The sequence below is a fragment of the Enhydra lutris genome, unplaced genomic scaffold (assembly GCF_002288905.1).
Source record: "Enhydra lutris kenyoni isolate GAN:26980312 unplaced genomic scaffold, ASM228890v2 scaffoldscaffold11, whole genome shotgun sequence".
Lineage (NCBI taxonomy): Eukaryota > Metazoa > Chordata > Mammalia > Carnivora > Mustelidae > Enhydra > Enhydra lutris.
In genome coordinates this window covers 34,628,029-34,694,547 of record NW_019154095.1, presented here as the reverse complement: position 1 = coordinate 34,694,547, position 66,519 = coordinate 34,628,029, and the positions used below count along the sequence as shown (strand labels likewise).

Sequence of the window (66,519 nt, the reverse complement as noted above, 5' to 3'; positions counted from 1 at the left end):
GGCAGAGGCTTTAACCCACTGAGCCACCCAGGCGCCCCAACACTGATTCTTGATAAAGCCTCTCAGCAAGCTAGGATTAGAAGGGTAAACCCCCCTTCTTTTTTTTTTTTTTTTAAAGATTTTATTTTTATTTATTTGACAGAGAGAGAGAGATCACAAGGAGGCAGAGAGGCAGGCAGAGAGAGAGAGGAGGAAGCAGGCTCCCTGCTGAGCAGAGATCCCGATGCGGGGCTTGATCCCAGGACCCCGAGATCATGACCTGAGCCGAAGGCAGAGGCTTTAACCCACTGAGCCACCCAGGCGCCCCGTAAACCCCCCTTCTGATAAAGAACATCAAAGGGCACCTGGGTGGCTCAGTGGGTTAAGGCCCTTCGGCTCAGGTCATGATCTCAGGTTCCTGGAATCGAGCCCTGCATTGGGCTCTCTACTCAGCAGGGAGCCTGCTTTCCCTCTCTGTCTCTGCCTGCCTCTCTGCCTACTTGTGACCTCTCTTTCTGTCAAATAAATAAATAAAATCTTAGAAAAAAGAAAAATATGCATGTGTACTCGTAGTATTTCTATTCAATACTGTATTGGAGATATTAGCTGGTATAATAAGGCAAGAAAAAGAAATAAAAGGCATCCAGATTGGAAATGGTCTTTGTTCACAGGTAACATAGTTGTCTATGTCGAAAATTATATGGAATCTGCAAAAAAAAAAAAAACCCCAACAAAACCCCTAGTAGAGTAAGTAGAACTTTAAAAAACTACTACGAATGGGGTGCCTGGGTGGCTCAGTAGGTTAAGCCCCTGCCTTCGGCTCAGGTCATGATCTCAGGGTCTGGGATGGAGCCCTGCATCCGGTCTCTGCTCAGTGGGGAGCCTGCTTCCACGCCCCCCCCCCTGCCTCCCTCTCTGCCTACTTGTGATCTCTCTCTGTTAAATAAATAAATAAAATCTTAAAAAAAAAAACCCAAACTACTAAAATCTAAAAAAAAAAAAACCCTACTAAGAAACTACTAGAATAAGTAGAACTACAACATGAGTTTAACAAAGTTGCAGGATAGAAAATGAATATATAAAAATTAATTGTATTATATTTGTATTATATTAGCAACAAACAATCAGAAATTGAAGTGACAGCATCAATAATAGTATCAATAGATGGCATCAAAATATAAGAAAAACTCAGAAACAAATCAGACAAAAGATGACGAAATCCTGCACAATGAAAACTACAAAATAGTAAATGAGAGAAGTTAAAGAAGACTTAAATAAATACTGTGCTATACCCCATTAATGTGTTGGGAGATTCAGTATTTTTACTATGTCAATGTTCTCCAAATTGACCTAAAGATCCAATGCAATCCTAATCAAATACCGGGCAGAACATATGTTTTATTTTGGTATAAACTGACAAATTGGTTTACATGGAAATGCAAAGGATCTAGAATAGCTAAAATGACTTTGAAAAAGAAGAACAAAGTTGGGGACTAACAGTACTCAATTTCAAGAATTATTATAAAGCTCCAGTAAATCAAAATAGCATGCTACAGTGTAAAAGCAGATAAACAGATCAGTGGAACAAAGTAAATAATCTAGAAATAAACCCATGGATAGCTGATTTTTGATAAAGGTGCAAAGGAATGCAATGCAGAAGCTGCTCTCCGTATGAGGCTTTCTCCTTATACTAAGAATTAAGATTTCTCTTCCCAAAAAATCCAAAACACAAATGGTGAATTAGCACTATTCTTTTTTTTTTTTTAAGATTTTATTTATTTATTGGACAGAGATCACAAGTAGGCAGAGAAGCAGGCAGAGAGAGAGGAGGAAGCAGGCTCCCCACTGAGCAGAGAGCCCAATGCGGGGCTCGATCCCAGAACCCCAGGATCATGACCTGAGCCGAAGGCAGAGGCTTTAACCCACTGAGCCACCCAGGTGCCCCGAATTAGGACTATTCTAAAAGCTGTTCCCTTTGCCACAGAAAGTAGTGTAAGTAATATAATGGTAGAAAGATTTTGTCTCCATATTTAGAATTTTATCTTACCCATCAATTTGTTGACATTTTGTTTCTGTAGGTGGCCAATGAAGTGCCATTTGATCTCAGGACACAAAGACAGAATCTGCAGAGAAAAAGGTAACCATGTTTAACTAGAATTTATGAAGGCCTTGCTGGCTCAAATACCTTACACATTTCCTTCTGTCTTTTCATTTCTATCCAACAAACCACTATCACCATTGTTAGCCAGGCTCCAAAGGATACTTAGAGAAAAACCCAAGGCTTCTACTCTGTTTCTCTTGCTTGTTCCTATCAGCTTCCTCCTTCTTTTAGATATCATCCATTAAAGATGAACTGATTATGGGGTACCTGGCTGGCTCAGTCAGTAGAGCACATGACTCTAGATCTTAGGGTCATGAATTCAAGCCACACACTGGGTGTGGAGCCTACTTCAAAAAGACAAAATAAAACAACAACAACAACAAAACAAAGGATGAACTGACTAAAGCTTTCAAACCTCAAAAGGACCCAGGATTATAGCAAGCTCCTAAATCACCACATCCAAAAAGCTGCAGAGGAGAAAACTACAGTCTTAGTTTTAATAAAGAAAGAAAATCTAGCTGAGAAATATCTGGAGTTCAAGATGATTACAGACATTTCTACTGCCAGCTGATCATCCTGTAAAACTCAACCACCAAAATGTGTCTAACTTTCAGCTGAAGGGCCAAGAGTAGACACAAACTCCAAAATTCAGATATCCACTTACTTTAGGATTTGATGCTTTTTCTAGCAGTTCTTGAACCTAAAGGGTAAAAACAGAACGAATCAGAAGCCTGGCAATCACGACTCTTCCAAAGGCAGACTGGAAAAGGACTCTTACATAGTTCTCCCCAAAAGTACGCTGGCCATGACTGTAGGCTTCAATCACCATGTCTGCAGGTTTGGTTTTGCTGACTGCTACTAGCCGGGGCTGGATGGCTGGGAGATCCTGCCAAGAGGGAAAGAGGCAAATGAGTGAATGTTTAGGAATATTATCTCAGTAAGTTCTATAAGACGGATCCCATAGAATCAATTGGCGTAGGTCTTAAAACGTGACATTAGGTAAGCTCCGTTATTTTAATACTGGAGGGAGACCAGTACCAAATGTTGATTGAATGTCTTTCAAATGTATGGCATCCAAATCTAGTGTGTTAGCTGCTTTATTATTATTTTTTTAAGATTTTACTTAATCATTTGAGAGAGAAAGAGAGAGTGAGAGCTTGCATACACAAGTGCGGGGCACGAGAGAGAGGGAGAAGCAGACTCTCTACTGAGCAGCGAGCTCCATCCCGGGACCCTGGGATCATGACCTGAGCCAAAGGCAGAGGCTTAATCCACTGAGCCACCCAGGCGCCCTGTGTTAGCTACTTGAACATCTACTCTCAGGAGAACTGGGAAGGTAAGTAAAGGCAGTATTTCCTTAAAATGCAGTCTTTAACCAACTGCATCGGCATCATCTGGGTACCACTTCACACCTACTAAATCTGAATCTCTGGGGCTGGAGTCTGAGCATCTGCTTTTTACACAAACTCTCCAGATGATGCTCTTGCACATTAATGTTGGAGGTTTAAGAATTACTTCATTAAGGGAAGGCATTACCCTCTCACTAGAGGGGGTGTCCCTGCTGGCTTCTGAAACTCCACAGTTAAGTTCTGGAAACTCATTCTGGTCCTGATATATTCATGACATGTATTAGGGATAATCACTGAGAATCACAGAACATCAATGCCGGCAGGGAGCCTAAAGCAATGAGATCTTATTCCATTGCCTACGGCAGATGAGGAAACTCCGGACCAGAGAAGTTAAGGGACTTAGTTCAAGGTAACATCTTATTAGTAGCCAAGGAAAGACTATACCAATCAAGGTCGTCTGCCTCCAGGACGGAATTCTGAATTCTGACACCATCAATGCTTGAACAGAGAAACTCTGACCTTTCTGTTCAGTTATGTCTCACTCCACACCATTCAGCTTAAACTTACAAGGAGGGGAGCAAATACGGACGCTTGATCTAATTAAAGTCCAAGAGGTGACAGAATATAAGGGGGGGTGGGTGGGAGTCTCCCTTTAAACTGCTTGGGATTGGATGTCAGTTCCCTCCTGCCCCAAACGTCCTAGCGCAGCTCTGGTGTCGACAACTACTGAGCGACCGCTAGCTGTTAGACGTCGCCGCATAAGCGATCTCAGGAGACCTGGCCCTCTCTGGGTGCTCTTGGGGACGTCTTCTCTTGCATGTTCTCGGCACCGGACCGGCGCTGCTCCCGTCCGCTAAGGCTGTTGACTCCTAGACAAGGCGGGTGGGCAACGGCCGCGATGTCGGGGACATCATTTTCTGGGGTAGTGGACACCTTCTGCTCCAACAGAACCAACCTCCAGAAAACCTGTCAGACTCATCGCGAGGTCGCTGAGGAAACCCTTCGCTAGCCTTGCAGGGGCTCTGCAACCCGCGCCGACGCCAAGGCAGCTGGACGGCTCCCGCCCCGCCGGGAGACCCCCTCTGCGTCACCGTGACGACCCATTCCCATGCGGGTGTCCCCTTCTCTAAGCAGCCGCCCACCGTCCCCACGCCGTCGCCCTCCTCACCCGCCGCCGCCGCGCCACCGCCTGCTGCACGCGCTCGTTCACCGCCCGCAATGCGAACCCGACTCCCAGCTCCGCCGACATGCTGCCAGCTCTCCACATCCCCAGGGACCTACGCCGAGGGGGGACCGCCCTCCGCCCCGCGCCCCCAGGCTGAGAACGCTTTCCGGTCCCGCCCAGCTCGCGTCCTGTGTGGCCCAATCGCCGCTCACCACCGAGTCGTCTCACCCAATCGCCACTGGGCCGGGGGCGGGCCGAGGGCGGGATGGCGGGCGGCTCCGCCCCGCGGCGTCGGCCATCTTGGAGAGGCGGCTCTGGCTTTGCTGGGCACCTACGGGCCGGGCTCTGGACGTGGGGGCGGGGGTGTGGAGGCCCTCTGGAGGGGTTCCGGTGCCTCCCGGCGAGCCTTCCACGTCCACTATGCGCCGGAGCCGCCGCCCCCACCCCTGTGGGACCTTTCTGACGGGAAAAAAAAGAAAAAGCGTGTTCCGAGGTTCTCGTTTTTTTCCAAATGCCCCCCACATTTGCACTTCCCTGGCGTTCAAAGAGCTGTGAACTGAGATTTCCGCGCGGGGACCAGGACTCGCTGTTAGAGCGGGAGACGTGGCTTCGAGTGTCTCAGATGAGTCTCATGAGGAACCGATAAAACTATTTCTAAAGAACACGGCCTGATTCAAATGCATGTTTATTTCTTCTTGTCATCCTTGAAACAGTGCTGTCCAATGGAAATATGCGAGCCACACAAGTAATTAGGAATTCTCAATGGGCACATAAAAAGTAAAACATTTTCATGAATACACTTAACTCAGTATCTCCAAAGCAAGGTTTCACTCTGCAACCAACAGGGACACTTAACTGAGTTTCTTTGAAAAGATTTTATTTTTAAGTAGTCTGTACACCCAAGTGCGGCTTGAATTTAACAACCGGAAAATCGAATGTCCCATGCTCTACCCATTGAGTCAGCCAGGCGCCATGAGATTTTGTTTTATTGTGCTTGATTTACAAAACTTGGTGTGTGGTTTTGATTTACAGCCTGCCTCAGTTCGGGCTATCCGTATTTCAAGAGGTCAGAAGCCGGCTGCGGCTAGCACTGCCTTATCAGAGGAGGGCTCAGGCCGCTTTAGACGGTCTAGCACGACCTCTGCACACACTTCAGTCCAATTCTTGAGTGTCCTCTGTGTCCAGCTCTGCGAGAAGGAGCCAAGCAATATAAAGGCTAACACAGTAAAATACAAACTTTGATAGATGGCGAAATAGTAGGTGCTGTGGGTAGGTAGAAAGAGATCAATTGTGTAAAGGAAAGCGGGTTTGGCTGTATAGTTGGAAGATTTTCAAGCATTTCAACTTAATGAAGTGGGATGCTATTATGTTGGAGAAAAGGCCAAAGTTTGTTCCTCAGGTTGTCTTGGGGCCACTAGGCTTACTTTGAATCTTCAGGAAGTAAAAGGCAATATTCTTTCTTCTCTCACCATCTTCTCAGAACCCAGGAACTCAGATAAAATCTCTTATGTTGTGCTCTGGGAAAAATCACTTTAGAGCAGAACCTAGGGTACTTGCCATCTTTTTGGTAAGTTTCTTCTTTTTGGAAAGTTTCTCTTTTACGGGGTACAAGGAACTGGGTTATCTGTACATTAGGGTTGCCAAAGACATTAGTAGTAATTGTGTTCAAATAAAATGGCTCTGGACTTGATAATTTCTACTCCTGACTAAATGACAACAATTAAAACATGATTAGAACAGCTTTTCATGGTGTGAGTAGTTTGCTGTAGAGATAGCGAGTTGAAGGTGCTAGGCAGCTGTCAGTGCCGGGAGGAACAAAGGGGTTTACAGTAACCAGGACCCTGGTGAAGAAATGTATAGAGGAAGGATTGGGTGAACGTGACATACTTATAGTGATAGGGTACTTCAAACACACTTATTTATTTATTTTAGAGAGGGAACATGCAAGCAGGGAGGGGCAGAGGGAGAGGGAGAGGGAGAGAGACGATCTGTAAGCAGGCTCCACACCCAGCAGAGACTGGCTCAGGGCTGCATCCCACCACCCTGCAATCATGACCTGAGCCAGAATCAAGAGTCAGATGCTTAACTGACTGAACCGCACAGGTGCTCATGGAAAACATTTTCAAAACCATAACTACTTCATTAGATTTAACGGATGTACATACAATCCAGGGGATAGGTTATTATGACAACAAGCAGGAGTCCTCATTTAATAGATTTCATTTACTAGGTCAGATGTCTTCTTTGAATTTTAAGGTCAATCTCCCCCACCCCCATTCCCCATATTGTACCTGTGCGTGGCTCCCAAAAAGGCATCAGAAGAGTGACTTAAGATTTCAAGTTAATAAGGACAGTGGTGCCAAGATTGGGTAGTGGTGGCATAGGGCTGACGCACATTCAATCTTGGTTTCCTCACTAAACTGTGATCTTGGATAAGTTACTGAAGCTCTCAACTTTTCATCTATAAAATGGAGTCAATATCTCCTTCAGAGGTGCAATGGGGATTAATGGAGAAAACATCTGTAAGATAGTTAGCAGAGTGCTCCGCCAAAGCAAGTTTAAATGTTCAACAAGTGGTAGTTCCCCGATCCTGCTTATCTATTCAGTAAACATCCATAGGGGCATTTCTCTATAAAGATATCTTGGGGGGAGACCAGGATGCGTAAGACAGGTTTTACTGTGGATTCATTTCTAAGATGCTTTTCACCTCTAACATTCAATAACCTTATGAAAATGGAAGTAAAGACAAAAAGGTCAGGGTGATCCTGGTCTCATCATTTCACATTTTTCAATGTCTTTACTTCTCAGCTATGCTTTTGAATGAATTTTATTCCACTTTTTTCTCCTTATTTTCGTTTTCAGTTTCTTCCCTTCCACTTCCTGGGAAATCAACCATCTCATTTAACACTTCATTCTTCCCTAATCCTTGAAAAATAGAGGTCCACAATCACTTCATCACCTGTAACTGTCTTCAAATTGCTCCCCACAGTTTGCAGGGACAAAGAGGAAGAGAGAAAGATTAAAAAGCCAAATACCCAGAGGAACATATTTTATAATTTTATAAAATCGAGTATAGTTATTCACCATCAATGTCATCAAGTATTTAAAACATGCACTTCTGTTGTCTGAGGCCCTGAATTATGAGAAAAACGTTCATGCTTCCTTCTGAGCTTACTGTGATTCTTTTGGGAGATAAAAAAAGATAAAATAGTAGAAAATTACAGTTGCCTGGTTACTTGGCTCTAAAGAGAAATGGAGAAATAATGCCCATGTCCTAATTCAAATGAATTGAGGTAGAGAAGCCATGACAACAATCCCTCAGCAAACATACTGTCACATTTGGCTTTTGAAATGTGAATATAGATTCTAGAACCACAGACCTGGGCAGAACCTTTAGAGAACATTTGATCTTTCATATAGAAAGAATGACATTGAAACCATCCCAAACAGCACAGACCCTCCCCAATTTCTGAAGACCGTTTGAGAAGAAAATATTATTCCTATCAATCCCTGGGTTTCTTTTTCCTTTTTTAAGATTTTATTTATTTAACAGAGAGGGACACAGCAAGAGAGGAAACACAAGCAGGGGGAGTGGGAGAGGGAGAAGCAGGCTTCTGGCCAAGCAGGGAGCATGATTCGGGGCTTGATGTGGGGCTCGATCCCAAGACGCTGGGATCATGACCTGAGCCGAAGGCAGACACGTTAACGACTGAGCCACCCAGGCGCCCCTGGATTTACTTTTTTTTTTTTTTAATATTTATTTATTTATTTGAGAAAGATCACAAGTAGGCAGAGGCAGGCAGAGAGAGAGAGAGAGGGAAGCAGGCTCCCCGCTGAGCAGAGAGCCCGATGTGGGACTCGATCCCAGAACCCTGAGATCACGACCTGAGCTGAAAGCAGAGGCCTAACCCACTAAGCCACCCAGGTGCCCCTGGATTTACTTTCTATTTGCACACGACTACTTCTCCTGATTTCAAATTTTAGCCAATCTTACCTTAAGTGAAATCTTTTAAAATACTCTATTGTGCAAGCTAATTTCCTCTTCACTGGTCTCAGAGGAGCTAGAGATTACCTAGCCAACCCTTGTGCAACTTTTATAAAGTGAAGTCATTAAATTCCCCTTCCACCTTTTATGGGGTCAACTCATTGGTTTTATTTTTTTTAATTTTTAAAAGACTATTTATTGAGAGAGTGAGCGAGAGAGAGACAGACAGCATGAGCTGGGGGTGCGGGAAGCAGAGGGGGAGGGAGAAGCAGAATCCCCACTGAGCAGGAAGCCTGATGAAGGACTCATTCAAGGGTGACCCTGGGATCATTGACCTAAGTCAAAGATAGACATTTAACCAACTGAGCCACCTAGGCACTGTTGGCTTTTTTTTTTTTTTTTTTTTACTTTTTAAATTTTGGTTTTAACATTTTGTTTTGCTAGCCTCCTCTTAAAGTCTTTTTTTTCCCAAACTCGAGCCCCAAACTGGGAATTCCTCTCAAGAGGGCCAAACCTGCTTCATTTGTACATAGGACATTTTTGTAAATGTATGTATTCTCAGTACTGTTTGCTGCATTCCAATATTGTTCCCTTTTTCCTCTCTGCACTATGCAACCTGTAATCTTACTCTGTTATCCCATTTGTTCGATTTTCCACTTAGTGGTACCCACTGAATATTTGTGTGCTTTCTAGCCTGTTTTCCCAGATGACTGAAAACGTCATACATGACAGACCCAGTGCTAACCCCTTCACACACAGAATTTCATTTAATCCACTCAACCCATTTTATAGATGAAGAAAGTGATGTTCAGAGAGGGTAAAGAATTTATTTTAAGGGGTGCCTGGGTGGCTCAGTCATTGGGTGTCTGCTTTCGGCTCAGGTCATGATTCCCGGGTCCTGGGATCGAGCCCTGCGTTGGACTCCCTGTTCGGCAGGAGGCCTGCTTCTCCCTCTCCCACTCCCCCTGCTTGTGTTTCCTCTCTTGTTGTCTCTGTCAAATAAATAAACAGAATCTTTATTTTTTTTTAAAGATTTTATTTATTTATTTGACAGAGAGAGATCACAAGTAGACAGAGAGGCAGGCAAAGAGAGAGAGAGAGGGAAGCAGGCTCCCCGCTGAGCAGAGAGCCCGATGTGGGACTCGATCCCAGAACCCTGAGATCATGACCTGAGCCGAAGGCAGCGGCTTAACCCACTGAGCCACCCAGGCGCCCCAGAATCTTTAAAAAGCAAAAAAATTATTGAAGACCATACACATAGGAAGTGGTCGAGCAGGGACCTGAATCATGACAGTCTAACCCCGGGGACTACATTCTTAACTTACCTATTCAACTGTAAGTTCATATTGTGTATGTAGTGGCTCGCACACCAACAGAGAAAGTCTGAGAGCACCATTAAAAACCCAAGAAAGCCTGGGCTTGGGTTGCCACGTTTGGCAAATAAAAATACAGGCTATTCAGTTAAATGTGCATGTCATATAAATAATTTTTTACCATGTCTCCTGCTGTACTTGAGACATACTTATACTAAAAGTTATTAGTTGTTTATACAAAATTCAAATTGGACCAAGCATCGTGTATTTTACTTGGCAGCTTTAGGCTGGGCAACTTTCCAGAGTAGAGACTGGGACTTTCTGACTGAATTGGTATCAAAATGAGTTCTGGGTCAACTGAAATGATCTCTACCCTTTGGGCCAGAATTGCAGCAGTGAATGGATTCTTTAAAATGATCAATTTCCATAGCACCTACCAAGAATCATGCCATGTTTACAAATTAGTTGTTTATTGTTTCTACATTAATAATGGGGGTATTCATCTGAATATATTTTTAGGGTGATCTTGCACTCCACGCACTAGGGAGGGATGTTTTATTTCTTTGTATCACCTATCCTAATAATTGCTATCGCTAAATTTCACTTTAATAAAAAAGTAAATACAAAGAAGAATGATTTTATTTATCAAGACTGAAAATAAAACAGATATAAATTCACACCTTTAGTGTTGTCTAAAACAATACCTCCAGCTATTAACCCAAGGTAATTAATCCAGCACATTATTTATAGAGTGATTAATATAACAAGAATCATTTCTCATTTACAGAGGGGGTCATTAAACCGCTGGGGCTCTTTGAAAGTAGAATTAGTTTTGACTGTTCAATCAACAGCTTACACAAAAGCAGAAATAAAAAGAAATTGAAATACAAACACAAACTGATTGGCTATTACTTCCTTCCTAAGGAAGCAATAGAAGAGTGGCTCGGACCCTACCGAGTAGAACTAATGAAGTAGCCCGTTAAGTTCACAGACACAGAGCAGCCACTAGTCAACATACAGGTTTATTCTCAACTGAGGATTGAAGTTTATCTTCAGTCAAACTTAAAATGCTAAGTCAGTAAGACGACGACCTTACTTTCACTACTTACTCTCTATAAGTGGCAAAGCCAACAGTGCTGAAAGATATATGGACCCAAAGAAATTACAACAGATCATTTAGAAAACAACTTTTCTTTTTTTGGAGTCAATATATTGCCAAAATTCTTTCAATTATATTTTTCCTCCTTCAAGTTAATATGACCACAGATCCCTTCAAATTTATTTTATTTTAGTCTTATAAAAACTATTAACAAACTTTGGCTTCCTTGCAAATATTCTGTCCTTATATTAAAAAAGTGATTAAAAACAGTACGAATATGAACCACTTCCGTAAAGTTTAATGAGAAACATTCAACCAAGGTGCCTTTTCCTTGGAAAAATCCTACAAAAACTGAATTTTATAAACAGTTATGTATTTTGATAGAAGTTCCATTTACAAATAGCAGCCATGACCTTACTGCCTACAAATGTGTAGGCTGTCACATTTTACATGTTTAGGATTCCAATGTTTTAAGATCAGATTTTCTAGTGAGTGCTGAAGACACAGAATCGCACAGATTGGTTAGTCGTCCCGTGCTGAGGAAACTGCTGACTTCCATGATTTTACTATTCAGGCAGGTGCAGCTAACCGCGGAATTTAAACGGAGGGGCACTATGACATTTCTATTTTTTGTTCAAAGAGGAAGCAACATTAGCATTGAGGGAGGCAGGGGCAGCAGGATTTGACTTCGAGGCTCTTTTGTGGTTAAAGTTTATCAAGTGCAAGGGACAAGCTGTCACAGGATGTTAGTATTGGGCTTTCAAGAGAAGAACCTGAGCAAACGTGCTATTGAGAGGTGGAGAGATCCTTGCTTTTTGTTCTATTGAAGTAGTGTTTTCTGAGGCCTAGGCAGCAAATCTCGGAGTAGAGGAAGCAGAAAAATATGTATGGGGATACTAGATGTCATGTGTCATGTTGCTCCTAACAAGGGCTTAATCGCATCGAAATGGGAGGAGGGTAAGAAGATCTTAATAATGGATACCTATGTTGGCCTTGGGAGACTGTCTTCTGCAAGCACTTTCAAGCACATAAAAATCCATCATTGCCAGGAACAGTTGGCTGCTTGCACGAAGTGTGACCAGGACCACTGGTGTGAGAATTCTTAAGTCCCAGAAATGAGAATAGGGAAGGGCAACACTTGAATTAAGAGGAGTTAACATGTTGTTTCTACCTAAGCAGGCTGAATGCTCCCCAAACTCTCGACAAGCCTGGTGCTACCTGGGAGCAAGCTGGCCCGAATTCTGGGGCCATCCAACAAAGCAGAAGTCTGGGCACGGGACCAAAAATGAGGTGGGCATCTGTGCCAGAAGGTATGGTTCATAGTTTCGCTGAGGGAAAGGGGTACCGTGGTAGTTTCTTTGGTAGTGGTGGTGGGGAGGGCAGCTAATAACAAGGCCAGACCCTAAGCCAGAGTTTGTCATGGGGAAGACCAACACGCCTGCAAATGAAAGCGTAGTTAACCTCACAATCTGGTACACAGCTCATGGCCTACATCAGCTGGAACCCACCTCCTCCCTCTGATTTCAGGATATAAAAAACCTTCCTTTCATGGTTGGTCTTCTCCATCCCAAATCTCCCAGAATGACACAAAATTTTCCTAACTAGAAATGGGAAAAAACAAAACAAAACCCAACCAACAAAAAACCACCCCAAACCATTCGAACAGATTCTATGCAGCCCTTCCAAGCCAGGGACCTGGGCATGAGCTCATGACCTCCACAGCTGTCTCTGGAGGTAGAACATTCGGTCTGACTCCTGTGTGGCTGCTGGCGCCCTAGACTTCAAAACCCATGCCACTAGCGGGCTCCCTTTTTCTCACTCCGTCAGACAGACTGCCTGTAGGTAGTAAGACCAGGACATCCTTCAGGTGTCTTTCCTCCGCCCCCAGAGGTGCTCTTAGAGAACCTCCACGGTGAGAAAGATGCTAGGTCTCAAGGAACATATGCAGTTTGCCAAGCAGGTACCACGCTGGCTGAGAGACAGAGTGACCCCCTTCAGCAGCTAGTAAGACACTTGGGTTGTTTGTTCCTATCTTCCTAACGCTGAGTGGAATCAATGAACGGATTCGAGAGGGGGAAAAAAAAAAAAAAAAAAAAAAAGAACCAAATCACAGAACAGGTGAAGAGTTTTAAGAAGAATTGTGGGTGATGCCCAAACCCGGACTCTGGAATGTAGTCAGAAATCGCTGCTTTTTAAGCCCTGGGGTGAGAGAAGCTTGCAAAACCTAGCACCAGTCCTTCCTTGTGAGGGCTCGAGAGCGCGCTGCCAAAACAACTCCCATGTGCCGCCAGAAATACCAGCTAAGCCCATCGTTCTTGGCAGCGGCCGCCCCCAGCTCGGGGCGGACTCACAAGCACACAGCTACTCAGCGGCTGAGGCTCCCCCACAGGCATCCTTGGAGGCAGAGGTGAGAAAATTAGACTGCCTTTCCCCAAACGGGGGAAAGCAAATCACCTGGAGGCAACACCCTCTACCTCTCCCCCTCTGTAATGATCGAATCCCTACTTACGCCAGCGTCAAAGGGCTAAAATGAGTGTCTGGAGGGCAAAGGTCAAGCCCATGGTTCATCCATCTTAACAGAAGTCATATGACCCGCTTACCTGAATAAGACCCCAGATCATCAATCCCAGCCCTCCCTTCCCAGGAAGGGGAATAGATTTAAATCCATTTCTTCTTTTTGCTCCACAGAATGTGGAAGAGAGTCAAAGCAGGTAGTGTGGGAGGGAGGAGCATCCCGGTTCATCATTCAAAAATAAAGATCTCTTGTGTCATCCGAGGTTGTATACAAAAAACTTTCAGTTCTCCTCGGGGTCTACGTCCAAGGGCTCATCATCGAAACTCAGCTTGTCAGCCAGCCCCTCGAACTGCTTGCCCAGACCGCCTGCAGAGTCCACGAACATGTTTGGGATGTCTTTGCCGAAGTAAATCTTGCTGTTGGAAGCGATGGCTCTGTACTTCATCAGCTGCAGGTACTCCGGCGTCAGCTTCAGCTGGAAGAAACAAAGCAGAGCCCAGGTGAAGCCCCATCCAGGACAGCTCTGGGGGGCACCCTTCACAGAGGGTCTCTGTCCAAGCAGTGCGCCCCCTCGACGCTTCCAGGCCTCACGGCTCTCCGAGCGACGGGGCACTAATGGATCTGCGCGGTCAGAGCTGCCAGTCTGAGGAGTTTCTGTTTCACACGATGATACAACTTCTGCGGAAGCTCAGCTCAGGGGATGGGCAGCCCTCGTGCCCCACAGCACAGCGGCCATCCCTTCTGGCCAGGAGGGCCTTTGCCGGTGGCAGCCATCTGACATCCGGAGCTCTCAAACAACATTAGTGCAAGGCCAAATAGACCTTCCCCTCCCCAGGTGGCCCAGGGTTTTACCTTGTTGGCTTCGGCCAGCTTCATAGCGGTGTAGCACTCCGCATCGGCCTTCGCCTTCTCCCGGGCCAGGAACGCAGCATCTGCGGGCAACAGGGCAGTGAGTGCAGGGCAGAGGCCACCAGAACACTGGGCCCTGGGCCCTTCCCCCGCCTGCCTCCGTGACCTCGGGTAGACTGCTCTTTTGCCTCCTTGCTTTGGTTTCTTCTGCTGCAAAATGCGGAAAAAGGTGTTTTTCCCTATTTCACAAGTTGTGGTTGAAAATCATCCACGATGAGGTGGTGCCTGGATGGCATCCCCCTGCGGTGGGGACTAAAGATGAGCAAGGCCGCTGCTGTGCCCAGCAACCTCTCTGACAGCAGGCTCCGGAGGAGCACTGCAGCCCACTGATGCTTCCGTTTCCCTGAACTGACTCCTCTTGCCGCTCCTCCGCGTGGAAGCCGCATGGGGCCTGCCCGCACCTCGAGCCTCAGAGCTCTCCACCTCATCCCTCTTGTGGGGCTCAGCAAAAGCCCCAGGAGCCCAGCTGGAGGTGACCCCACCTAAAGAAACAGCTCGGTCCCTCTCCAACTTTGTTTCCCTTTTTATTTCCACCGCCCATTTCAAAAAGGTCCTCGTTAGCAGTGAGGAAGCTGGCACAACTCTAAATAAGGCCACTATACCCTGCGGTCCAGACCAACACCTGTTTGGACGAAGTCCTATTTCAACCTCCACTGCGCACGCGACACTCTTCCTCAATCCGATGAGACGCGCTTTCTGTCAAGCTGAGGCAAAATTTTTGCTTACTCCCTTGCCTTGAGAATGAGGCCAGCCTCCCATGAGCGCTATCTGTAGCCAAAAGCCTGGGAAGGACAGCCAGTCTGCGGGTGGGTTCTTCCTGCCCACCCCCAGCGAGACCCCGGGAGGAAGGAGGGTGGAGTCTGGCAGGGGTGCTGGCTGCAGGTGGCCGTCAAGTGGCCTTAGCACCTGATGACATGTTTTTACAAGAAATAAGAATGTCTTGTTTTGCCAAGAGCTCCCTAATGAGGAGCCACTGACCTGTAAAATCCTAGCTGGCTCCTCACCGGGCCCGCTCAAAGCCTGACAGGTCCCATAGTGAGTCCAAGTGGGCACAGCACTTGGAAGCTGGGCCTCGAGGGCCCATTTTTGTCCTAGAATTTGCTTGATTTAAGGCACCACATGAAGGAAAGGGTAGGTGGTGGGAACGAGCTGAGGGCTTAGGGGCAGGGAACTGAAGGTGAACAGAGCTCAGAAAAGCCAGCAGAGAAAACTTTCTCCAGCTCCAGTGCTATTGGTGCTGAAAAGGTGTCCCTTTCACAGCTGCCTTGGTATCCACGACAGGGGGTGTCAAGAGCAGACTTAGAGGCCGCAGCTGGGGTGTTTGCGGACATGCACGGGGGCTAGGGAAGGCACAGGGAGGAGCTGCTGTTCCGGCCTCACCTCTTTGCTCACTTCCTAGGCTCTGAGACCCTTGCCAGACAGCAGGACCTTCAGTGATTTCCTTTTTCCTTAGGCATCACATGAGCACGCCTAGCTGCACGCAGTGGATGTCTGCTGAGTGAGCAAATGCTCTCTGAAGTGGAAAACTGACGCCAGCCTGGCCCATATCTCCCCCAAAGTCGACTCAAAGCACAGAGAAAAAGTGATTTTCCAAAGAAATCATCTCGTCTTAGAACAAAGATGAAAGAACGAAGGAAATGACTGTCTCACCCCCTTGTCACAAGGTGGGGCCTGAGGAAACCTTGGGCGTTCACTTCACCTGTGCTCACCTTCAATTTCTGAAATCTTCTTCTCCGTCTCCTTCTCCATCACCTTCTGCCCATAGGTGATTTCTGCGACCTGAGCCACTTTTTCTGCCTCTACAGTAAGAAAGTTGAGAAAAGGCTCACAGCTCTGGTATTTCAAAAGCTGGACTGTTTGACCGTTCCTGAGTCTCTGATGCAGGCCGGTGAGTTAGCTCAGAAGGAGAGCCCTGCGAGGGACACAGGTGGGCTGTACCAGTGAGGGCGGTACCACAACATCGGCACAAGACAGTAAACGGAGAGACCTGGGCCCCGTAACGGAAGCGAGGAGCAGGCCCTCACCTCTCCTGTCACAAGGGTATTTCTCCTGAACGGTTAGGCTAAGGAGTAAGATACTCTCCGAACAGTTTCTCCCTGCCACTTCACTTTGGGAAGCAGTTAGTCATTGTTGATAATCCAGTGTAGTGATTACAAACCAGGTTCTGGACAGAGTCCCTGGGGTTGAACCCTGTTTCCACCAGTTACTTGCCATATGACCCTGGGCACATTATTTAAACCCTCTGGTCTTTGATTTGGGAAAATGAGGTTAACGATAGAACTTATGTCACCTGGTGGTTGTGAGGAGTACATGTGAGCACATGCAAGTGCTTTGAAAAGTACATGACCCATGATACCTGCTCGACAGGTATCAGCCATTCTTCTTATCCGTTAATGCATTAAGAAAATTTCATTTCAAACATAAGTAGAGACTCAAAACACACTGCCCCTAGCTGTGATCTGATGACTTCCGCTTTGCTTCTGGGAGTACGAATGCCACTCCTGCGCCCCGGCAAGGGTTTGGAGGGCTGTGTGATCTAACGGTGCCCGAGGCTACCTCTCAGCTTCCCACCACCCCCTCCAGCCCCCTTTGCCATGTGAGGGGATCGCAGAATGACATTCAGACCGATGAGGGCCTTCTTCCGCTCCGTCTCAGCTTCCTTCTCCACCACCTTCTGTTTCTGTGCTGCAATGAGAAGCTTCGTCTTCTCGCTTTCCCTGAAAGGGGGAAAAAAAAAAAAGCTGTAAGGCCACCATGGAAGAAGCTTCTGAGGAACTTTACCGTCTCCCGGAGAAGCCAGACTTCCGCTGAGGAGAGGCAAACTGTGAGTTCGTCCTCTCTCCTGGAAGGCTGTTGAATGTCCCAGGGAAAAGCAGGTCTGTTGCAGAGAGTAACACGGCTCTCTTTCACCTCCAAAATAACTCATTTGTGGGAAATAAAGCATAATTTACTTTGGTAAAATGCACCTGCCTGCCCACTTAACCACCTTTCGCTCCTATCGTCTTTGATATGACCCAGGAAGCACAAACAATGCCCCCTGGCCCTTTGAAAAGCAGCACTGCTGGGAAGAGTTCTCCCATGGCTCTCCACCACAGCTACGGAGCCCAGGTGACTGTCTGGATGCACCTGCTCCATCTCGCAGAGCGATGGGCTGTAATGAATACTCAAGAAGGGGAATGAGCTCCTGGCACGGCTTCAGTTAACTTTGGGATGGGATGAGGTGGGGGTGGGGTGGGGGAGAGTGGTGGGTGTAGCTTGGGCAGTAGAAAATACTCACATCAACTCGTAGTTTCTGCGGATCGCCTCAGGGATATTGGGCTTGGTCACCCGCACAGCCTGGAGGAGGAAAACAGCACGGGAAGGTGAGGGTGGCGAGGGACAGAAGCACTGCCCACTGGCCCTTCATCTTCCTGCACAAAAAGGACATCCTCTGGAAGGGGGGGATGCCCCTTCAGCAGAGCAGGCTCCCATGGTGGCCCTGCTTACTTGGATGACAAGCCCAGGGGCCATGGAGGTCAGGTCCTGTTGTAAAGCCAGCTTGAGGTTTTCGTCAATCTGATCTGGAATCAAGAAAGACGGCAAGAGTTGTTGTTACACTGTAGGCAGGGTGGAGGAAAGCATGGGGGTAGAGGACAAACTACAACACTAGTTCAAGAATGCACCCTACAGGACAAAGGGCTTTCCAAGGCAGAGGGCTTATCAGAGCCCAGAAATCTGAAGAGGGGGTAGAGGACAAACTACAACGCTAGCTCAAGAATGCACCCTACAGGACAAAGGGATTTCTAAGGCAGAGGGCTTATCAGAGCCCAGAAATCTGAAGATCCTTGGCACATCTTTCAAAGCAACATGCATCTGTAGCCGCTCTATGCAAGCTGGATGTGAGAGCATCCTTTTCCTGTGGCCTCCACATAAAATCACTGAGGCTGTAGAAAATAGCAACCTAGGGGCACCTGTGTGGCTCAGTGGGTTAGGCCTCTGCCTTCGGCTCAGGTCATGATCTCAGGGTCCTAGGATTCAGCAGGAAGCCTGCTTCCCCTCCCCCTCTCTGCCTGCTGCTCTGCCTACTTGTGATCTGTCAAATTAAAAAAAAAAAAAAAACTTAAAAAAAGAAAATAGCAACCTTGCCCAAAAGGAAACTGAGCTTTAATAAGAAAAAGGACAAACAAGTCTTGCACATTTCTTGAGTCGGGCGGCAGCCTTTTCCTAGACAATAGCAGCTAAAGAGAAGCCAGGCAGCCTGTTTTCAAGAGGAAGGAAGGTGGAGTGGCTATGCTAGGTATTTCGAAGAGAGCCAAGCCATTGAAATCCAGTCATTTGAGAAGTTTCTAAAAGAAAAATAGACTCTGACGTCAACGAAAGCCCCAAGGAAGACTATTTCCATTAAGAACTCCATCAAAGAACACAGTGGGGAAAATGAAAATTTATGGTTCTGGAAATGAGCCCGAGTCTTTTGATAGTCGTTTGCTTTGGCCCTGATTGCTCTGTGTGGAATTCACATGGGAGCGGTTTTATAGGCAAGTGTAGGAAGAGCTCTGACAACCCCCCCAACCCCCCCTCCTTGTGGCTGGGATTCTACAGCCCCCACAGCTGCCCTCTCTGGCCGGGCCTTCTCTTCCTGAGCCCTGCCTGGGAGATCCTCGGTAAGACCTTGGACGGTGCTGAGAATACTCCACAGAACCAGGTTAGGACGTCCGAATTGAATCACCTCCCTGTCAGCTGCCACCCCCTTTAAGTGGCCGTTTTTGGTCACTAGTGCCCAAAACAGGGGCCTCTGAGGAATGGCAAGTGGAACTCCCTGCCTTTAACGGATGCCCAGACTAGAATGAGGTCCACAGAAGTTCAGTAATGTGTTCATGCTAGTTAGGAACCAAAATCATACATTTGTTCAATTACTATGCTTTAATTTTTAGGGCTGTTTTACGCTTTAAAACAGCACTATCTTCAACTGTCTAATCAGTAAGCAAGAGATTTTAACGTTTCCACACACTGGATATGCTCTCACAAGCCTCTTAGCACGAGGGAGAAATGCCCCAGAAGGCAGAATCTCAGACCTGGCATGTGTTTAACAACTTGACAGCCATGGATAAACATCACATTTCATATTTTCTTTCTAAATAGGATACCAACCAAACTTTGAGATGTTCTGTGCCCTCCCTAAGTTAATAATAAATAGTCATTTATTAGACCAAATTATATCTGACTTAAAGCAGACAACCGTGGTCCTGGGCTCATAACTTTCCAGGAAAATCTGGAAGAAATATTTTGCCACAGGGCACCTGGGTGGCTCAGTGGATTAATCCTCTGCCTTCGGCTTAGGTCATGATCTCAGGGTCCTGGGATCGAGCCCTACATTGGGCTCTCTGCTCAGCAGGGAGCCTGCATCCCCCACCCCCTCTGTCTGCCTCTCTGCCTACTTGTGATCTCTCTGTCAAATAAATAAATAAAATCTTAAAAAAAAATATTTTGTTGGGTGGTTTATTATAAAAGTAATATTGGTAAGTTGTTTATACTTTATAGTCATGCAAATAAATGAGATTAGATTACATTACACAAAGAGATTGCCACGGGTCATTGCTGAATAAGAACTATGTAGTGTTTTTATAAGACAGGCATAGAGGAGGCATCAGCGTAAGCAGGGATGAGAATTACAGAGTCATGTGGGAGGGAAGTCAGGGCCATGAGTCCTGAGAGGACAGACACAGCTAGTGGAAAACCTCCCACGTTCTAGGAATGGGATTAGAGACATGAATTCCTCCTTTACAGACACAAATAGGTTCTAAGCAAGGCAGTGTTTTTGCTCGAAAGATGTAACTTTAAAAAGAAAGAAAATTTCAAAGCAATTACATTTTCCCAGCTTCACTGTACAAGAAGTTTCACTAAGCTACTAAGTTTATCTCTTGGGCAATATGAAGTTTTTTTTTTTTCTTTTCTTTTTTAAAGATTTCATTTTTAAGTAATCTCTACATCCAATGTGGGGCTTGAACCCACGATCCCGAGATCAAGAGTTGTGTGCTCCACCGACTGAGCCTGCCAGGTGCCCAGACAGTAAGAAGTTTTCTATTGCAAAACAATTTCATATTTTCATTTTCTCTTCATGGAAGTTAGTCCTTTGTCTCTTGTTGTTTCAAATGCTTTAAAGTGTTCTTTTAATGGCACAAGTTCTAAAACCAGGGCTAGAGAGAAAATAAATGCCTTTTTTTTTTTTTTTTTAAGATTTTATTTCTTTACTTGACAGAGAGACACAGTGAGAGAACACGAGCAGGAGGCTGTAGGAGAGGGAGAAGCAGGCTTTCTGCCGAGCAGGGAGCCCAGTGTGGGGAACAATCTCAGGACCCTGGGATCATGACCTGAGCCAAAGGCAGACGTTTAATGACTGAGCCACCCGGGCGCCCTGAGAAAACTAATGCTATTTTATAAAGTGCTCTCAGTTTGAAGTTAAAAACAAAAAAACAAAAAACAAAAAAACTAATAATAGCAAATTCACAGAATTTTTCTTTAAAGCATACTGAATTCAAACCCTGTAAAGTGAATTTAGATTTATTTTCTACTGCAGAGAAATTAGAAGTGATTCTGAAGATTTCCCGAATCAGAAATGTGTGCAATGGGCTCTCTCACTGAGCTCACGGGCAGCACCAGGGGTCCTCCCCCGCTCCTATCTACTCTGCGAAACATTCTATCAGTGTCCTTTTTAATGAAGATTCCTAGGAAGAGACATTGTCCAGTCCTAGTATCAGGAATAGTTGTACTATCAGCACTGGCCACTAGAAAACTAGGAAACTTCTGGCAGCAAAGCTTCAACAGAACACTTAACCACAAAAAAGCTCGAACAATCACTGAACTGTTTCTTTCTCTTGTTGCTGAAGTCAGGCTATCTTTACTTTGGTTAAAAAGGCCAAAAAGTGTGTACTTAAGCATGTGGATTCTTTTAAGTGTTTTCCTATTCATCTCTACGCATAAAGGCTTAAAGAAACTAGGAACTTTAAGCAGCTATGGTCCTTGTCCCACTTCTGGAATTAAGTGTGAACCCTACTGTCCTCCTCACCTCTCCTGGAGGCCCTTCTTTCAGTGTGGCGGACGGAGAAGCACTCTGAAGCAAGAGCCAGGAGAGGGAGGGTCTACATTCAGCTCTGCTAAGAAATAGTTCTAAAACTTTCTCTTTAGGCCTTAGTCCCCTCATCTGAAAATGAGGTTTTTGGGGTGGATAATCTCTAAGGGTCTTCTAGAATGGACTCTGTCTTCATTACAGAAGGCTGTTTTAGGGATAGTCGGAATGCTCTGCCTTCCAGTCCTCTGATTCGGGCCAGGAGTCCTCTAGTCCACCGTACGCCTGTGCGCAAGGCTCACCGGCTTTCATGACCTTCTGCCACTGTCATCAACATTTTCTAGAAGTTCTGCTTGGGACCAGTTCCCGGGCACTGGGTTCTTTGACACTTCCTGTTCCTGGGAACCCATCCTCCCCTACGGTAGCTCAGAAGTAGGCGGTTGGGGGTAACAGCGGTGGAAGTGTGCTACGGCCAGCAGAGGCTTTCTTACCAAAGAGCTCTATGTAGACCTCCTGAAGGGTGTGCACACTGCAGAACTGGTTCAGCTCGTGGTGGATCTTATTGAAGATGAGGGCCTTGTCGTAGTCAGCAGTGTAGTTCTTCACGATGTCATACACTAGGAGGGAAAGCGGGACTGCAGTCAGAAAAGGCAGGACTCCCTTTCTCAGACACAGCGGCTCTCCCTGCCTGAGGTGCTGAGACAGACGTGGGGTGGCCGTGCAGATGGGAGAACATGCTGGGCAAAGCAAGTCGGTGGCGAAGGTCAACTGGAAAAACGTACCTGCATTTGGGACCAAGAAGTTCACCACTTCAATTCGGTCAAAGTAGATCATCACACCACCACTGTTGGGGGAAGAAGGAAGAAAGAAGTCACCAGTAGGCTCTGGAACAGAGTGCCGTCTCTAGGTGATGGCATCAGGTGTGTGACCTGGCAGAAAAGGAGCAGAGGAGTTCACGGGAGGCCAGAAGGCATGAGATCTCCAAGTAGGAATCTTCCAAGCTTAGAGCAAGAACACCATCTCCTGAGAAACCACATCTCCTCAAAGTATCTCCATAAGGAGAAAAGTGAAACTTCTGGGTGCCACTAGGAAAAGGATAGTTCGTATCTGCTGAATCTGCAATGCCTTTTGATTAAAGCAATCCATTGATGGGAAAAGAAAAGTGAAGGATTTCTCAGCATTTAGAAGGCCACCGTGGGACTTTATGGTCACTGTTTCTCCCTTTGTCTTCACCATCACTTTGGTTCAGCACTTCCCTCTCCTGGCACATATTCATAATAAATAATTTTAAGCATACAGAAACGCTGAAAGAACAATACAACTCACATGCATACATGAACACCTACATTTAGCAATTGCTAACATTTTACCTTACAGATTGCTCTGCTTTTTATGCTGAACATTTTTTTTTTTTTAAGACTCTATTTATTTATTTGACAGAGAGAGAGAGAGAGAGAGAGAGAGAGCACAAGTAGGCAGAGAGGCAGGCAGAGAAAGGGGGGAAGCAGGCTCCCTGTTGAGCAGAGAGCCCAACGTGGGGCTCGATCCCAGGACCCTGAGATAATGACCTGAGCCGAAGGCAGAGGCTCAACCCACTGAGCCACCCAGGTGCCCCTATGCTGAACATTTCAAAGTGAGTTGCCGTCATGATACTCTTTCTCCCTTCACATGTTAGTGAGCAACATGCACTGAGGTATAATGACATCTTTCTATGTCCCAAATCTAAGAAAATTAACAATAATTTCTCAACGGCCTCTAATACCAGATCCTTATTCCAGTTTCCTGTTGTTCCTGTTAGGGACTGAATTGTGTGCCCTCCATAGGTCCATTTGCTGAAACTTTTTTTTTTTTTAAAGATTTTATTTATTTATTTGACAGACAGATCATAAGTAGGCAGAGAGGCAGGCAGAGAGAGAGGAGGAAGCAGGCTCCCCGCTGAGCAGAGAGCCCAATGCGGGGCTCGATCCCAGGACACTGGGATCATGATCCGAGCTGAAGGCAGAGGCTTTAACCCACTGAGCCACCCAGGCGCCCCTGCTGAAACTCTTAAAAGCCCCCTGTCACTGTGTTGAGTGAGACAGGGCCATAAGGTGGTAATTAAGACTCCATGAAGTCACAGGGGTAGGTCCCCAGCCCGACTGGACTGGTAAAGGAAGAGGCAGACACCAGAGGTTTTCTGCCTGCGTGCACCCAGGAAAGGCCACGTGAGGACACTGCAAAGTTGCCATCTGCAAGCGAGGAAAAGAGGCTTCACCGAAGACGAAGCCTGCTGGCACCTTGGACTTTTTTCCGTTCAGTCTGTGGCCCTCTCTCATGGCTGCCTGAGCTGACTCATCCAGTCCCCCTGTCTTTCATAGATGGTATTTTTGAACCAAGATCTAATTAAGGCTCACCATGCTTTTGTTTATGTCTTTTAGGTCTGCTTTCCAACCCAAAGCTCTTCCCTGTGAGGCCACCAGGTCAGCTGTCCCGTGAGATGCCCTAATTCTGGATTTGCCTGAATGTTTCCTTGTGGTGGTGGTTTGTGATTCTATTCCAATTTGGACCTTCTTTACTTGTCACCCAGACCCCTGGAATGGTGTTCTGTTTGGATTTCTAGACCCTGAGGTCAGCCCTTACCTTTACAACATTCCCCAGCTATCAAGTCATTTATCTGCTAAAAGCTTTTAGTGGATCTTCACTTATAACGGAAAAAGCCCACACTCAGCACAGAATTCAAGGTCCTCCTGAACCTGCCTACCTTCTGTGATTTTCCCTATGGCACCGCATGTCCTCGTCAAATCGGAACCAAGGGAGCAAGGAGGCAGGGAATTTGGTAAGACCACCGAGAAGGAATGCTTCTCCTTTCACTGTCTCTAACAGTGAGAGCTAACAGCCAGCCCTTCCGCCGACATAGGCTTACCCCCTTCACCCCGGGCAGCTTACCTAGTCCCGCAAGGCACATTCTTCACCTCATCTGTCTGCAGTGTGGTCTAGAAACAGAGGAGACATAAAATGGCTGTAAAATGGGCCATGAGGAGTAAAGTAACTTAGTTTTGGAATCCCAATCGCCTGGTCCTTGAGGTTATCTGGGTTGACCTTTGGCCTTGTTAAACAAGAATACTCTGTCTAATCCTATTTACACAGGGTGCCTGACTCAGAGGAACAAAGGTATCTACTCCAGCTTCACTGTAAGTGAATCACCATATGTACTAGCTGTGTAATAATGGTTTAGTTAAAAAAAAAAAAAAAGAACTTGGATTAGGAGTCCTAAGATCGTCTTTATCTCTACTGTCCTCCTTTCACTAGTTTTGAAATTAGAGGATTCTGTATTTAACCTGGCTCAGCCCCTTCTCAGCATTACTGTGAGACTCCTAAGATCCTGAGCACAAGTGCACTCTGAAAACCATCGAGCACTGGAGATGGCAGAAGAAATGAACAGGGAGAATGCTGGTGTCCCAGGATATTTTCCTGAGTCGGTTCAAAAATCATCCTCTACATCTTCTTATCCCTCTTAGCTGGACATACTTCAAAGATGGCTAGTCTATCTGAGCCAGGCCTTCTATCTGTTATAATTAATCCTACTCTTCCTTTAGATGTCATCCCACCTCACCAAGTCCAACTTTCCTCTCCCCCCACCCCTCAAATTACGTTCACATCTATGAAGTTCAAATAAGAACCAGCAAAATTACCATGTTTTATTTCCATTTATCTAGGTAACCTGTGACTGAAAACACACAGAACCACACATCCTACTTTTCCTTCTTTATCTTCAGAACATTCTTCTCTGGCTCTACCTTGAAGTGAAGAAATAATTCCCAGCTGGGGCTGATGGGTCAAGGCAATGACCCCATTCAGCCATTTCAACAATCAAATAAAGCTCCAGAGTATGTGCAGTTCATGGGGCCTCATTCTCTCTATATACACGATACATTACATATATACATTCCTTGAAGAGGCATTTACTCATCTAATGGGAAATAATTCCAAATCATTTGTTTGCCAACACCCCAAACCTGCAGAGGCCCAAACATGCCCCATAAGCCCAGTTCACCTGCACCGACTTATACGATGTGATGAAAGGAAGCATGAGATGGAAACCCGGGCCGCTGGTCGAAGTCAGAAGGGCTCCACCTCTGCAGAGGAGAGAGAGGAGATTTAGAAAGAGCTAGCAGGGACAGCCATTACTATTTGCACCCACCTTCTCTACCCCCCCATAAACATCTCATACAGAGTGACATGTGCCCGAGCCATGTCCATAGACCCCTTCCTCTCAGCTCAACCCTAACATTCTAGGAAGCCTGATGGTAAAACATAAAACCATTATTCATGCTTTCGAGGCAGGAAAAATAGGCACATGGGCCAAGTGGAATGAAGACAGCAGGATCCCTGGCAATCCTTAACAGAAGGGGAAGTCTATTTTACTTGGTCATACCCATTGAGTTTGTGGCAATCCTTGGGGGGGGCAGTTAAGTCCGGTAATACATTTACCGACTAACTGCACAAATACTGGAGTCAAGGGACACGAACAACCAAAAGAGTAATTTTAAGAACGCTTTAAAAATCACCTGCATACCTTTTTTGGGCAGTAGGGTGACCTTCAGAACCAAGTTATATGTCAAGGGTAACAAAATTAAAAGCCTTTTTTTTGGGCACATATGAGCAGCAGGTGGGGAGAAATAAAGGGGAGAACAGAGCCCAATGAAACTTTTAGAACTTGCTATTGGCAATCCAGGAATAAGCATCTCGGGCACATATAAGGAGTTCATAACGGCTTAAAGCAAAAAACTTGGGTCATGGAGGTTACTGAGAGGAAAGCAACCCAAGATTTATAAGTGCTTCTTTGCTTTGCATTACAAAGGAAAAAATACATTATTCCCCCCCCCAAAAAAACCAACCCCCAAAAACCAGCAATAGAGATGCAACGGGCTCCTCTTTCTTATAAGAATCACTACTCTTGGGCTTGCCTTGATTGATATAGATCAGTCTGAAAGATTCCTTTTTCCTGAAATGGTAATTTTCAAGAGTGGGTATAAACGAGCAGAGCAGGCTAGCTCCTCAAGTTTCCATCAAGAACTGGTGCTCATGGGAGGTAACCTTGTGGCACCAAGATTCCAGGGAGGGATGTAGGAGAAAACAATGTTTCAGAGAGGATCTGCAAGCACTGGTTTCCTTTAGATTTTGTCTCTAAATCTCTAGACACATTTATTGTCCACCACCCATGGCATCGACTTAAGACAATTAAGTTTTATATTCACACTTATATATGCATGAATGTGTGTATATGTCCCCTTCATGGTCACTGACACCACAGCTCCATTAAAAAGACTCCTTTATTCAACACAGATAATCAACAGAATCTGCTAGACAGTGACTAGGAAAGAGACATTTAACAGGCAGTTGCAAGCTTCTGTCTCTTCCTTACCTGTAATACACCCCAATATGTCCCTCTTCTATCTTGTGCACAGCTGAGAAGAGAGATGCACAAAAGAAACTGGTAGCCACAGCCACAACTGCTCCCAACTGAGCCATCAGCGAACCTGTATCCTAGGGAAAAAGACGCAGGAAAACGTGTGTGGTCCAACACGCAGGAGAAAAGTTACAACGGGGAGAGCACCTCACAAAGCTGAGCTCCCTGAAGTGGCTCAGGCCCAGCCTGTTGTACCAAGGCTAGATGTACTATGGCTAGATGTACTATGGCTAGCCTGTTGTACTAAGGCTACACGTCCAACTCTCTTCATCCTGTTCTCAGGCAACATTCCCACTCCTCCCCCAGCTGTGGGATCATATTCCCTACCTCCCCCAGGAGGCAGTGGCTCCAGATACAGCGCGCGCGGGAGAGAGAACCTAAGAGAGAACCAGTGCCAGTTGGGCAGCGTTCAGAACACAGCCTTCTCTTCCTGTGAACACGAATGTGCTGTCACTGGAGTCACTCATGCTAGTAAAAGGGAAGAGAGGCAGCTGCAGTATGTTGCCCAAATTACAGAGGATGTCAAATGACAGGCAGTTGTGGCTATGTAATTCTGGTCAGAGCCTCCCAGTCCTAATTGCCTGCCACTTCAAAGGAAACCATTATTTACTCCTTTCAGATGCTGGAGCGACAGAGTCAGCATGTGAGCAGAGTTCACATGATGGGATTCTCTGGCCTTTCGTCCATCTTCCCAATTATTCCTTTGGGTCTAAACCGGAGAGGGCTCTGAATACACCCTCCCACACACCTGCCTGGCACTTTGCACCTGATAGGTCCCCAAGCCCATGGTTAGAGGAGAAAGAGGGTTTCCCAGGGTGGGCTGACTAGGATCCTGGGTCCAACTGCGTTCAAGCACCAGGATAAGAAAGAGCTGGCATCTAGAGACTCATTTCCTAAACACTGAAGGCTCTGGAAAAACGATGGTTGACAGCAAAGTTCACAGTCAGGCGTGCCTGGGCCCACCCGCTCAGGGCGTGGATTCTGCCTCCCGGGGCTAACATAGCTCGGGCTCAGACGTCTACGGGGCGCTTATTTTACCGTGGCGGACTCCAGCTACCGATCTGCAGCTGCGTCCTTTCTGCAAACGCCCCCCCCACCCCCAACCCGCGCCCCTTCCCTGCCCTCTTCGGAGAGAGGGTCGCGCGTCCCTAGCGCCCTGGGGCTCGCGGGGAAGGGACGGAACAGAAAGGGGTTGCTTTCTCGCTCCTGAGGGAGAGAGGCTGCTGGAGCTGGGGCCCCGGAGAACGGCTGATGAGCTTCGGCCCGGAGCCGCAGCTAGGCCCAGTGCGCACACTAAGAGGCGGGGGCCGCGTACCAAGCTGTCCCTCCAGGCGTTCCGTACTCTTCCGAACCCCCGTGCAACCGTAGAAACCGCCACGCCCTCCACACGCTACTTCCTTCCGGGCCCGTCGCTTTGATGACGCCATTAGTTCACGCGAGAAGAACACCCCTTCCTTAGGTCGTCAGCCCCGCCCCCGCCCTCCGAGCTGTCAGAGTCTGCGCTTGGTCGCCAGAGGGCGCCCGCGCCTCGGTCCGGCCCGTCAAGACCTCGGTTTAGGGTTTCCAGGTTGGGGACCGGTGTCGAGTGCTTGGAGAGTGACGCGGGGGAGGACGCTCGTGGCCACGGGTGCTGAGTACGGGAGGGGTCTCTTTCCGAGATTCTAACTTTGGAATTTGCTCTGGGTTCCCTCCTCCGCCCTCATTGGGTCAAGTGTGTTGTTTTTCGGAGCAGGTACCCGCGAGTAGCGACCGCTGTTGCCCTCTGCTCGCGCTTGCCTATGGCGCTGCTGAACGGAGCACATCTTTTCATGCGTGGATTAGCCCCACAACGTCGTTCATCACACACAGTTCCTATTTTGAATTGCCCTTTATACTTTTCCAGGAGCCTTGGTCTTTGAGATCCCCAGAGCACCATCCAGCAGCTTAAGAAGGACTTATTATCCCCGTTTTAGTGAACAGAATCTTGAGCTCAGTGCAGTGCAAGGGTCGCGGTGGATGACAGTCCCCTTGACGCTTCCTTAACATCTGGAGCTTAACTGCCTTTGTAACACCTGTCCGCAGTGCACAGGGCTGGCTGTTGCGTGTGGTCTCCCCCAGGCTGGACTGTAGATTTCCTTGAGGGCGGGGACCGCGTCTGCACTTCCCGTACGTAGGTGCTCAGTAAATGCGGACTGAAGGCGCAGTGGCTCCGGGAGCAGGATCTAGGTCTCTGTGTCCTAGTCTAAGGGCATCCCGTCGTCGGCTGCCTTGGCGGTTCAGCAGCATCACATTAGGACATTTCTAATTCAGCCACTGAAGTTATTTTGTTTGCAGCAGAGAAAGAGTCCACTTGATTGCAGTGCTCAGTAAATGAAAAGCTTTTACACAGAGATGGCGGCAAGATGGTGGTGGTGGACAGATTCAGGACACAGGGAAAGGAAAGCGTAGGTTTTCCAGGCATCTCTGCTTGGAACTCAGCCTGGGTTTGTTCTGGGTGAGTCTGTGTTGGGATGTTCAGCATTGTATGGTTAAGGCTACAGGTGGGCTGCCTGGGCTCTGTGTGCCCATCGTTGTCAATGAGGGCTCTTGTCTCCCCACCCTGTCTCTACAAATCCCCCCTCCTCCCAGCTGGCCAGTCTTCGGATTGATCCTGTCCATACCTAAGAGCTTTTTGTCTCCGTGTTCAGTTTGTAATTCAGCTGGGCACGCTTAATTTCGTAGTCAAGTGAATGAGTCAGAGAAATGGAAATATTGGGGTTTATCAACCCAAGGAATGGGGGTTAGCCTGCAGCATAAAGGATTTGAGTTAGTTGTAATTTAAGAATTTCCTGACTGTTAAACTTTGGAATGAACTATGAGTAGAAGTTGTGGGATTCTGTTCCCAGGAAGCTTTCTGCCAGGCCTGGGTTGTTCAACGGCGGCGTTGCCTAGAGGCTGGGGAGGAACTTCAGGAGATGATCTAGCATTTCTGAAAATCCCTCTCTTAAGTCTCCTGTGATTTTTTCGACAATATCCACATTATCAAGCAGATAACCCTGGGATGATTTCTTTTAAGTGGTTGAGTGAAGATACTCCGCTGTCAGACTGCCTGGGTTCACATCCTGCCCTTTCACCCCAACTTGCGCCTCTTATTAACTGTATGACCTTGCAAAATGATTTATCTGTCTGTGCCTCAGTTTCTTCATCTGTAGAATGGGGGTAATAATAGTATGACCCTTCTAGGATTGTTGCAAGCAATAAATGGCAGATCAAGGAAGGCACACACACACACACTGCGATAACACCTCACACCTGTCAGAATGGCTGGCCTCAAAAAGACAAGACATACCAGGTGCTGGCCAAGTTGTGGTGAGAAGGGAACCCTCTTGCACTGCTCGTAGGAATGCAAATTGGCATGACCATTGTGGAAAGCAGTATGTAGTTTTCTCAAAATATTAAAAGTAGAAATACCTTATGATCCAGTAATTCCACTACTGGGAATTTACCCAGAGTAAAGGAAAACACTAATTTGAAAAGATACAGGCACCTCTATGTTTATCGAAGCATTATTTGCAATAGCCATGATATGGAAGCAGCCCAAGTGTCCACTGACAGATGAATGGATAAAGAAGATGTGGTGCATATATATATATGCAATGGAGCATTACTCAGCCTTTAAAAAAGAATGAAGGTTCTGGACGCCTGGGTGGCTCAGTTGGTTAAGCTTTTGTCTTCGACTGAGGTCATGATCCACAGTCCTGGGATCGAGCCCCACATTGGGCTTCTTGCTCAGTGGAGAGCCTGCTTCTCCCTCTGCCTGTGCTGCTCCTTCTGCTTGTGCTCTCTCTCTCTCTCTGACAAATAAAATCTTAAAACAATGAAGTTTCACCACTTGTGACAACATGGATGGACCTGGTGGGTATTATGGTAAGTGAAATAAGTCAGACAGAGAAAGATAAATGCCATAAGATTTCACTTATATGTGGAATCTAAACACAAAACAAATGAGCAAACAAACAAAAAGCCAGACTCTCAAATACAGAGAACAAACTGGTGCTTTCCAGAAGGGAGGTGGGTGGGGGGACAGGCGAAATAGGTGAAAGGGATTAAGAGGTATGAACTTCCAGTTATAAAATAATTAAGTCATGGAGATGAAAAGTACAGCATAGGGAACATGGTCCATAATACTGTTATAATGTTGTATGGTGACAGATGGTGGGTACACTTATCACAGTGAGCACTGAGCAACATACAGAATTGTCAAATCACTGTGTCGTGCACCTGAAACTAATATAACATTGTATGTCACCAATGCTTCAAGAAAAAAAAGTACACACAATGTTTGGCACATTTTAAGTGTTCAATAACGTTAGCTGTTGCTGTTTTAAATAGCAAATTCCCGTAATGTGTTCTTGTCTGTTTGTAGATTCACAATATTAATGTGACAGAAGGTGAGAGAAGGATAAGCTTAAAGTTATGTGGTATTGAGTAATAACCAAATGAACGCTTATCAGAAGGAGAGATAAGGGACTCTGAAATGCAGCTTCAACAGATATTTATGTACAATACAAATTTCATAAATCATTATCAAATGCTTTACACGTATCAGGCCCTACCCCGTTCTCATTTTATATAATCTTGAGGTCAGCCCTTTGAGTTCAACTCCCTTCTAGAGGAGGAAGTTGAAGCTTAGAGAAGTCAAGGGACTGCCCCAGAGCACAGAGTGTGTAAATTGCAAAGCAGAATTCAAGTGATCCTGGGGCGCCTGGGTGGCTCAGTGGGTTAAGCCTCTGCCTTCAGCTCAGGTCATGATCTCAGGGTCCTAGGATTGAGCCCTGCATTGGGCTCCCTGCTCAGCAGGGAGCCTGCTTCCCCCCTCCTCTCTGCCTGCCTCTCTGCCTACTTGTGATCTATCTCTCTCTGTCAAATAAATAAATAAATAATAAAATCTTAAAAAAAAAGTAAAAAAAAAGAATTCAAGTGATCCCAAGATCATCTGTTTCATTATAGTAAATGAATGAGAAAATAATGATTCAACTTCAAAATGCACACACACACAGAGTTACCGCATTTATCTCATATGTAACCTTTCAGGAATGTAGACCAATGGTCAGAAATCGCAAATACTTTAAAATTGGGCCAGTTCATTTTGCAGCCGTGGGTTGTAGTAGGATAAAAAAAGTACTCCCACCCCAGTCACCCACCTCTCTCTATCTCTGGATTGCTGTTTGTTTAGTCCTCTTACCAAGCTTCTTGTTGGTGAGAGAGCCAGTCCAAGGTGAAAAAAGACCCCTTTTCAAAGATTTTTTAAAGATTTTTTTTATTTTTTATTTTTATTTATTTGACAGAGAGAGAGAGAGAGAGATCACAAGTAGGCAGAGCAGCAGGCAGAGATAGGTAGGGAAGCAGGCTCCCCGCTGAGCAGAGAGCCTGATTCGGGGCTCGATCCTGAGATCATGACCTGAGCCAAAAGCAGAGGCTTAATTCACTGAGCCACCCCGGCACCCCAAAACCCCTTTTTTGCACAGAGCAGAATCATTAATAACCAGGTGAGCCCCAAAGGAGCCAGGCAACTCTTAAAATCTTGGTCTTCATTTATATCACAAGATTGGAAGTTGCTGGGGAAAGTTTTTGATTTTTCTTCTTTATGCCTCAAACAGGGAATAAAGGTCTTTTTTCAGGACATTTGATCCCAGTAAGATTTTGGTGAACGTGGGAGAAGAGAAGTAAGGAACTATATCCTTAATAATGATGAAGGGGGTTACTTCCAACACTCTTCTCGTATTTTCTGTTGGAGAAACCAGGATTGTTGCCTTTTAAGAACAAAAGGATATTTGCTCGGGGCTAATAATGTTTCTTCAAAGGAGTTTGGTAAAGGGATCAAAGAGGAATCATGAAAAAAAAAATGAAGTTGGAAGTCGGTTGGAAGTCACCTAAAGACATTTTGTGATGATATGTTTTTATAGCTTTATTGAGGTATAATTGACCTACAATAAAGTGCATATAGAGTGTACAACTTAATAAGTTTTGACATATGTATATACCTGTGAAACCATTACCACAATCCAGATAATGAACATATGCCTCATGGCCCCACATTTCCTCATGCCCCTTTACAGTCTCTCCCTCCTGCCCCTCTCCATGATCCAGCAACCCCAATTTTCAAGCAACAACTGATCTTGTCACTATAGATTAGTTTTCATTTTGTACAATTTTATACAAATGGAATTCATACAGTGTGGATTGTTTTTGGGGGGAGGGTGTATCTGGCTTCTTGTAAAAAATTATATATATATTTATATATATATAATTTTTTTTAACCCAGAATAATTATTTAGAGATTCATCTGGGTTGTTGAGTGTTAACAGTTCATTCCTTTTTACTGTTCTGTTTTATTCCATGGTCCAGCTATACAACAATTTATTTACCCATTCATCTGTTGATGGACATACACATTGTTGCCTATGGTTTTAATACAATCTGTTTATGTTACTCATGGAAGAACAGAAGGCAAAGGGGAGGAAGTCTCCAGGGCAGGGACTTGGTCAAGGTCCACAGTGCATTTGGGGAGTGAGAGAAAGCAGCCTGCTGCCCTGGGAAATGTCCAAGAGGCCTGGTGGTTTGAAGTGTGGCTTGGCTTCTTTTGCCTGGGATGACCATTCTTTTGATATCTCTGAATCCATAATAATATTAGGAGTTAAAAAAAGATTGTATGCATTTTGTCTGCATATATTTATCTGTACCTCTCTATTTCATGGATAGATTCCTTTTTGCAGTAGACAAAGAGGCACCTTAGATACTTGGCATGTGAATCTTGGAAGTTAAGGGAATCGATGTTCCATCCTAGGCCAGTCTTTTTCCACCTGGGGTCCTCATTTCATCCCTCCTCTGTTCTCAGGGACTGAGAGCTTTCCATCATCTCCCCACTCCACCATCCCTTTGGATGTGGGGTGAAGACTAACCAGTCGTGTTGCAAACTGAAGGGCTAGGTCCCCTCAGACGTTCTTCTCCCACGAAAGGCACCTCCCACTGTGCATTCAACACCGCAAGCCAACCACTCAGCCTCTACTTTAATCTGCCCCATTCATTCAGTCGAAGTTCTCATTGTTCCTTGACGCTGCACCCCTCCTCCCCAAACACTGTCCTAGTTCAGGGCTTTATCTTTTCTCACTTGGGTTATTATAATAATCTGCCTTTAGGGGTGCCTGGGTGGCTCAGTTGGTTAAGTGTCTGCCTTTGGCTCAGGTCATGATCCCAGGGTCCTTGGATGGAGCCCTGCCCTGGCTCCCTGCTCAGGGCAAGTCGTCTGCTTCTCCCTCTCCCTCTGCCCCTCCCCCAACTCGTGCTCTCTCTCTCAAATAAATAAAATATTTAAAAAAACCCTAAAACCTGATCCTATGGAGAAAAACTTCCCATCTCTTAGCTAGTCATTTACGATCTTCCGTGAGATGATTCCCCTACCTACAGCTCCACCTTTTGTGATATTATTCCCTGGCTTTTGTGTGCGTTTTGCCGGACCAGCCCTTACTCATCCCTCCAGCCCCTTCTAAATGCTTCCTCTTCATGTTTTCGCAGCATTCGTGCCTCCTTCTCCTAGGGCACTCCTCCAAGATGCTGAAACATTCTGGTTTTGTCCGTCTGAGTCACGGGACGGAAGCTCCCAGAGGGCACGGGATTCTTTTTATTCCTCCTTGTGTCACCCACCCTGACCCCGGCAGGTCTGGCGGAATTCCTAGTATATAAGCAGCTCTCAATACGTGCTTGTTGAACAAAGTAGTAAACATCACGTGACCCTTTGGGACCTAAAACGCGCTTTCAGTTACAGGAGCTCATCGGAACCTAACAGTCCTAACAGTCCGTGAGGATAGTATGACGGTCACCCCATCTTACAGAGAAGTGCGGGTGAGCTGGGTAAGTCACTTCCTGGTGTGATCATTGATCCAGTATTCCCCTCCCCCCAACGCTTGTATATTTGGAAAATGTTGGTGTATCAGGATAGCAGTTTAGCTCAATTCCATACACTTTTATTAAGCACCTACTAGCTACAGCTAGTAGCACCTACGAGCTACAGTCTTACGTGCTGAAAGTTAATTAGGAGTGAGATTGGTCACCTGTGCCTGCTAATGTCCAAGGGCAGGTTTCTCAACCCTGCTATTAACACTTTAGGCTGGAGAGTTCTTTGGGGTTCTTTTGTGGGGGGAGGCTATCCTGTGCTATCCTGTGGATCCTCTAACCCTAGATGCCACTAATGACTGTCCTCCTCGCCCCTACCCAGTTGTGACAATCAGGTACATCCCTAGATATTGGCAAATGTCCCCTGGGTTGGTGGCAGGGACATGACAAAATTCCTCCTAGCCAAGAGCCACCATTGTATGGCGAGACTTAGAAACAGGGTTTGAGAAAGACAGACCAAGCTTTTCCAGGCACAACAGATGTTGCCCCAGTGTGGTTCTGCGTGGGCCAAGAGAGTCTGGTGAGTGGAGTGTGGACGGAGAGGCCCTGAATGTGGATGCAGAGCCCAGGAGTCAAGGATGGGGGGCTGGCATTGCTGGTAGGGTCCTAGAGAACCTATGAGGATAAATCCCCGGGGGTTCGGGCTGGGAGAGGTGGAAACATTTGTGTATGGGTAGGACATGTAGATCTCAGCTAACTTCCTGAACTGAATTCTAAAGAAGGAAGATCTGCCTTGGGGAGCAGCTGGCTATAAATCCTAGAGGGGAGGACTTTAATGCCACTTAGAAATCAGGCCTGAAACACCCGTAATGTTTGTCAGTCCACATTTTAGTGTTCTTAAGTAAGTGTTCAGGGTGTGGGGGATGAAATATGGCAGGTATTTGATTTAAAAAGCCTGCACAGATTTAATGTCCTGATAAAATGTATTAAATCTTTTAAGGTTTTAATGAATCTAGTATGTGTTTCATAAATCAAGAACTCTGCTAAGCCGTCTCCTGGTTTAATAAGAGTAAACTAGGAAATTGCTGTGAGCAGAAGCAAAATACATTTATATCACATTGAAAAGTAATAGAGTTTTAAGCTGAGGGGGTCTTCCTGGGCTTTTTAAGCTGTTTGCTTATTACATTGCTCCAACTCCTTCAAATATTAAACCCCAGGCAAACACGTGCTTAACCGTATCAAGATGTGAACTAGCACAAAGGTAAGGATTATTTGTAAGAGAGCAGAAAACAAAGCCCTGTTTCCTCACCTGGAGACCTCAGACCAAGTTGATTTCTGCCCTGGAACCTCTGGCTTTGTGTGTATCTGGGTTTGAGGAGGTTGGTTAAAAAACATTATTAACTGTTATTAAACCCCTTTTCCTAAATTCCCGCACACCTCCATCCTCACCTCCTCAACACATTCTCGGGACTGAAGTGGTAAGTGTATAAAATACTTCTAGAACTTTACACCTAACTGCCGAGTGACCTGTTAGGGCTGCTGGTCAGACTGTCCAGACCAAGCAGGCAGAAGCCTCTTCCCCTTGTCTTAAACCCGAGGTCTATAATGTTCGCTTTTGTCCCCCTGCCTTCCTTTTTTTTCACGAACTTCCCCAATCCCACGGCTCACGCTTCCACAGGGGTGGAGAGGAGGTGCACTGGGGTGTGGGTGTAGCAGATGGGTCTCTGTGAGCAGGGCTGGAGATCGAAACCCCTGTTACTCAGCTTCCTTTGTGGACGGGGCAGGTTCTGGGTGAGATGGGTGGCTCAGGGCACTGGGGGGAGGTAGTGATGGAGGAAGAAGTTGGAGGGGGGAGGCTGGAACATTCCTGCGCACAAAAGCTGGCAGGGCTTGTGAGCTCTGCAGGGGAGGGAGCCGGCCCCATAAAGCTCAGTGTGGAGAAGCCTGTCCGACCTCATTAGCTGTCACGGGCAACAATACTGATCTGGCAATAAAGGCGATTCCAAACCTGTTGGTCATTAATCACCCGCCTGACAGTTGCGAATGGAAGTGGAAAAACCTCATCCCCCTCTACCCTTCCCTTCCTCCCCTGGCCCAGTTCTGGGGTTTCAAGTTACCTCTCGGTATATATGGAGTTCGCTGCTGGGGGCTGGTTTCTTCCCCCTTGGCTTTTCCAGGGGACTCTTTCAGGGTGGAGAGGCCACAGGTTGGCCAGAGCCTGGCACACCACGGTTCTGCACAGAGACAGAGGAGCCAGGGGGAGACAGGAGGTGGCCTCAGAGGTCAGCCCTGGGCCGTGACTTCCCTGGGATCCAGGGCTGGGCCTTGGCAAGCCTGTGGAGTTGGGGAAGCCTGTCGTCAGCGCTGGGCCTCGTCTTTCCACACCCTTTCCCACGTTCCCTGTTCCCTGGCATTCCCCTCCCTCCCTCCTTCAGCCACTAAGTGCCAACACATTTCCCTGTAAGTTCCCTTTCCCTCTCCTTCCTCCCCCCCATCCTCTGTTCTCAACTAAGCTAAGCCGGTCCTGCGCTCAGTACAAGTTTTCGTTTCGGTCCTGTACATCTCACCCTGAATGCAAGCCCGTGTGCCTTCCCAGGGGCGCGGGTACCGTAAGCTTCACCCCTAAGGGTGGCAGGTGGTGAGCAGTGACTTCGGCGATAGCGCTACATTGCCTACGGCGCCGCAGTCCGCGGGCGGGTCGCGGCGTGGAGCGGGAGGACAAGCCCAGGCTGCGCTGGCGCCCCTACCGGCGGTTGCTGGGAAGTGCGCCTCGGTTGCTGGTCGGTTTTGGGCCGGTCGGTACAGGGAGGGGAGAGCAGAGAAAAGCAGTGTGCCAGAGAGAACATCTCCAGACCGGAGTAGCTGAGGACGCCCACAGCCTTCCAGTTGCTGGCATGGTCCTCAGTGTCCTTGAGCCAGGCTGCCTTTTAGAGCGAGGATGTGGGGGCAAGAGGGGTGTAGAGAGTTAGCCAAGAACTCCTGAACCGGTAGCCGGAATATAATTGGTGTACTTCTTGGCTCTTCGGATGGGCAGGCTCAAGACAGAGTAAACTGAATTCTAACAACCTGGCAGGGGGGAGAGGTTGCAACATAAACTTCTCAGTGGTCTAAAATAGTCTCGTTTCCTGGACTTTTCTGATTCCCATGGGTTCCCACTGACCCTGGCCATGCCCACATCTGTTGGTGCTGCCTGTTCTCCCTAGGGCAGGGGGCAGAATCATCTGTCCACAGCGCAGATCCATCCAGACTACTCCAACAAAGACAAATTCCCATGACAAGCTAATAGAAGCAAAATGGAAAAAAAGGACAGACACGATAATAGTTTTTTGAGGCCTATTTTCCAATATCCTTTATACCCCTTTTTCTTTTACTCCCTATGGCTGTCATTACCCCCCAGCTGTGCATTAGAATCACTTGAGGGGCTTTTACAAAATAGTGATGCCTCCACCACATTCTCTGATACTCTGATAAAATCGTCTGGGGTCAGGCCTCCACGTGGAGTTACTGTTAAAAGCTTTCAGAGTGAGTCAAATCTCAGCTGGGTGGAGAAGTCCTGGTGTAATACCTTTAAGTTCAGCATGTCCATTCATACCACACAGTACCTTTGCTTCTGAGGTTTCCCATGCCTGGAATGCCCTCCCCCTTCTCTCTGACTGAGGACCCAACCAAAGGGAGCCACGCATGTCAGGGGCCACTCCTAAACAATCTGACGTCATTCAAAAGAGAGAAGCAGCAGAAGACGTCCTTAAGAATACACCGTGCACACATAGCGTTTTTATTTAAAGACTAAACTGTCTGATACAAAGTATACATGCTCTAGGAGCTCTGGGAAGAAAGAAGTCAGGGAGGGCTGGGGTAATCAAGGAAGATTGTATGGAGGAAGGGGATGGGGGCTGAGCATTGGTGGGTGTGCAGGGTGTGGGTAAGGAGACAGCAAGAGTTGAGGACTGTTGGCAGAGGGCATGAGCCAGAGAGTATTCTGGAAGCTGGAATGATGCAGTTAGATGCTGGGGACAAGGACAAGGTCTGCTTGATCAGATGGAAGTCTTGGCCTCCTTCCATGTCCCCCACAGCGTGACTGTAAATCGCATGCGGCCAAGTATCCCTGTGTATTGTTCAGCTGCTTGTGTGTGTGTGTGTGTGTGTCCTTCTAACCATCATATCTGTCAACTCCATTCAATTCACTGTATATTTAGTGAGTGCCAGCTCTGTGCTTTTAGGATTCAGTTAAATAGGTCGAGGCATTGGCCCTCCTGAGCTTGGATGCTAGCAAAGGCATGCGAACAACAATGAACACAGTAAGTAATATATAGATAAATTATACAGTCTAGTGAAAGGTGGTAAGTATCACAGAGAAAAGAAAAAGAGGAACAGGATAAGGGCATCAGGGATGAATGTGTGTGGGTGAGTAGGCGCGTGTGCCTAGGTGTGTCGAGTTTTCACATGGAACGTATTAAATAGAAGGTTAGACCAGGTCTCACAGAGGAGGTGAGAATTGATCAAAGGCTTGAGGGGAATGAAGGAGTTGACCACATGGCCATGCGGGAGAGAGGTTTTCCAGGCAGAGGGGACAGCTGGAGCAAAGCCCCTAAGCGGGAGTCTGTCTGATGTGCCCAGGGGAGCCGCAGAGGCCACGAGGCTGGAGCCCACAGTGCTGGGACAGGAACTGTCAGGGGAACAGGGTGGGGGAGGGCAGCGGCTGACTCATGTGGGGTCTCAGAGGACACCCTGTGGACTTTGGCTTTCACTCCAGGTGAGACGGGAGCCCTTGCAGGGTTTCAAGCAGATTAAGTGACGTGATTGGGCTGCTTCATTGAGGACAGAGGATGGGGGCTGGGGTGGGCTGGAGGGCAAGCACAGAAGTGAGGAGACCTACCGTGGGATTGTCCGCTGTACACACGGCCAAACTCATGCAACTCGGTGAAAGAAGACTTTCAAAATATTCACAGGCAAAGGCTGCACATTATGTCTTATATGTTCATTAAAAGCTTTATTAGAAGATGATTATTTAGATTTTTGACCTGATGGAATAAGCCTGACCATCCAGTTTATGTACCGGGCTTGGCTTCAAAAGACATTTCTCTCACCTAATCAACACACAAAGATTTGTCGTTGTCAGTAAAGAATGTGACTGGCTTTGGAGATGGTTTTCAAAGAATGCCAAATCCTTTAGAGCAAGAGAAGGTATTAGCATAAGTGTAGATCGTTCCAAAGTAGCTGTTTTGAATGGGACAGTATTTATTTTGATACCTAATTCCTGCTATGTTCGTTAAAAAACATTGTTACTTTCTAGCGTTTCTCCTGTATTTCTCCTACGAGAGAGCAGAAGCTTGGCCCTTGGCACGTGCCATGCTCAGTAAGTAGTTGAGGAATGGAATTAAGCCCTGGGCGTGCTGGTTTGTGCTAATTTGCAAGGCAGCATTAAAAATTCCGTTTGAATTTCCACATCCAACTTATTTTAAGGAGCAAACTACCCTTTTTCCTCAAGATAAATGAGACATGTGCGTTTGAGAGAGGTCCGTTCCCTTCCCCTCCTAAAAAGCAAAGGTGACCCCTTTCCTGTGATTTTTTTTACAAGTCCATTTAAGTGAATGAGCGGCCCCCCCAGAGGAGGGGGTGGTAATCAGTCTGTCACCCAGTAAGCAACACCGCTGAGTAGCCTCTGTGAATGTTAGTCACTGAGAGAGCAGACAGAAGAAATAGAAACCACCATCTCTGCTCTCACGCTGCCCCCAATCTGTGGCAAAAAACAGGGACCACAAAAACAAGAGGACGCTTGCAAAGACATGCTGGTGGGTGACTGGAAGGAACGGGACTCTTTAGTACCCTGTCTGCTCATCATTTGAAACTTTTCAACCTATTCAAATATCCATTATCTCATTTCATATGGCCCTCCCAATAATTCTCTGAAGTAAAACGGTGGACCATTACAGCTGAAAGGGGCCTTAGGAATCATCCCTTTGATCCAATCCCCTTCCTCTACCAGGAGGAAATCGAGGCACGGATGTGGGATGTGTTTTGCCCTGAGTGGGGGCCCAGAGGGGCTAGAAGTGGAGACCCAGTGTCTCGGCTCTCCCTTGGCTCCTATACTGAGGGAGTGGGATCAGGTTATGGGATCGAAGTCAACGGAGCACTGAGTGAAAGTGGGGGAACAGGCTCATTTGGGGTGTGGGGTGGCGGGGGTGGTGTGGGGTAGGGGTTGTTGGAAGAGGGAAGCAGCTAGTGGGAGAGCCCCTAATGGTTTGCCTCTTCAAAGAGGAGAGGCCTATGCAGGGAAGGTGTGGTGGCTTATGGAAAGGGGTTTGGAAGGTTGGGTCACAGCTGGGGCACCTGGGCACAGAGTCTCAAGAGGAAACATTAGCTTTTAATGATTATTTTCTGAGGCTGACCCTCCCACAGCTAGGGTGGCAGGGCCCCGGGCGATCTGGAAGGTCAGGGTGCCTGACAGAATGAAGGGCGGGGGCGGGTTGTAATTACACGGGGCCTCCTTGATGAGCTGAATTCCTCAGCATGGAGCATTTAGGTACCGACCACTGGGCCAGAGCGAAGACCTGGGACCCCACAGGGAAAGTGACTTGCTCCTGCCTGTGACTCAAGCTTTCCAGGCTGCAGTCGGGACCAGCAGGGGTGAGGCCCTCAAAGCCACCCAAGTCCTTCCCGTGGTAGCGAGGCCTGGGACAGGCCGACCCACCGTCCTGCCCTGCCCAGGCTCCAAATGGAAAGGAGCAACGAAAGCATGACAGGGCCCACACTGACGATTCTCTGAGGTGTTCCAGACGTGCTTCAGAGGGCCACAGGGTGTGAGGCCAGGTGGGCGGGACAGATGCTGTAGCTGAGGGGGACCCAGGGGATATGGTGGACAAATGTCAGGGGACTTCCAGCCATATCAGTCCCTGGGTCAGGACTGCTACCCCGGTGCGGCTTCCTGGCCAGAGCATTTAGAGCTTATCAACCTTTATCAAACTTTGACACACGTGCAGATATCTGGGGATCTTGTTCAAAGGCAGATCTAGAGCCACAGGTCAGGCGTGGGGACCGTGGTATGTGGCTGACATTAGGGCCACCCTTGCAGGAATGAGGCTTTAAAGGGGGAATTAATGACAATTCAAATATTCAAAGCCCTCACCTGCATAATGGTCTTGCTAGTGCTTTCTACCTGAGGGCTTCCGTCTTTCAAACAGTTTACATATTTTCTGTCTCTTTTGGACATTTCTAGTCCCTGACCCTGAGCTGACCTCTCTTCTGAAAGCTGGAGGCACTGACTGCCTCCCGCTGCCCATTTAGCCCTTAGCAACCACTGTTCAGGCTGTTCTCCTATGTCCATTTGCTATTTCCCCAACTAGAGCGCTGGCTGCCTGGGTCTCACCTCCTTCTCTGCGTCCCCGAAGGGCCAAGTCACAGCTGGTGACTAGAGCCAGGCCTCCGTGAGCACAGACTCCTTGCCTCGAGCCCACATCTCCTTTTCTCTGTGCCCTTCGTCACCTCGCTCAGCTGGCCTGCGGAACCCTCGCTGGGCCAGCCTCTCTGTCCCTATTGCCAGGGACTCTTGTTCTAGAACAATAAGATGGATTCCATTCCTCTCCTAAGAGCATGTTGAGTTCCGGAATGGGGGTAACAGTTCTCTTGGCAAAGGGGAAGCCTCCCAGTCAGGCGGGCCAAGGGACCATTGATCTGAGTCCAGTGAAAAAGTGGCTTCTCGGGCTCCCTGGATCCAGGCCCACTTCTAGACAACTTCTTCTTTCAACTCTCTTTCATGTGTTTTCACTTCACAAACATGCCAGTTCCCAGCTGCCTCTGAGAGACAGCAGTGTTGCTGGTGGGTGGTGGTGGGGAGACCACAGTAGTAGTCAGTGGCGCTGGTGGGGTGGGGAGGGGGTCGCAGGAGACTCCGCCGGATCCGAGGCCTGCCTGCTGGGGACCGAAGTCATCTTGCAGGTATGCTATACAGTCCTAAGGACTCACTCCCCTGGACTCGTGGGATCACACAGTTACGCACATACTAAAATAGAGGTGTCCCTGTAGGGCAAATTCACACACCGACATCTTATCCCTTTTCTGCCCTTTATATCACCCTCCCTCCCTCTCTCTCTCTCTCTCTCTCTCTCTCACACACACACACACACACACACACACACACACACACACACAAATACTTAACCAATTAAATCTGTTGAGCGCTATTTGCAGATGATGGTGTGGAATTGTGCTGGACTTGTGTCCGGCCTCATTAAATGTCAGCATTAACAATACAGCACTTGGCAATCAAGGCTGCTCTGTGTCTGTTAGTCATTAATCACCATCTGACAGTCCTGAATTGGAAACGAGGAGCCTGTTCACATGTGCTCTGTGTACCTAGTTACCCTCTTGGTAATCAGTCTCAGAAAAGTTTTCTTTGACTCCCCGCCTGCGAGGAGGGCCTCTGTCCTGGCAAGGGGGCACAGGGTCATTAGGCTCTGCACTCCCTTTTCCCCCTCCTCCTCCTCACGGGGAAAAGAGGTTGAGGTCCTAAGAAAACAGGGGGGAGAGGAGCATATTGTTTTTGGCCTACTCTTTACCTCTTAGGCCTGTTGTATGTAGCCTTGTTTTTATATTCTGGCCCAATGGCCAGAAAAATTCTTTTTCTCCCTCAAGGAGTCCTGAAAGACAGCAGGGAGGTCGGTTCTGCTCCAAAAGCTGTTGCAGTAAGTTTGCAAATGCGCCCTCTCCAAGCTGCTCAGGTGTGGACCTCTGTCTGCTAGAAGGGGGTGCTTGGCTAAAGTCGGGGATGGCTTCCAGCAATGTGGGTCCGAATGTCCACAGATTTGCTGGGTCCCTTTGCAGAACTGAGAGCAAGGACTAGTTTCTCCTTGGAGTCCCTTCTTAGCATCTTCTTACAGCCTTATTAATTTATAGGTTTATTCACGAAATCTCTGTCGAGTGCCTGCTGCCTGATGCGCAGACTGGACTTTGTGGGTACAGCAGTAACACTGGGCATGGTCCCTCCCCTCGTGGTTGTGGCTTGTCAAGGGTGAGATAAGGATCAAAGAGAGAGTCGGTACCGAGGCAGGGTCACTCTTTAAAGGACTGGCTGCCAGGTCCTCCCTGGAGGCACAAACCCTGGAGCTGCCACTCCTGGGACAATGTCCATGTTCCAGAGCTTTCCTAACCAGACCCCTCGGTAGTCTGATGTCCCATTCCTGGTAGCCTTGCCATCCATCTACTTAGTTGTGGGCAGTTCCCAAACAGGTTTAGTGAGCACTGCTGTCTTAAGAGGGGTATCTTCTCCCTCTATGCCATTCGTAGCATACTTTTATGTTCTTTATTTTTCAGGACTTTGCTCCTTAACTCCAAGAAATGAGTCAAAGGGGGTTGGGGAATTCCAGCCACCATGGCAAGTTGGTAGAGGAAGGAGGTCACTGACTGCCCATACCTCAGTGGGCATCCTCTGCCTGCCTTTAGGGTTTTCCATTATAGTTAAGGTCCTCAGACCGCACCCTGTACCCTCAGGACCCCCTCTTCTGTTCTGGGCATGGGGACACCAGTGAGAGAAGGGAAGGCTTCTTGGAGCAACTGGCCACTGGGCCACTGGTAAAGGGTGTGCATCTTTTTTTCTTTTTCCTGATTGTTCTTTTGTCCCTCTTGTTCTGTCTTTGAGTTTTGCCTCCTGGGTCTCTTCTTTCATCAAACCAGTAGTGTCTTCAGCTCAAAGACGTTGACAACTGCTTAAGCTCTTTAGCTCTTTCCAATTAAATGGAATTTGGCAAGTAGTTATGGCCTACCTCATGCCTGGCGCTGTCCTAGGATGTGAGTGTGTGGAAAAGACCCTTCTTGCCATTAAGGAATTTATGGTTCAGTGAAGGGTGATGAGGGGTCCTCGCAGACAGAAGGACTATCTGAGAGACAAAGTGAGGGGTTTAAGAGATTCAGAGCAATGGAAAACTGCAATCAAATGGGGTAAAAAAAAGGAGACCTGGGAATTTGTGAGGGGAAGATAGGCTTTTTAGGAGGAAGGAACAACACCTGCATGCCAGAGTTGGACGTCTAGGAAATAGTGAGTTGTCATGTTTGGCTCCTGTGAAGGTTCCGGCAGGGGCAGGTGGAAAGGTGTTGGGGCCATTTTGTGGAGGACTGGATTTGGCCTCAATTAGACAGTGGGGAGCCAATGAAGGACTGTGGGTTTCCAAGGGTGAGAAACATTCTCCTGTATTTCATTAAAATATCTTTCTGGAAGAGGGAAAGCTGGGTCTCCCACAAGGTTCACTCTTGGGCAAGAATCTTGTAATTATACGTTAATTTGTGTCATCGTTAGTTCAATGGCTGTCTCCATCAGCAGCTGCCTATATCACAGTTCCAGGAGTTAGAGAACCTCAAAACTTGGTGCCAGAGCATCCCTGAAACTCCAGGGAGAGGTCCCATCAGCCCCAGACCAGTCTCCAGTCTCCCTCTTGCTTGTTGGAATGGATGTTGGTGCCCTGGACTGTGGAGTGACCGATGGTCAGTGCTCTCCCTTGCTTCCCTTTTCTTCCCAGCTCCTCTCCCTTCTGGTTCTTCCCAGGGCTTGGGCTGAGTTACTGAGTTTTTGTTGTTCCATGAAAGCATGGCTAGAAGGGAAAGCACCTCCACCAGACAAGTGCATTTAGAGCATGTGGCTGATGTCCAGGTGTGGGTTTCCCTAGCCTGAGATGCTCTTCCTTCTTTACCTGGCTGACCCTACTCAGTCTTCAGGTCTCAGCTTCATGGTCACGATCCCATAGAGGCTCTCTCTAATCTTAGTTCTAAACAAGGATTCCTTGCTACACCTTCTCTGGGTGTGATGTAAAAAATGCTCCGCTTTTCCTTCATTGCTACTACCACAATTATAATCCTACATTGATCTGGTTTTTTTTTTTCCCTTTTCTTATTATGAGTCTGTAAGCTTCATGGAGGCAGGGGCTGTGTGTCTTTTTACACATTACTGCATGCTCAGAGTGGAGCCCAGTGCCTGGCACATAGTAGATGCTCAGTAGATGGTACTGAATGAAGGCACTGATGGTGCTGGTCCATCTGGGGGCTGGAGCACCTGGCCCCTGACCGGGCCATTGGTAAAAGCTGGGTTGGGGCATGTACACATGTCCAGTGGCCTGAGGGGTGGGTAAACTATGGGCTTTTCCCCCTCTCTTCTTCAGAAGGAAAGGGAGAGAAAAAAACGTGGAATGAAGAGAGTAGGTATGGCTTGATATTCTTGGAAACACTCTCTCTCATGGCCTGGCTCCATGGAATCTGCTCTACAAGAGATCGTGGGTGATGCCATTGGCTACAGGGACCCTGCTTCTCCTCTGATGGAGTCCTCGGACCTTGGAGCCTAGCTTGAAAAAGGAATCTATGGGTGTCCCAAAAAGAAACAGCACATTCCTGACCCCAACTCCCTGGCACTGGCCTGTTCCTGAAGGATTCTGAGCTTGGAAAGCCCAGAGAAGTTTTGGGCACCCTTCTTTCACCCTAAGGGTGGTTGAGCTGTAATCTGCTGGGGGAAATAGGAACGCAGAAGAGGAAAGGAAGAACAGAGCACTTCAAGCAGGGCTGGTTTGAGGCAAGCTATTGGGGTGGGTGGGAGAACACTCTTCTTTCCTTCTGTCCCCTCCTTCAAGGTGCTCTCCCCACTGAGTGAGCTTGAGGGTTGTGAGAGCCGGAGGCGGCGGAGCGGAAGGCAAGGCCCTCAAGACAGAAGGGAGGGAGGGAGCAGAGACACTCTTTATCCTTATGGCGGTTCTCAGGCAGGGCTGGGAGTTACAGGCGATGGCTGTGGTTGTCTCCATGACTGGGGGTTGCTCCAAATGAGTAGTGTCTTGAGACCAAGGATGCTATGTCTTCTGTCCCACGCCAGAGGGTCCTGCTTGGTAAAGAATTGTCTTGCTCCAATGTCAGTCGCACCCCCTCTGAGAAACAGAGCGAGATGAATGAGGAAAAGCAAGGACTTTAAGGCTTTGTCTTGCTGGGGCCTTAGACACCCCGTGGTTTCTGTCCCCCGGGCTCCTGAGGTCCATGGAGAAAAGGCAGGACATGCCTACCCTGTCCACTGGAACGTGTGACATGGCGTTCAAGGAGAACCTGGGTGACTGTCCTGTCTGGTGCCCTCTCAGCCCTCCCTCTGTGCCCCTCAAACGTGCTAAGCTGTCCAGCGGGCTCCATTCACTCACGCCAGGCCTTGCTCAGCTGTGATGGTTAAGTTTTTCCATACGCCGGGGGCTGCTCCTGCATCTGAAAGTGAGGGAGGATGGGTGAGAGGTGCGTGGCCGGAGTGGCCGTGGGGATGTCCGAGGGCTGGTGGGAGAGGTTGTTTGGGGGGCGTCGCTGAGAGGGGGAAGTGCGGGGGGAAGTCAACGGCAACACGTTCTAGCCTGTTGGGAGGACGGCTGTTGGCACCAGGAGAAATCCATCCAGCGGAGCCAACCCTCATTAATCATCCGGGCGGCTGAACTGCCAGCTCCTTTCAAGATCTTTCAAGAAGGGTTTTCACCCAAAATAGAGTTGAAAATGTGCTGGGCCCTACTCAGAATCTCATCAGTCTGGGCATTATGGGAAGTGTCAGGCAGGCTGTGGCAGACAAGGCCCACTCTGTTCAAGGGGTCCTGACTCCCACGGCCTGTCATATCAAGCGCCTGATCAAATTTGACAGCTTCATTTGTACCTACAGAATAGATAAAAGGGGCTGTTCATTGAAACAAATGGAGGGGAAGGGGTGGGGGAGGGAAGGGAGGTGAGAGGGAGTGTGTGTGTGTGTGTGTGTGTGTGTGTGTGTTGGGGGGAGGAACAGCATTGGGGTTGGGACAGAGAGGATGGTGATGTGAGGAGCAAAGGGTGCAAAGGAGGTTGCCTCCGAGAACATTTCTCCAACCCTCCCCGAGAAGGGGATGGGGGTCAGGGAAGACAGGTGGGTATCAGGAAGGGGATGGATGTGAAGGCCCCACCTGTCACTGTGACCACCTCTGTGCTCTGGTCCCTGATGCTGTCACTGGGGCCAGGAAGGTGGGCCCTGGGAGTAGGGGCACCCAGGGCGGGTGGTTGTAGTTGGATGAGCAGGACCAGTATATGGGATGAATATTTCCATTTCCAGCCTTGAACTGGATTGTTCTGAGTCTCCTTTCCCTCCACCGCAGCCCCTTCACTGTGCTTACCCGTGTTCTGTCCGTGCTGAGGCTGTTGTCCCTCCTTTGCGGGGGTTGGGGTTGCTGGGCTCCACCCCTGTGCTGCTGGTGTTCCCCGAAGCTCCAACTTCCTTAAGCCAAACTTGCCTTCGTGCTCCCTGCCGACGGAAGCCCATGGAAGCCCGCGGGTGTGAGCTGGGAGGACATCCTCCCGCACAGGCCAGCTTTGGGCTTTGCTCAGGCCGCCCCACTGGCCTCAAAGACCTCTCCCCTTCTTTCTCTGGGTGCCTGGTGAATGGATGAATCCCTCCAACTCCCAGGGTGCTCGGGTCGCCTAGCCCTTCTGTGAGTCGTCTTCACGGGTTGATGTCAGACCTTGTTTCACATTATCTGTACGTGTTTGTACAGCTTTCCCTACTAGACTGTAAACACTTTGATGGGAGGGGCCCTGTCTTACCCTTCTTTCGACCTTTGGTAGCGCTTAGCACAGGTAACAGGTTCTCAGGAAATATTTCCCCAAGCACGAGCTCACTGCAAAGTTCAGGTGTGACTGTCAGGAGATGAGCCTAGGATCAGGGGATTTAAGGTTCTTTTCCAACCTGTAGTCTTTAGAGGAGGGGGCCTGAAGTTGGCAAGGCTCGGCCTACCCTGTCCCCACCCACATGGAGCCTCTGGGAGATTTAGAGAGAGTCCCCCTTCGACGCTGACGCAGCCAGGCCAGGTGTCAAGACCTTGCTTGCTCCCTAGGCCAGATGCTCTCGTGCAGGGCACCAGCCTCACAAGGGTACATGGAGGCCCTTGTAGCTGGAGTACAGGTTTTGGGAGTCGGAAAGACTTGGTAGGGCTCTTGCTTCTAGGGCTTATTGGCTTTGTGAACTTGGGCAAAGTGTGTTCAATAATAGACTCACTGCGGAGAATTGCTGCCACAAGTAAATGTAGAAGGTGTTTAGCACAGTGTCTGGCGCACAGTGAGCACTCCATCAGTGACGGAGAAGGAGAGGGCCGTGTCGGGTCCCTGTGGCAGAGACTGTTTTCCTTTCAACAGAGAGCACGTACAGCTCATCAAACAGCACTGGTTTGCCAGGGACCATTGATCATTATCACGTTCAGTCAATCCTTACCTTTCTTAAGTTTCCCAGATGAAAGCATTCCTGGAGTCCAACACATGGGAGGTCCCTGCCCTTCTCTTAACAAGGGCTTGTTCATATGCTGCCTCAGTGCTCTAGTAGGTGGTTCTTTGCAAGCCACCTGGTGGAGATCTCAGGACTATGAAGTAGGCAGAAGGTCACAAACCTCTTTGAACTTCAAGGTCTCATAGCTCTGAGATGCCCGTCCTACCTGGGGCAAGGCCACGTTGTCCAGCAGGAGCACTCCATCCCTGGAGGCACCTGTTTCCTGTGGGTTCAAGTGCACACTTTCTCCAGGTCAACAGGGCTCAGTGGGTTTGAAAGGAGTTTCTGTTTGTTGAGGCCCGAGGAAGCAGGGTGGAGGTGAGCTGGAGGGAGGGAGAGGAGAGTTGGGCCTTACTCATGTGTGGCCACGGGCAGTCGTGCATGTTTCCATCTCAAGCACAGACTTAGTTTCCCCCTATGTAAAATGGGCATGGGGAGGGCAGGATGGAAGCTGGTTGGTGCTCCCAGGCAGCATCCGTGTGGCAACCCCCCTCCAGCTCTCCTCTCCTTCCGGGCACAAGGGGGTGGTCAATGTCCTCCTGTCTTTGCATTTAGGAGGGACTGGGTGATTGGTTCTAGCCAGAGGAGTATGAACAGATAAACAGAAGGAACATATGCCAATTGGACCTGAAACATGTAATTGTACAAGATTCTTCAGCTCTTCCCCTGCCGTGGCTGAGGACGTTCCTTCATTAGTCATTGGGCCCCATTAATTATGTGCGACCCTGTGATGATTTCTGTGTCACCTTGGTTAGATGGTCCCTGGTTATCTAACAAAATACGAATCTCAGTGCTTCTGCGAAGGAATTTTGCAGATACAATGGCAGATCCTAATCAGTGGACTTTAAGTACATCAAAAGGGAGGTTGTCTGTGGGGGTGGGGGGTGGGCCTGACCTAATCAGGCAAGCCATTTAGCAGAGGGGCTAGGCTTTCCCTGAATTTAGAGACTCCAAAGGGCTCGTGTCAGTAGTTTCAGCCTTGAGTTTCCCTGCCTGCCTGACAGACTTCCAGCTTGCTGAGTTAGCCACCCCAGTTGCATAAGCCAGTGCTTCACGGTAAATGTCTTCCTATACTACTGGTTCTGCTCCTCTGCTCAAACCCTGATTGATACAGAGATCTTTGGCAATGATGGAGGTGAAGGAGAAAGGAGAACTACGCCTTTGTTGTGCTATACGCCCCTGAGATTTTGGCCTTTGTTACTTCAGCATAATTTGGCCTATACTGACCATCACAACAATATTAATAGAGCTAGCTCTTGGTCCGTCTTATATTTTAGCTGACACATCTGTCTCCTCCCAGAATGAAGGATCCTTGAGGCAAGGCCCATGTCTCTTTCATCTTTCTAGACCCCAGAGAAGACCACAGTTCCTAGAATGCAGTGGGGACTCTGTAATGTTTCCCCAGTGAGTCACACCCCAACACTGAGCAGCATCTCGGCCTGGAAGGGCACCCAGCACAGTCCCAACCCATGCAGGTACACTGGCCCAAATGTTCTGATGGGATAGATCCCCATCGTCTATCCACCTGTAGCATCTAGCCTCCCTTTGAAACAGTCTGAAGCTATTGGCTTAGTGCAAAGTGTTATAATCAGAACTGTGTTCAAATCCTGGTTCCACAGCTCTTGAACTGTGAGACTGTTGGCTATTTGTTTAACCTCTCCAAATCTTGTTTTTCTCAGCAAAGGGAACTGGGGGTTCCCTTTGTGAGTATTAAATGCCCAGCATATATGGGGTGCCTGAGTGGCTTAGTGGGTTAAGCCTCTGCCTTCGGCTCAGGTCATGATCTCGGCATCCTGGGATCAAGCCCTGCATTGGGCTCTCTGCTCAGCAGGGACCCTGCTTCCCCCTGCCCACCTGCCTGCCTCTCTGCCTACTTGTGATCCCTGTCTGTCAAATGAATAAATAAAATCTTGAAAAAAAATGCCCAGCATATATCATTATATTTAACCGTGCTATGGTGCACTCAAAATGATGATTCTTGAGAAACCCTAGGTGGGCCTGGCCTATTGCTTCTGCATATTTGTTTAGCAGTCCTTATAATTAAAATGGTCAAAGATAAAAAGGAAGAGCGTAATCACACCCTTTCCTTATGGACTGGGTAAAAACCTGTAACTCTCACTACGCACAGGCACACATTTATAGGTACACAGACCCAGGAGTACAAACGGGACACAGGGAATGGGCACTGACGTTTTCCAAATTACTGTTCTCATTCTAAAACCTGGCTCTGATTTAAACTCGGGAAGGATAATTTTATCTTATGTTCCAAAGAGCTGTGGCCATACCGAGTGCCCACTCAGAGTGAAAGCTTCCTCACCCCTCCGTGGTTGGACTTTTATCTACTTATCAGTTACTCTCCTGCCAGTTCCACCTTCCAAAAGCAATCTGTTGTAGGTTATGAAACATGCGATTCTTTTCATAGACCTTGGTTTAACCTCAGAGGATTCTTCACATTATTTTGAATAATAATTTCTGACCCACTTAAGCACCCAGGCAACCTTTGAATTACCTGCATCACCAGAACCTCAGCATCTCCTCAAAGTAAAAAAAAACAAACATATTTTCAGAATTCATTTTGTTGGAGGCCCTTCTCTGGGTGAAAAGTTCACATGACAATATTTTTCTTTTGTACAGGCCACCTGCCCCTCCTCCCCCCATCCGTGAGGTAAAGTCCCAAAGTTTCTTTTCCTGGATCTTCCACACTCCCTGTCCTGATAGGAACTTTAGAATTGTATTTGACTGGGGATCAGGGACCGAGAAACTCATGGAATATTCCAGTTAGAAACGGCTTCAAGATTATGGGGCCTGACAGCTTCACTTCAGAAATAGAAAAACAGACACAGATTAAATGACTTGCTCAAAGTCACACAGCAATTAAGTTTCAGAGCTAGAAGAAAACAGAAGAAGACACTCCCATGTCTATGGTCTTTCTACCAGATATGCAAGGACTAGACTTTCTGAAGTTTCCTGGACAGCCCTAAATAAAGTTCACCAAATTCTTCTTCTACCGTTTGGCTCTATTTTGAAGTTTATAAAATACTGTCAGAAATAAAATTTCTTTCAGCCAATAGGTTCGACTTCTTTCCTCCTCCCCCTCCTTCTTCTCCTCCTCCCTCTTCTTTCTTCTTCCTTCCCCTTCTCCTCCTCCTCCTCCTTCTCCTTCTATTTTTAAAGATTTTATTTATTTATTTTAGAGAGGGGAGAGAGAAAGAGAGAGAGAGAGAGGGAGAGGGAGAAGCAAGCTCTGTACTCAGCGCAGGGCTTGATCCAGGACCCTGAGATCACGACCCAAGCTGAAATCAAGAGTTGGATGCTTAACAGAGGGGGCCACGCAGGCACCCCTCACTTCTTTTTTTCTTAAGAGAAAGTTTCCCCAGTTCATCTGTGATCCAAATCTACTGACAGCTTTTCCTGTTCTAGGAAGTGTTAATAATGCTGGTGATATATCACCACCCTGGGAAAACTTGGAAAGGCACTTCATTTAGGAAGATGTACAAACCCTTTCCATGCTTGGAATGCTCTGTGGGAGATGCAAGTTGATGAGGGAGAAAGCGGGTGGAAGGAAATTCAGATGTGCTGTATACAGTGTGAGCAAGGCCTATTCCTTGGTCGGCTTTAGAAATGGAAATTACCAGCTCGGGGGCTCAAGTTCCAGCTCTTCTAGCCTATGGAAGGTGGCTTCATCCATCTTCCAGCCTTCAAAAAAGGAAGGGCCTCAAAGAATTGGGGAGCCTCCCAACCTATGGGAGCGCCCATGGCAGGGCCCCCCTACATCAGCCCCAGTGGTCTTCCTCTCCAGCTCCTGCAGCCTGCCCAACTGATCTTCCTAATTAGCACCGGTTTACGTCCTGTCCTATCCTCCGCTGCCTGCACGGTACGACTCCACCTTAATTAGATCAGCATAAATGCGGTTATATGTAATGCTATCTTGTTCCCTGTCTCATGGGTGTGTCCTGTCTCCCCCAACTAAATCAGATGAGAATTTCGTCTGAATTTTCTCCTGTGTCTCATGGCATCCAGCATTGTGCTGGGCACATAACAGGAATCCTGCAAATTCTGTGGCCTTTGATGACCCACTGCTCGGAAGTATAAATCCTCAAATACTGGGATTCTAGTGCCAAGCTGCCATTTCTCTATTTTGTCATCAGATACATCATTTGTCAAAACAGTAAATGCACAGGTGGAAAGAAGTAGATATCACTCGACGTCTTTTGAAAAGCTGAAATCAACCTCTGGGCTCTGTCAGTTTCCCACAAAGCCCCCCCCCCACTCCCACCCCGGGACCTGGGCACAGGTGTGTGTGCAGGTGGGGGAGAGGGGGGGGCTTTGCCTCCTTTCTCTGTTTTAGGCCTGGCTGCACCCCTCCTCTCTGCAGCGCCCCCCCCTTTCCTGTGCTCAGACCCAGTGGCCGACAGCTGGTCTGGGGGGCACTGGAGGAGGAAATGTGGGCATGCTGAGTGTCACAATAGGACAGGCTTTGTCCAGGGGCCATGGCACGTCTCCACTGACCTTGGAACCCAGTGACTGGGGACAACTGAGGGAAGGCCACTTCCTTCCCTCTCCAGGCTGCAGGTTTTTAATGTCTCCTTTGTTGGCTTGGGCCCCTGGAGACTGCCCTGAAGGGAGAGACTCGAGGCTGTTCCCTCCCTCCTGGACAAAATGGTGCATGCTTTTCCTGTTTGAACAGGGCCCGGTTGTGGAGAGCCCTGACTCCGCACACACCAAGGCCCGGCAACGGCTGCAATAAATCAATAGGAAAATAGAAGCTGCCAGTTAGACTAAACAAGCGCATTTGCAGAGACGGCTAGCCCTCATTAATCACTCTGACAGTCCTAAAAACACATTTCCCCTTTAATGACTGTATTTGGATAATCAGTGCTTTTTCCTCCTCAGTCAGAGTTTGAGTAACAGACAGCTGGTGTTATTACAGCCATTGGGGAGGGAGGGCTGGGATTAGGGTCTACGCAGAGCCGTCCACTGGAGGTCTCCTCCAACCGGGTTGGCTGCAAAGCCGTTGTTACACAATAATGAGGGGGAGCTCTGTGCTCCCATTGAATGCTCCCGGGCAGCCATGTGCGAGTTCCCCCCAAACCTTGACACCCACCTGCATTATGTGAACACAAAAGCCTCATGTTGGGTTTTATGAGCTTTGGCAGATTGAACCCGGGCTGGGCGGCAGGCAGGGCTTTCTCCGACGGAGAGGTAAGAAGATGGGTCCGTGTGATTTGGCTTTGTTTCCTTTAGGTGACTTTGGCTTTCCGGAGAAAGTTTGAAACCCAGCACATTCCTCTTTATAAATGATGTAACACATTAATGCAGAGCACATTATGAAAATGGTAATTCAAACCCATAGTGCTCCAAATTAAACCATACATTATCGGATGCACTCAACCATCTATTTTGCAGAAAGACAGGATGAATGAAATCAAATCAAACAGAAAACTGGAGAGCAGCTTCCCCTACAAAATGATTAATAAAGTGCAGAGCCTCAGGATTATTGCAAGACGAATTCCACAGTCACCCAGACATACATCAGGCAGGAGTTAGCTCTGAGAGACACATCACAGTGTGCTGGGGAGGGCCCGGGGCAGTTGCGGCAGCCCCATGCCTCCTCCTTGGGCTACAGATTTCTCAAGAGGTGGGTTTGTGGGGGGCTGGGGGGGGCAACTGGTAAGTTAAAAACCCAGTATCATGCTGTTTTGTTTGTGTCAAACCTGGATCCGAGAGTGAGCCCTTCCCCTCCCTCTCTTCCTCCCTTCCTTCCACTGCTGCCCGCGGGGCCACAAAAATAACCAGCCGAGAGGTGTAAAAATCTGACCTGGAGCCAGGAAAGTCCAGTGTCTCAAGTTGCAGCTCTGAGCTTCCACCCTTCCTGGTGCCTTGGGAACACAGGCCCCGTTTCTGGCGCCTGGGAGAGATTAGGAGGAAAGGGGAGGGGGAGGGCTAGGAAGAGAAGGAGGTGGTGAAATAGAAGGTGGAGGTGATTCTCGAAGAAAAGAGTTGCTGGATGAATTAATTATGCAAATAAGCAGTCGGTGGGGAGTATTATCTCTATTAAAACAGCAACTTTGTTTAATGAGAATTTAGCTATTGAAAGTAACCAACTGCCCACCAGCTAATTAAATGTTTCTTAGGAACTGGCACCCATTTCTGGTGAGGAGGGCTGACATTTCAGGGTGAGAACTGGGACACTCCAAACTCCCTTGCTTGCCCTTTGATGTCACAATGGTAGCTGGGGACAGCCCATCCTAACTAGGCAAAGGGCCTCCTTCCCAGTCTGCAAAGGCCACCAATACACTTTCGGGGGGGGGGGGGGGGGACTCAATAGCCTGAGGGGTTTCTAAGCTGCGGGTGAGCCAAGCAGCTCTATAAACGTGACTTTTGCTATACAGAGAGTTCAATCTTGGAGACAGCGAATCTATTCCTTTCTCTATCCCAACAAGAGGAACTCAGCTAGGGAGGTCTGAAGACAGCCAAGTTTAAGACCGAGAAAAGTTTAAGTCTTCCTGCAGAGGGAGCAATTTCCAGCAGTTTTAGCAAGGATTAAAAAAAAAAGAAAAAGAAAAAAGGAAAGAGAAGGACTTCAGAGGAAAGCAGGATGGGAAATAACCAAAAGCAAATAAAAACAATAGAAGAGAAGAAGAAGAAGAAAAAACCAAAAAACAAAAAACAAACCAAAGCAACTCGTAACATTTCAGGCCTTTTAAACATTCAGGCCAATTTGAACCTGAAGAACACGGAGAATGATGATTCCCCAGGAAGACCCTGACATGGTCCCAGGGCTGCTTCTCCAGCCCATTCTCCTGCCCTTCTCCCTGACTCCCTCTGCGGCCCCCACGTGCCCAAAGACACCAGCAGCCCAGGTCCCAACCCTGGGACACACGTAAGTTCTTATGGCGGTCAGCACTGATATTTTCTGCAGAAGCCGCCTGAGGTTCTCTTGACTAATGACGGAATTTTGGCCAGAAACAAAGATTTAGTGGCAAAACTTCAAAAAAACCTAATCCAACTCCCCTACAAAAGCATCTAACGTTGAGGTTTTGTCAAGTCCCCAGACCCTCCCTGATTCTCCAGGGGAGTGTGGTGTGGCCTCAAACCACGGGGCAGGGCGGAGAGCGCGTCCCTCCCACGCCGCCCTTCCGCACTTGACCTCGGATCTACGCACATTTCAGAGGCGCGCGGTTCGCGGAGCACCAAATGCTCTGTAAGTCGCTATCCTCACAGAAAAAGCCAAGTAAAACAGCAGTACAATAACAGATCCCGAAGCGGCACGGGGCGGACAGCGAGGAGAGCCGCCAGGAGGGGGCGAGGGAGCCCACTGTGAAGTGCACCCAACAGGTGGCCTGGAGTGTCCCAGGCGCTGGAGGCCGAGAGCCCCTGCGGCCTGGCCCGGTGCGCCCCAGAGCCCGCGGCCTTGGCCGCTCACCTCCCAAAGTGGACGTGCAGGCGGTCGGTCCTCTCCTCTGGGCTCGCCGAATCCCGCGCCTTGGAGAGGTGCTCGGCCCTGGTCCCAGCTTCCTGATAAACGGCAACACATCCTCAGGAGGGTGGAGGCCCGAGGATGCCCAAGCTGGGTCAGCCGTGTGAGCTCAAGACACAGGGCACGAGAGTGGCTTCAAAGTCCCGAGTAATCACCGCGCCTTCTCAGCAAAACCCAAACTCTGTCCAGAGAAGTCTCTGGAGGCGCAAATGGCCGGGGTCGACAACCCAGCGCTGGCCTTGGGGAGCTCCCAAGCCTTGCGAAGCACCAGTCTCAGCAGGGGAATTTACTCTTTGGTGTCAAGGTGTATGAAAGGCAGTCGAGAAAAGGAAATTACTCGCCTTTCAAGTGGGAAGCGCAGAAGGCGTCGTCGGGGCTGGCGCCCGTCACTCGTCTTTCTGCCACTAGGTGGCGCCAGAGGCACGTCGACTTTGCATACCTGCGGGGCTCTGGGGACGGTGCTGCTGGCAGTAGGAGCCCTGCGCCCTGGTTTCTTTCTCAGACCCTAGTACCTCTAGGCCCAGAGGAAAAACCGCATTTACACACTCCCTCCACCCTGTCCCCAGGAAATGTCAAGGACTTTGAAGGGAGCCCAGGAGCTAAATAACCGAGTGGGGGAAAAAAAAACCATAAAGGCGGTTTTATGTTATTTGTAATGCGTTGGCAGAAGTTTTGTTTTTTTCCTAACCCCATCCCCAGCCCCCCTTCTTGAGGAAGGCATTAAACTCGACCTTGAATGGAAATCTCAGAAGGAAACCATAAGGTACTTAAACAAGAATAAAAGAAGGACATCTGCTCAGGTGTCTGGAAGTGGGACAGTGGGTAGGCAAGAGAGAAAGACACCACGGTGTGAATATAGCCAAGTATTCCATTTATTAACAAAATAAGTCTTACCAAGGGAGAGCTCTATCCATCCCAAACAGGCCCCACAGCCCCCCGGAACTGCTGCACAAAACCAGGAGGGAGGGAAGGTGTGGGGAGAAGACCCAGGGGTCGGAGTCTTCAATCCCAGTCACTGAGGGAGCCCACGGAAGCCCAAGGCCAACTTTGGGGATTCTGTTGGGTCAGGCCTGGGAGGGGGTGATGGGGCTACTGTGATCCGTGTACTCCCCAGCTCCCCAACTGTCCCCCAGTGGAGCTACCGAGGTTGTACTGCCCTCTGATATTGCCACTGGTCTGCTTTGGAGGGATCTAGCAAGAATCACTGACCATACCCTTACCACCAGGGGACCACTGTCCCCCAAATGGAGAATAAAACAGGACTACCAATGCAATATTAAGAGCAAAGTTTCACCAGCAGGGCCTCCTAGGACTTTTAACTGAATAAGAGAAGCCCTACAGGTCCCCCACCAGCAGGCAGTGTGACTACCGGGTGTTTGGGGCCATGAGAAGTCTGGAAGGTAGAAAGGCTGTCAGAGGCCGCTTGGGTCTCTCACAGGGGAGCCTGCTGGTGGGGTCAGGGCTCTTAGTGCTTAGAGCAAGACAGAGGAGCAAGGCTCTAATTTTGGGGGCCAGGGTGCAGACCAAGGACCCCAGAAGAAGAGGGTTGCAGGGGACGAGTCACAGAGCAGAGTTCTGGGTCAACAGAACACAAGACCTCTTGCCACCAAGGCGGATCCCTGCATCCCCGCAAACGAGTTACAAAAAATATCTCCTCTCTGTTACTTGTACAAAGGATAAAACAGAATCTCAAATGTAAGGAAACAAGAAGAAATGAAGGGGAAAGAGGGGGAAAAGAGAAGGGGGAAATGTAGTCTTAACAGTTAGGAAGCATGCAAGAAACTCCCCAGGAAGGGAAAACAAATAGAAGAACCCCAGAACCCCAACTCTCCCTCCTCCCCCTAAAACCAAACCAATCAAAAAAAGAAAAAAAAAGAGAAAAAGAAAAAGGAAAAAAAGAACCTTACATCTAAGAAAAAGAAAAAAAAAATAAAGGAAGAGGGGTGGGGAACATGTAGTTACTTGTGTGATTAATATTATTATTTGGGGAACACAGACTTTTTGCATACCATTGACTCGTGTGGGCCGTTAATGCACTTATATTCCCAGCTTGTAAGCTAACATTATAGTAAATAAATACACAGTCCGGTGGGGAGGGTCTGGGCCGGGGGGATCCTGGCAGGGACAAGCAGAAGTGGAGGTTTCGGCGGCGGTGAGGGGGGAACAGGGTTGGGGGGGAGGGAGAAAGGAGAAGAGGGTTGGGTAGGAGCAAGAGCTGTAGTTACTGGTATCCCAGTGCGGAGGCTGAGGCTAGTCTCTGTCCATACAGCGCATACGGTGAGTAGTAGGGTCCGGCTGTGGGGAGGGAGGGCACGGCCAGGCCCCCGGCTGTGGATAAGTGGCTCTTGCCATAGGGGTGGTACCGGCTTAGCCCCAAAGTGTGTGGACTCCGCAATGACAGCGACCCGGGGCTTCCCGGGGCGGTGGGCGGGGGGAGGTGCAGGTGGCAGGAGGCTGCCGCTGCGGCGGCTGCGGCGGCGCTTCCCAGGCCCGAAGCCCCGGGGTAGGCGGCCAGAAGTTTCTCCGCGCCCGGCAGGGCCGTGTGAGTCCGTAGGTGGCTGAGCAGCTCCTCCGAGGTGGCGAAGCGCTTGTCACACGGCCCGCTGGCCGCCACCCAGTTGCAGCTGTGCGGCAGTGGTTCGTTCTGCAGCATGAAGCCGTAGGTGTAGAGAGGGTGGCCGGGAAGCGCGGCCTGGGCGGCGCTGGACGAGAGCGCAGCGGGCTGCAGCGGGTGCCCGGGGTATACCAGCGGGTAGCCCCCCGCCTTCAGGCTGGGCCCCGCGGGGTCATGCGCGCTGCAAGTGGAGCAGCTGGAGCCGCCGAGGTGCGAGGCGCTGTGGTAACCTCCCAGGCAGTAGGGGTCGCGGCATAATCCCTGCAGGAACGAGGGCGGGGAGGCCCCGGTGAGCGGGCTGGAGCTGGGGGGCTTGCCCGGTGGCAGGCCCAGGCCCCCCGACAGCTGGCCTCCCACGAGGCCAGACTTGCTAGGATCCAGGCCAGGCACGAACTGGGACGGGTAGCCGGCGTAAGCGCCCACGATGGAGCCGTGGTAGCCGATGCTGGAGGGTGGCAGCGGGAACACGGAGTGGCCCGGTTTGTAGGGGGACACCGGCGCCACGTGGCCGGCCCCCACCAGCGCCGAGGGCGGCTCGGACTTGCGCCCGGAGGCCCCAGCCTCCGTGCCACCCCCATGGGCGCTGGGCTCCCCACCGCTGCCGCGGCTCACCGCCGCAGCCTCCGGGCTGGGCTTGGGCTCCTGGTCTTTCTTGTCCAGCTCCCCGCCGCCACCCCCACCGCCGTTCTTGCAGTCAGAGTGGTGCGGGGAGCCGCCCCGGGAGCCACCAGGCGAGGACGACGACGACGACGCAGAGACCGGCGCTCCATGCGGGGGAAAGGGCGTGCAGGCGGCGCTGGGGACCCTGAAGCCCGCCTTGTCTCCCGGAGACAGGGAGGATGAGGAAGAGGTGGAGGACACGGAGGAGGATCCGCTGTCTTTGCGGGAGTCGCTGCCGCCGGTGCCCTTGGAGTAGGGCTTGAAGCTGGACTTGTCCTCTGCAGGGGAGTCCCCCAGCTGCTTGAGGGCCGCAGACACGGAGGCGGCTCCCGTGGCGGTGCGGCCAGGGTCCTTTTCGGCTCCCAGCCCGTTGGCCGCCGCTGCTACCGAGTTGAGCTTGGACGAGGGCGGCGGGTCTGGCTTGCCGATCTGCGAGCAAGTCTGGGCTAGCAGCGCCAAAGGACTCTTCTTGGCGTCCAGCTGTGGGAGACAGCGGCAACGGAAGGGAGAAGGGGGTGAGACCACCAAACCGACGGAGCAAGTGGGGTGTCTGGGGAGCTGGGTGGGCACAGGGACCCCCGGCGGCGGTGCGACGGGGCGGGAAGGCATGGGGGACAGGCTCTGAGAGCAAGGCCCGGGAGGGGCGGCGCAGTCGTGTGGAACTGCGCTCTCAAAGCCCGAGTGGGATCCCTCGTTCCACTGGGTCCCAGAGTGCGGCACAGGCCTGGGCAAATGGGGCAGTGGAAACGGTCCACCAGAGGCCGCCGCGGGAGCAGGTGACTGGTCTGGAGTAGGGGCTGGGGAGGGGCTGTGACTCGCCCCCTACCCTCTAATCTCCCCCTCCCCTGTGTCCAGGAGAAAACTTACTACTTCAGTTTGGGGAACTTCGCTTGGGACGGGTTTCTAGCGGTGGCGCCGCGAGGTAGGAGCCGGGAGAAGCGCATTTGAAAGCCAGGGCGGCCGCTGGCGCTCTCCTAGTGGCCCCTTCCTCCTGGGGAGGGCACCCAGGGCGGTGGGAGGAAGAAAGACCTGGGATCGGGAGTGCCGGGGCGTAGAGCACTCTAACCGGATGGGACAGAGGCGGAGTGGGACGGGGGCGATCCGGTCTCAGAGAGCCCAAACCGGTGTGGGTGTTGGGGGCGGGGGCAGGAAAGGCCCAGGAGAGATCGTCTCTCGTCTGGAAACTGGGTGCCAGAGGAAAAGTAAAGGACCCAGTGGAGACTCCCAAGAGCAAACCCAATCCAAGAGAAAGCACGTAGTTCCGAAAGGCGAGTGTAGAAGGCGAACCTTCCACGGAAAAGCCTGAGGAGAACCCGTGGTCTCCGATCCCTGTTCCCACGGTCCCTCCTCAACCCGTCCACGGGCGCGGCCAGACCTGGGCGTCGCACCAAGCCCCGGGACGCAGGGAGTGGGGCCGCGGGCACGGCAGTGGTGGGCGGAATGGGGCCGGCGCTGGGCGGGCAGCGACCAGGAGACTGACCTCAATGGGGCTGACGGGAGTGGAGGACAGCGGCTGGAGGTACTCCGGGTGCAGGAGGTGGCCGGTGTGAGCGCTCAGCATCTTCAGGACCCTGATAGGGAGCCGGTTCGCCTGGCGCAGGGGGTCCGCCGGGGGCAAGAGGGACACCGCCGCCGGCACCGCCGGCCTCTTCCCGCCGCCGCCGCTGCCGCTGCCGCTGCTTTCGGGTGTCCTTGGGTTAGATCCAGCGGGCGAATCGCTCATTTGGAGGAGGCAGCGCCACTGGGGGGGCGGGGAGGGAGGGGGAGCACCGGGGAGGCGAGCTCCCGGGGCGGGTGGGCTCGCTCCGCAGCGTCGAGCGCGGTGCAGCAGTCGCTGCGCCTCCACCCCTCCTCCACCGACGCCGCCGCCGCCGCCGCCGCCGCCGCCGCTAGTCCCGGCGAGCAACACAAAAACCTTCGCCTTCTCGGAGCCGCACGTCAAATAGCCGCGATCGGCAGCCACACTTCAAAGGGATCGCCGCGCCCGCCCAATCGCAGCTCTCGCCGGGACCCCGGGGCGGGGAGAGCGGCGGGCGGAGGCCGGCGCCGCCGGTGGGAGGGGAGAGCCTTAAAGGGGCCTCACCCGCGAGCTGCCGCCGCCTCGGCCTCCACCACCCGCCGTACTCCTCCCCTCCCCCCAGCCGGGCCGCCCTGGCCCCGGGGTCCCATAGAAGACGGGACTTGTCCCGGACCCTGGGCTCCGCGCCCTATCCCCCGCTGGCTTTCTTCTCTCCCCTCTCATTTCACGCCGCCGGGGGTGGTGCTGGCCGGGTCAGTCACCCGCCAGCCGAGTGTGTCTGGGGTGGGGCGGATTGGGGGTGGGTAGGGGCGCAAGGCGCTGGCTCTGCTGCTGCGGAGTCCCAGCCTCTCCTGGAGGCCGCCTGGGGGCGGGCCACGCCTCCAGAGCGCCAGCCTAGCTCGGGCCCTGCTCCGGCTCTGCTCCCGCGCAGCTACGGCTCTGCTCCCGTCCAGCTCTCTTTCCCTAATTGGCTTCTCCCTGGTGTGCTCACTTGGAAGCGCCCGAGCCTTGGAGGCGTCCACGGCTCTCGGGACGCGGCGTCGCCACTCCAACTATTTTGAGCCTGTGCTGTCCGAAGCCTGTAAGTTTGAGGACTCCCTTCCCGGGTGAGATGGTCGCGACGTAGCGCGGTGTCCTAGGCTGTGCTCACCGCCCCGATGCGCCTGGCGCGCGCTGCCTGCGCATTGATTTATAGGTTCGGTCTTGGGTGTGTTTCAGGTTTCTTACAGTGTCTATTTAGAGGCGCGCGGTTGCCCCCCTGCAGCTCGCCTTTGGCGGGGGCGCGTAGCCAGGATCACTGGAGAGGCCAGTATACCGGGGCGCGGGGGTGGGGGGGGGATCTCTACGTGCTGCGTGTGGATACAAACTCCAGAGTTGCGCCTTTCCATTCCCGTCTTTTCTTCTCGTGGGGGATTGAAATGCACTAGCTTTTCCCAGGGAAATTTTGGAATAAAAACTTTTTGTTAAAAATAACAATACCCCCCCCCCCACACACACACCTTTTAGATTAAGTGTGTATTGCCGGCTGCGCGCTTGGCAGAGATTTTACATAGTCATAAGTACTGACATTAAAGTTCCCGGTTGGCGGATCGTCAGAAGGTGAAGCTGGTCCTTTGTGCGCCGGCCTCTAGGGAGACCACTTTCCCGTGCTCTCATCGGCCAGTGGAGGCGCGCTGGTGTCACTGCCTGCCTCCCAGTACCACTTTCCCAGACCCAATCCATCACACTGATTGTCAGGCCTGTCACTTGGGGCATATTGCTCCGGGACTACCCATCCCTGACTCTGCCGCGTTGATCTACGCCTTGAAACAACATGAGAACCCGAGATGGGGATAGGTGATTTCAAAGGGGTTCTCCAAACGGAAAGAAATAACCATCACGGAAATAACAAATAGCAATCCCGTACATTTATCATGCTCACTAAAGGAGACAGCAGGCACCATTCCCAGGCCATATCAATCATACACTGAACTAAAGGTACTCCCTGCATCTTTGCTGTTTTTTTTGGGCACTATGCATAGACCTCTTGGAAATTACACAGGCTCTGCCTACCCCAGTTTTAATCCTGGTAAAGCCAGGTTGAAACCAATGCTAAGGGATGCGGGGGCTGGGAGGTATCTTCCATATTGCAGCAAGAGGGGTACAAGAGAGGGGGTAATCCCATCTATGTGGTGGTCTCTAGGCCCCTCCTTCTCGTGCCAGCCTCTGTGCTTTCTGACTTTGCTGCTACTGCCAGCACCACATTTGAAAGTCCATTGCAGGGCTCCTGCCCTCTACAAGCCTATTTGGCCTCGGGGAAATTGCTACCTAGACGGAGAACAGAAGAAAGCCTTACAGACTGGAAAAGGGTGGGCCTCTATAGGCACCCTGGAGAAGGACTAGCCGGGAAGAGAGGAGACCCAGGAGGCAGAGAGAGATGAAAGACTCCTTCTTGGTTATTGTAACCAGCCCAGCTGTGAGAGTCAACCAAAAAAATCCTTCCAGGACCCAAGCAGATGTGTGTTAGGGATGATTAATGGGAAATCAGTTGGGAACAAAGAGGAGGGGAGAGAGAAGAGTTTGGAAGGAAAAGAGGGGTAGGAGGCAACAGAGAGGAGAGAGGGGAGATGAATAGAGGATGACAGAATATTTAGAGGAAAAGAGAAGAAAAAGGTAATAAATGATTGAAAGAAAAGGAGAAAGGAGGGGATGATGGTAGAATGGGCAGGCTCTGGGTAGAAGGTGAGCAGTTTGCCTCGTAGTATTATATTGTCCTTACACACCCACCCACCCACCCACGTTCTTAGCTCACAGCAGTGATCACCGATGGGAACAGGGGATGCCTTGACTGCGCTGAGGCCAGAACAGGCCTCTTTCCCTCTCCTGGAAAGCGCTAGCAAGGGAATGGGACACCTTTCCTTTTAGGGTGCTGGTGAGAGCAGCAGCGCTCTTCTGGCTGAATCCATCCAATGGCCTTAGGAGAAAAGATGGGATACTAGACTTAGCCAGGCCAGAGGCCTGATTAAACCACGACTAGACCACGATTACAATTGCTATTCAACATTCCCTTAGCTGAAGCACTAACCTATAGAGTCCTAACTGGGGCCCCCCAGTGGCATACAGCAGGGGCAGTGTTCAGAGGAATGGCTTGCCACCTGGGAGAGAATAAGGCTCAGTATTCAGCTGGGCCTTATTTACTGCAGGTCAGTGGTGCGCAGAGCATGGCGCTATAGGGATGAGGTTGAAAAGCCCATGCAAGATGTTGTACAGGGCATACGGCCCATGTCCTGGCCTTGCAGAAAAGTGGCAGATATGGGGCGCCTGGGTATCTCAGCTGGTTAAGCATCTGCCTTCAGCTCAGGTCATGGTCCCAGGGTCCTGGGATTGAGCCCCGCATCGGGCTCCCTGCTCTGTGGGGAGCCTGCGTCTTCCTCTTCCTTTGCCTGTTGCTCTCCCTGCTTGTGCTCTCTCTCTCTCTGTCAAATAAATAAATAAATAAAAAGAAAAGTGGCAGATGTATGGTTAAGGAGCCTCCCTCTCTCTAGGACCTGCTCAGCTTACTCTGGGAGCAAGCAGCCCCATTAAGACAGGACGGAATGGAGGCTGCTGGAGGATGTCCTGTGCCATTCCGTGTGTCAGACACTCCACAAGCCTTAGGTATTATTCTCTCCCATTTCCAGCTGAAGAGAGTGAGGCTGGAGAGGTTAGTCCCTTCCCCAAAGTCCTTGACTGGTGAGTGGCGGAGTGATTGCATGGAATCAGGTCTCTCAGAACCAGGCCTTTGAACCATGCTGCTCCGGTGGGTCTGGGCCCAGACAAGTCAACCTCCCTCCCCTTTTCCCCATGTGTGAGGTATAAGAATGACCTCCAAGGGTCAGGAGGCCGGAAGCAGACAATGTGTGTCCACATATTCAGCCCTTGGCGCAAGGGGAGACCCAGGTCAGTGAGGGCTGTGATATGTGCATCCGTGGGGCTGACGCCCCAGAGACCAGTCATGGCAGTAACAGCATCCGGAGCCACTCAGCACTGGGACCGCCCGCCCACAAGACCCAATCTGTCCCCGGATTCCACCAGAAATGAGAGTATCCCTTCCCCAGCCTCCAGTCAAAATGAGTCTCTTTAAAAAAATGCCCCCCCCCCAATCCCCCAAGCCCTCAGGAAAATCCTTTAGGAAATTCTGAATATTTATAGGTTTTTTTCAATACTTCCATTTACATAAAATTCGCCACCCAGGAGAAAATGCCTGAGTCAGGCTGAGAGCTGGAGGTGGTGGATTTGTTGTGTGGGGTTAATGTGGAGTTTTCAGTCCTCGAAGAAGCAGAATTGCCTGAATGATCGCCTCTCTCTGCATAACACTCAAACCCTAATGGCAACAACATGAAATAATATCTCACTGGGTAACTATTTACATTTTTTTTTTTTTTTTTTTTACAAGCTGTAAGAACTCTGAAAAGTCTGCCTCATAGAGAACTTGGTTTTCCTCCCTGGCGCTTAATATCTTTCAGCGGCTGGCAATTACTGCCTTGGCCAGGAGCCCTGATTTAGAGCACCGAGCTCAGGGCCCTAGGAGGCCACTTCTTCTGCCTGCTCCATCCCTATCCCCAGCTTCAGACACAGCCTGGGACAGGAGAGGGCCGGAGGGGCAAGAACAGCTAACCTGGCAGGGAGGCTGCACGACCAGCTCCCTCCTCTGCGCTCTCGCGGTCGTACTGTGTCCTATAATTACACTTATCACTCAGTATCTGCCCTCGTTTGTTTACTTGTCCATTGCTCCCTTTGGACTGTGACTGCTTCTCATTGTCCGTTGCCTCTTTGTATTCTTAACTGCTTAGCAATAGCTTCCCAGGAGCCAGGGCCAAGAGCCAAGTACCTCGCTGCAAGCATTTTCCCCTTAATCCTAATCCTTACAGAAGCCTGCAGAGATGGGTCCTCTCTTACCCCATTTCGTGGCCAAGGACGTGGGGGTTCAGTCACTTGCCCAAAGTCCCAGCTCCTGAGCCTTGGGCCTGGGATGTGAATCTAGGCCATCCGAGTGTCATTAAGTGAATGTTTGTTGCTAAATAAAGGAGAATTTTACCTGTAGGGTGCGGTTTGTTTATGTCTCCTCTCACTGGCATCCCAAGAAGGTTCAAGGTGGATAACTTGGTGTTTTTCAAAAATGTCAACTGTATAAACATGTGAAAGGATCGTTCCCCAAATCTGTGTCTCGGTGTTCATCCTTCCTCCAACCCCTCC

General features: G+C 49.4%; 3 protein-coding genes across 7 annotated transcripts in view; all 3 read right to left on the bottom strand.

The window, feature by feature from the left end:
- Nucleotides 1–4,726, bottom strand: part of LOC111144448 (pyridoxal phosphate binding protein) — a 17,131-nt gene extending 12,405 nt beyond the window's left edge. Inside the window, exons 1-4 of the mRNA XM_022498765.1 lie at nucleotides 4,598–4,726; nucleotides 2,859–2,966; nucleotides 2,745–2,780; nucleotides 2,027–2,102 (exon numbers count right to left, since the gene is read on the bottom strand). Of these exons, the coding sequence (XP_022354473.1) occupies nucleotides 2,027–2,102; nucleotides 2,745–2,780; nucleotides 2,859–2,966; nucleotides 4,598–4,696 (319 nt within the window). The 5' untranslated portion in view covers nucleotides 4,697–4,726. The remainder of the gene's footprint in view (nucleotides 1–2,026; nucleotides 2,103–2,744; nucleotides 2,781–2,858; nucleotides 2,967–4,597) is intronic.
- A 6,169-nt stretch (nucleotides 4,727–10,895) lies between these two features.
- On the bottom strand, nucleotides 10,896–28,288 carry LOC111144554 (ER lipid raft associated 2). Of its 5 annotated transcripts, none has more exons than XM_022498887.1 (12): nucleotides 28,222–28,288; nucleotides 26,862–26,983; nucleotides 25,491–25,572; nucleotides 24,383–24,429; nucleotides 22,240–22,301; nucleotides 21,949–22,074; nucleotides 17,902–17,975; nucleotides 17,693–17,751; nucleotides 17,041–17,132; nucleotides 16,125–16,214; nucleotides 14,359–14,438; nucleotides 10,896–13,981 (listed from the first exon to the last, which is right to left on the bottom strand). In XM_022498887.1, the coding sequence occupies exons 2-12, from the start codon at nucleotides 26,966–26,968 to the stop codon at nucleotides 13,787–13,789; spliced, it is 1,014 nt and encodes a 337-aa protein (XP_022354595.1). In that variant the 5' UTR covers nucleotides 26,969–26,983; nucleotides 28,222–28,288; the 3' UTR covers nucleotides 10,896–13,786. The 5 variants fall into 5 exon arrangements, with proteins under 5 accessions (XP_022354595.1, XP_022354592.1, XP_022354591.1 ...); XM_022498884.1 differs by lacking the exon at nucleotides 28,222–28,288 and adding an exon at nucleotides 27,234–28,007; XM_022498883.1 differs by lacking the exon at nucleotides 28,222–28,288 and adding an exon at nucleotides 27,517–28,007.
- A 30,367-nt stretch (nucleotides 28,289–58,655) lies between these two features.
- On the bottom strand, nucleotides 58,656–61,509 carry LOC111144557 (zinc finger protein 703). The gene is made up of 2 exons (XM_022498892.1): nucleotides 61,267–61,509; nucleotides 58,656–60,266 (listed from the first exon to the last, which is right to left on the bottom strand). The coding sequence occupies exons 1-2, from the start codon at nucleotides 61,507–61,509 to the stop codon at nucleotides 58,734–58,736; spliced, it is 1,776 nt and encodes a 591-aa protein (XP_022354600.1). The 3' UTR covers nucleotides 58,656–58,733.
- Between the last annotated feature and the right edge of the window lie 5,010 nt (nucleotides 61,510–66,519).

Excerpts from the sequence above, each read along its gene's own strand:
- LOC111144554 (XM_022498883.1), bottom strand. The coding sequence starts at position 27,549 with ATGCTGACTCTGTCGCTCCAGCATCTGAAAGGA. Across the intron at positions 22,302-24,382 it reads AATGTGCCTTGCGGGACTAG|TGGTGGTGTGATGATCTACT; the intron begins GTAAGCTGCCCG and ends TTCCCCCAACAG. Across the intron at positions 16,215-17,040 it reads GCGGAAGAAGGCCCTCATCG|AGGCAGAAAAAGTGGCTCAG; the intron begins GTCTGAATGTCA and ends TTCTTACTGTAG.
- LOC111144557 (XM_022498892.1), bottom strand. The coding sequence starts at position 61,509 with ATGAGCGATTCGCCCGCTGGATCTAACCCAAGGACACCCGAAAGCAGC. Across the intron at positions 60,267-61,266 it reads CTCCCGTCAGCCCCATTGAG|CTGGACGCCAAGAAGAGTCC; the intron begins GTCAGTCTCCTG and ends TGTCTCCCACAG.